The 72,089-nt window shown below is 44.8% G+C and overlaps 1 long non-coding RNA gene across 1 annotated transcript; it reads right to left on the bottom strand.

The window, feature by feature from the left end:
• Positions 1-34,597: 34,597 nt before the first annotated feature.
• LOC138247326 (uncharacterized) lies at positions 34,598-35,549 on the bottom strand. The gene is made up of 2 exons (XR_011194440.1): positions 35,469-35,549; positions 34,598-35,007 (listed from the first exon to the last, which is right to left on the bottom strand). It is a non-coding gene; the product is annotated as an uncharacterized lncRNA (long non-coding RNA).
• Between the last annotated feature and the right edge of the window lie 36,540 nt (positions 35,550-72,089).

The following is a 72,089-nucleotide window of genomic DNA, read 5'->3' as shown; positions in this document are numbered from 1 at the left end:
GAGTTGCTTGTGACTTTTGGACTTGGTCCCCTTGTTCCACAGGTACCCTCAGTCAGGAATCCATCGTTGTTGCATTGCTGATTTGTGTTTTCCTTGCATTTTCCCTCTAACACGACTATTTTGTCCTTAGGGGAACTTTAGTGCACTTTGCACTCACTTTTCAGGGTCTTGGGGAGGGTTATTTTTCTAACTCTCACTATTTTCTAATAGTCCCAGCGACCCTCTACAAGGTCACATAGGTTTGGGGTCCATTCGTGGTTCGCATTCCACTTCTGGAGTATATGGTTTGTGTTGCCCCTATCCCTATGTTTCCCCATTGCATCCTATTGTAACTATACATTGTTTGCACTGTTTTCTAAGACTATACTGCATATTTTTGCTATTGTGTATATATATCTTGTGTATATTTCCTATCCTCTCACTGAGGGTACACTCTAAGATACTTTGGCATATTGTCATAAAAATAAAGTACCTTTATTTTTAGTATAACTGTGTATTGTGTTTTCTTATGATATTGTGCATATGACACTAAGTGGTACTGTAGTAGCTTCACACGTCTCCTAGTTCAGCCTAAGCTGCTCTGCTAAGCTACCATTATCTATCAGCCTAAGCTGCTAGACACCCTATACACTAATAAGGGATAACTGGGCCTGGTGCAAGGTGCAAGTACCCCTTGGTACTCACTACAAGCCAGTCCAGCCTCCTACATTTGTTGTGCAGTGGTGGGATAAGTGCTTGAGACTACTTACCACTCTTGTCATTGTACTTTTCATAAGAGAAAAATATACAAAACAAGGTCAGTGTATATACACATAGCCAAAAAGTTTTGCATTTCCTCTTTGCACTCTTTTCTAAGTGCTGAAAAGTACTTCTAAAACTTTCAAAAAGTTCTTAAAAGTTTAAAAAGTTTTTTCTGTCTTTCCAAAAAGTTCTGAAAACTTTTTTCTCTTTTTCTATCACTTTAACTCTCTCTAAAAAATGTCTGGCACAGGAAAAAATGTTGAACTGTCCAAACTTGCATATGATCACCTTAGCTGGAAAGGAGCAAGGAGTCTCTGCATAGAGAGAGGTTTGACTGTAGGGAAGAATCCTTCCTTAGAACTGTTAATTAATATGCTTAGAGTACAGGATAAGGCCATAAGTGCCCAATCTGGTGAAAAAGTAGCTAATGGTTCTCAATCTGATCCAGGGACTCCCCCAGGAAAAGGTTCAGGAAAGAAACTTCTCAGCCTGCCCATTACTAGACAGTCTAGCATAGTTGGTACAGAGGTTGAATCACACCATACTGATGGTGTGCTCTCACATTATACTGGTAGCCAAGCTGTTAGGGTGCCCTCTGTAAGGGACAGGTCTCCTTCTGTTCATTCCCATCATACCTCTGTATCTAGAAATGTCCCTCCCACCCACCCTGATGACAGATTGTTAGAAAGGGAGCTCAATAGATTGAGAGTGGAACAAACCAGACTGAAGCTCAAGAAGCAACATCTGGATTTGGATAGACAGTCTTTAGAATTAGAGAAGGAAAGACAGAAGTTGGGTTTAGATACCCATGGTGGCAGCAGCAGTATTCCCCATAGTCATCCTGCAAAAGAGCATGATTCCAGGAATCTGCACAAGATAGTTCCCCCTTATAAGGAGGGGGATGACATTAACAAGTGGTTTGCTGCACTTGAGAGGGCCTGTGTTGTACAGGATGTCCCTCAAAGGCAGTGGGCTGCTATCCTATGGCTATCATTTAGTGGAAAAGGTAGGGATAGGCTCCTTACTGTGAAAGAAAATGATGCCAATAATTTTACAGTTCTTAAGAATGCACTCCTGGATGGTTATGGCTTAACCACTGAACAGTACAGGATAAAGTTCAGAGAGACCAAAAAGGAGTCTTCACAAGACTGGGTTGATTTCATTGACCATTCAGTGAAGGCCTTGGAGGGGTGGTTACATGGCAGTAAAGTTACTGATTATGAAAGCCTGTATAACACAATCCTGAGAGAGCATATACTTAATAATTGAGTGTCTGATTTGTTGCACCAGTACCTGGTAGACTCTGATCTGACCTCTCCCCAAGAATTGGGAAAGAAGGCAGACAAATGGGTCAGAACAAGGGTGAACAGAAAAGTTCATACAGGGGGTGACAAAGATGGCAATAAGAAGAAAGATGGTGAAAAATCTCAAGATAAGCATGGGGATAAGGGTAAAACCAAAGATCCCACTTCAAATCTTAAACACTCTTCAGAGGGTGGGGATAAAACAAATTCTTCCTCTTCTTCCCAACCTGCACACATTAAAAAGCCTTGGTGCTTTGTGTGTAAAAACAGAGGCCATAGGCCAGGGGATAAGTCCTGTCCAGGTAAACCCCCTGAGCCTACCACCACTAATACATCAAGCTCTAGTGCCCCTAGCAGTAGTGGTACTAGTGGTGGGGCTGCTGGCAACAGTCAAGCAAAGGGTGTAGTTGGGTTCACTTATGGGTCCATAGTGGAAACTGATGTAATCAGTCCCAAGACAGTTTCTGTCACACCTAGTGGCATTGGCCTTGCCACACTGGCTGCTTGTCCCCTTACAATGGATAAGTACAGGCAGACAGTTTCAATAAATGGTGTTGAGGCCTTGGCCTACAGGGACACAGGTGCCAGTTTCACTTTGGTGACTGAAAACCTAGTGCCTCCTGAACAACACATCATTGGACAACAGTATAAGATTATTGATGTCCATAACTCCACTAAGGTGGTCATTCTGACCCTGGCGGTCTTTGACCGCCAGGGCGGAGGACCGCGGGAGCACCGCCGACAGGCCGGCGGTGCTCCAATGGGGATTCCGACCGCGGCGGTAAAGCCGCGGTCGGACCGGCACCACTGACGGGGTCCCGCCAGTGTACCGCGGCCCCATTGAATCCTCCGCGGCGGCGCAGCTTGCTGCACCGCCGCGGGGATTCCGACCCCCCCTACCGCCATCCAGATCCCGGCGGTCGGACCGCCGAGATCCGGATGGCGGTAGGGGGGGTCGTGGGGCCCCTGGGGGCCCCTGCAGTGCCCATGCCACTGGCATGGGCATTGCAGGGGCCCCCGTAAGAGGGCCCCTACATGTATTTCACTGTCTGCTGCGCAGACAGTGAAATACGCGACGGATGCAACTGCACCCGTCGCACAGCTTCCACTCCGCCGGCTCGATTCCGAGCCGGCTTCATCGTGGAAGCCTCTTTCCCGCTGGGCTGGCTGGCGGTCTGAAGGCGACCGCCCGCCAGCCCAGCGGGAAAGTCAGAATTACCGCCGCGGTCTTTCGACCGCGGAACGGTAACCTGACGGCGGGACTTTGGCGGGCGGCCTCCGCCGCCCGCCAAGGTCAGAATGAGGGCCTAAGTTTCTTCCCTTAGCTATAATTCAGTTTAGTTGGGGTGGAGTTACTGGCCCTAAGCAGGTGGTGGTATCACCTAGCTTACCTGTAGACTGTCTCTTAGGTAATGACCTAGAGGCCTCAGGTTGGGCTGATGTAGAGTTTTATGCCCATGCAGCCATGCTGGGCATCCCTGAGGAATTGTTCCCTCTCATTTCAAGTGAAATGAAAAAGCAAAGGAGAGAAGGCCTGAAAACTCAGGATCCCTCTCCATCAACAGGTAAAAAGGGTATCACAGTATCCCCTAACCACCCTACCATTCAGGATACCATTCCTGTGGTGGGAGAAACCTCTCCTGGGTGGCACCTGTTCCAAGGGAATCATCAGCTGGCATAGCTGGACTCCCTGAGGTAGAAGTACATCTCTGTGGGATAACTAACATTGGTGACAAAAAGAGCACCATTTTAGTTAACATGGAGCATCCCTCCAACCCTCCCAGAGAAACTTTAGTGCAGAAACCCTGTACTGCCTCACAACACTTAGGACAGCATCCCTGCCCTAGTGTGGAGCTCATAGGACAGCATCCCTGCCCTGCTCCAACTCAAGAGAAACAGCATCCCTGTTCTCTCTTCCAGCCAAATGGACAAAGTTTTTGCCCAGCTATGGCTTTACTGAGACAGCATCCCTGTCTGGCATTTCCATCATTACAAATAGGTTCAGTGGATAATTCCCACTGCTCTAAACTAAAACTTACTGATAGAAACTCTGAAAATACATCTTCACATTGTTGGTTAGCTAAAAAACTTCAAACAGGGTGGTTTACATCCCCACAGGGAAGTAACCATATAGTGGATGATAAAGGGAGTAACCAGTCTATTGCAGAGCTACTCTCTACTTATCACCACTTAGACAATAAAGTCTCAACTGGCCAAGGTTAGCCTTATTGTCCTTCGTTTGGGGGGGGGGTTGTGTGAGAAGGTAGCCTCTTTCTAGCCTTGTTACCCCCACTTTTGGCCTGTTTGTGAGTGTATGTCAGGGTGTTTGTCACTGTTTTCACTGTCTCACTGGGATCCTGATAGCCAGGCCTCAGTGCTCATAGTGAAAACACCATGTTTTCAGTATGGTTGTTATGTGTCACTGGGATCCTGCTGGTCAGGACCCCAGTGCTCATGGGTTTGTGGCCTATATGTATGTGTCACTGGGACCCTGTCACACAGGGCCCCAGTGCTCATAGGTGTGCATGTATATGTTCCCTGTGTAGTGCCTAACTGTCTCACTGAGGCTCTGCTAACCAGAACCTCAGTGGTTATGCTCTCTCATTACTTTTAAATTGTCACTAACAGGCTAGTGACCAATTTTACCAATTCACATTGGCTTACTGGAACACCCTTATAATTCCCTAGTATATGGTACTAAGGTACCCAGGGTATTGGGGTTCCAGGAGATCCCTATGGGCTGCAGCATTTCTTTTGCCACCCATAGGGAGCTCTGACAATTCTTACACAGGCCTGCCACTGCAGCCTGAGTGAAATAACGTCCACGTTATTTCACAGCCATTTTTCACTGCACTTAAGTAACTTATAAGTCACCTATATGTCTAACCTTTACCTGGTAAAGGTTAGGTGCAAAGTTACTTAGTGTGAGGGCACCCTGGCACTAGCCAAGGTGCCCCCACATTGTTCAGAGCCAATTCCCTGAACTCTGTGAGTGCGGGGACACCATTACACGCGTGCACTACATATAGGTCACTACCTATATGTAGCTTCACCATGGTAACTCCGAATATGGCCATGTAACATGTCTATGATCATGGAATTGCCCCCTCTATGCCATCCTGGCATAGTTGGCACAATCCCATGATCCCAGTGGTCTGTAGCACAGACCCTGGTACTGCCAAACTGCCCTTCCTGGGGTTTCACTGCAGCTGCTGCTGCTGCCAACCCCTCAGACAGGCAGCTGCCCTCCTGGGGTCCAGCCAGGCCTGGCCCAGGATGGCAGAACAAAGAACTTCCTCAGAGAGAGGGTGTGACACCCTCTCCCTTTGGAAAATGGTGTGAAGGCAGGGGAGGAGTAGCCTCCCCCAGCCTCTGGAAATGCTTTGTTGGGCACAGATGTGCCCAATTCTGCATAAGCCAGTCTACACCGGTTCAGGGACCCCTTAGCCCCTGCTCTGGCGTGAAACTGGACAAAGGAAAGGGGAGTGACCACTCCCCTGACCTGCACCTCCCCTGGGAGGTGTCCAGAGCTCCTCCAGTGTGCTCCAGACCTCTGCCATCTTGGAAACAGAGGTGCTGCTGGCACACTGGACTGCTCTGAGTGGCCAGTGCCACCAGGTGACGTCAGAGACTCCTGCTGATAGGCTCCTTCAGGTGTTAGTAGCCTTTCCTCTCTCCTAGGTAGCCAAACCCTCTTTTCTGGCTATTTAGGGTCTCTGTCTCTGGGGAAACTTTAGATAACGAATGCAAGAGCTCATCCGAGTTCCTCTGCATCTCCCTCTTCACCTTCTGATAAGGAAACGACCGCTGACCGCGCTGGAAGCCTGCAAACCTGCAACATAGTAGCAAAGACGACTACTGCAACTCTGTAACGCTGATCCTGCCGCCTTCTCGACTGTTTTCCTGCTTGTGCATGCTGTGGGGGTAGTCTGCCTCCTCTCTGCACCAGAAGCTCCGAAGAAATCTCCCGTGGGTCGACGGAATCTTCCCCCTGCAACCGCAGGCACCAAAAAGCTGCATTACCGGTCCCTTGGGTCTCCTCTCAGCACGACGAGCGAGGTCCCTCGAATCCAGCGACACCGTCCTAGTGACCCCCACAGTCCAGTGACTCTTCAGCCCAAGTTTGGTGGAGGTAAGTCCTTGCCTCACCTCGCTGGGCTGCATTGCTGGGAACCGTGACTTTGCAAGCTACTCCGGCCCCTGTGCACTTCCGGCGGAAATCCTTCGTGCACAGCCAAGCCTGGGTCCACGGCACTCTAACCTGCATTGCACGACTTTCTAAGTTGGTCTCCGGCGACGTGGGACTCCTTTGTGCAACTTCGGCGAGCACCGTTTCACACATCCTCGTAGTGCCTGTTTCTGGCACTTCTCCGGGTGCTACCTACTTCAGTGAGGGTTCTTTGTCTTGCTTGACATCCCCTCTCTCTGCAGGTCCAATTTGCGACCTCCTGGTCCCTCCTGGGCCCCAGCAGCGTCCAAAAACGCCAAACGCACGATTTGCGTGTAGCAAGGCTTGTTGGCGTCCATCCGGCGGGAAAACACTTCTGCACGACTCTCCAAGGCGTGGGGGATCCATCCTCCAAAGGGGAAGTCTCTAGCCCTTGTCGTTCCTGCAGTATTCACAGTTCTTCGGCCTAGTAAGAGCTTCTTTGCACCAACCGCTGGCATTTCTTGGGCATCTGCCCATCTCCGAGTTGCTTGTGACTTTTGGACTTGGTCCCCTTGTTCCACAGGTACCCTCAGTCAGGAATCCATCGTTGTTGCATTGCTGATTTGTGTTTTCCTTGCATTTTCCCTCTAACACGACTATTTTGTCCTTAGGGGAACTTTAGTGCACTTTGCACTCACTTTTCAGGGTCTTGGGGAGGGTTATTTTTCTAACTCTCACTATTTTCTAATAGTCCCAGCGACCCTCTACAAGGTCACATAGGTTTGGGGTCCATTCGTGGTTCGCATTCCACTTCTGGAGTATATGGTTTGTGTTGCCCCTATCCCTATGTTTCCCCATTGCATCCTATTGTAACTATACATTGTTTGCACTGTTTTCTAAGACTATACTGCATATTTTTGCTATTGTGTATATATATCTTGTGTATATTTCCTATCCTCTCACTGAGGGTACACTCTAAGATACTTTGGCATATTGTCATAAAAATAAAGTACCTTTATTTTTAGTATAACTGTGTATTGTGTTTTCTTATGATATTGTGCATATGACACTAAGTGGTACTGTAGTAGCTTCACACGTCTCCTAGTTCAGCCTAAGCTGCTCTGCTAAGCTACCATTATCTATCAGCCTAAGCTGCTAGACACCCTATACACTAATAAGGGATAACTGGGCCTGGTGCAAGGTGCAAGTACCCCTTGGTACTCACTACAAGCCAGTCCAGCCTCCTACAATCAGCAGCAGGCTTGATTACAGAAACGCCCTCTACGCGGCACCACTCTAAAACTACACGCATCCAGAACTCAGCAGCACGACTCATCCTCGACCTCCGCCGACACAAACACATCTCTCCACACCTCAAATCCCTCCACTGGCTCCCCATTGACAAAAGGATCACCTTCAAGATCCTCATCCTCGCACACAAATCACTCCACAACACAGGCCCTGCCTACCTCAACGAGAGTCACCTTCCACACCCCCACACGAAACGTCCGCTCAGCTGACCTCTCTCTCGCCTCTGTCCCCCGCATCAAACACACCACCACCGGGGGCAGATCCTTCTCCTACCTTGCACCCAAAACCTGGAACGCCCTCACAACCCACCTTCGCAAGACCCAAAACCTACTTCTTTTCAGGAAGGGCCTCAAAACCTGGCTTTTCGAACAGTGAACCTCCCAGCCCCTTTCCCTCCCCCCGTCCCCCCCCCCCAGCGCCTTGAGACCCTCACAGGTGAGTAGCGCGCTTTATAAATCTCTTTGATATAGATCTACCTCTATATATATATATATATATATATATATATATATATATATATATATATATCTACATAGATATATCTATAGATATATCCATGTACCTAGATATATCTATCTACATAGATATATTTAGATCTATATATACATATATATTTTTTTAGTTGTTGTATGGTTTCCTTGGGGGCCAAAATGGCCCCCAGGGAAACCCTACAACATCTAAAAAAAAATATTGCCCCCACAGGGGGTCACCCTGCCCACGGGCGACCCCCTGTCATTTCATTATTTTTTATTTTATTTTTTTATTTGAAAAAAAAAAAATCCCCTGGGGGGGGCGGCCCGTTTTCCGGGGGGGCCGCCCCCCCAAAGTGAAATCCCTGGTGTCTAGTGGTGTTTCCTGGCCCCCGATCGCAGCTGTGCTGAGATCGGGGGCCAGGAAACAGTTTCAGAAAGCCTCGTAAGAAAGGGGAGACTCTCCCCTTTCTTACGAGGCCTTTTCAAAGTGTTTCCTGGCCCCCCCGATCGCAGCTGTGCTGCGATCGGGGGGGCCAGGAAACCTGAAAGGGTTTCCTGGCCCCCGATCGCAGCACAGCTGCGACCGGGGGCCAGGAAACACTTTCAGGAAGGCCTCGTAAGAAAGGGGAGTGTCGCTGTGCTGCGATCGGGGGCCAGGAAACACTTTCAGGAAGGCCTCGTAAGAAAGGGGAGACTCTCCCCTTTCTTACGAGGCCTTACCGAACGTGGAAAAGGCAGTTTTCCCCATCAAAGCAGGAAGCGTTTCAAACACCTTTGAAACGTCAGCGCGCTTCGCGGCGCGCTGACGTCACAAAGGGGCGGGTGGGTGCGGGGGGAGACACGGAAGCTTCCGTGTCTCCCGAGGGAAGTTTTAAAAAAATTTAAAAATCCTCGGGTGCACCCGAGGATTTATTAATACCCTTCCTGGTGTCGGCCACTGGTCGTCACCCGCACCAGGGAGGGTGTGTGGGCGTCGGCCAGTGGCCGACGCCCGCACTCAACAGGTTAAAGTACCATAGTTACTTTTTGAGCAGTTTCCTTTGCTCTTGCAGGGCGGACAGTAGTGATCCATTATCTGGGAATTTGCAAAGTTGTCTTAGCAGTCTACCTACTTCTGCTTTCTTCCTACGAACCTGCTGCGGTATGTGTAAGCCTTTATCATAATGCAAATGAGGTCCCTTTTTTGCATTTCCTATGGGGTCTTGATTTATAAGATCATTAGCAAAGTTCTCCCATACCGTTGTCAACTTTGCCAGGTCCATAGTCATGAATTCTAGCCTTAGTAGAGCCTGTTCGGCTTGATTTTCGATGGTATTAAATGACCATTTAATTTGCTTCAAGTTTTAAGCACCAATCACCCCGTTCAGGAAAACCACTTCCTCTGGCTTATGTGGTGAAGATCGAATCCTGATTGTCTGCAGGTTGTGGTCACTTTCCACACGGTCCATGATTCTAAAGTCACTCACTAATGTATACAGAGCAGGATTTACCAGTGTGTAGTCAAGGTGAGAAACCGTTTCCTGGAGGATCTTGTCCATGCCGGCGGGATGTTGGCCGGCTTCCGACAATTTAGCACGAAAAGGACTATAGATTCACAGATGCATATGAACTTCTCCCCCAACTTATCTTTCCTACTTTTAGTGGGAGACTTTGGCTTGGCACAGCTGCTACTGTTTGAATATGGTCTTCACCAGGGCTATGGAATAGATAAAGATTAAAATCACTCGAAATTAGCCAGTATGCCGAGTGTACTGTGCTTTTTGTCTTTACCAATTGGTTTAATAAGTTATTAGCTTCAACTGTTTTCTTTTTTGGATTGATGTATATATTGACTAAGATCAATGGTTCCTGTATATTCTTTCCCCAGCCAAGATTCCTATAGGAGTATAATGTCGAATGAGCTAAAGAATTGGATTACTGCTGGGTCCTCCAACTTTGCCAGTAGGCCACCTATGTTCCACGAATAGATGTTTAATATCCCTTGTGGGGATTGTTCCTTAGCTATTCAGCTTTTGCCAGTCGCTCCAGTGGACAATGCCAGTGGTAACCATTCCCAGTCAGGCTGAAGTCTCCGACTAAAAACTAGTCTCTTTCTTTCCTTTCCATTTTTGAACTCTCAAAAGGGACTGGGGTGCTCTCATTTCGCTAGTCATTTCTTCCTTGACTCTACTAGGATGGGTGGCAGCCTGTGCTCCTTGCAGGACTGACCATGCGGCCTTAGGCATTTCCGCATGTTGTAGATCTGATAGGGGGAAAGTGTATCATTCACCTTTATAGAGGAACACCTCAATTCCCCAGGCTTTCAGAAGATCCTTCCTCTCATTAATCTGTTTGACGAGGTCTGGCACTGAGAAAATAGTGACTGTTGGGTCTGTGAGCTGCTTGCCTCTTGCTTGAATTAATTTTATAGCAGAAATGTCATCCGTAGACACATGTTGAAGGTCTAGAAGAGCTTTTATAAGTTTTAAGATAGTGGAGTGGTTGAGAACATCTGTAGGGGATCTTGGAATAAATTCCGGGATCCAAAGCAGCAATTCGTGCCTGCTTTAGTCGACCAATTTTGCTCCACATGCCAGTTTTGTTCCATTTGGCTAGGTTCACTCTGTCTAATGCTTTACTCATTTCTCTTGCTGCTTACGTTGGGCTGTGATAGTCGGCTAGAGTCTCCTGGCATATTATTCTTTGGCTTCACACTCTGCTGCCCCTTGAGGAACTTGTTTTTTCATCCATGTGGTTGCCAGCTGCTAGGGGCATGTGATGCCCTGCATGGGGCTTTGTTGACAGAGTAGCAACTGCTGGATCGGGGGTTATTTGTATCGCATTTAAGTTGATACTTGTGTTAGCATAGATAATAGTGTCCATGTTTAGCCTTCCACTTAAGGCCGTATCCTCCTTGCTTGATTCTACGGTGGTAGTTTCTGTGGCCCTTACAGTGGTTAGATGGGGAGACCGTGCTGACTTCCTTCCTTTCCTTGCGCGCTTCCGTTCTCTCTTTGATAAAAACCGAGTTATGGGTTTCTCACCATTCATGAAATTATTGGCTCTGTGAGTGTGGTAGAGTTTCCATGCATCCATTCTAGGACTTGCTGTGTTATTGCTTTCCGCCAGGTCCCTTTTATCTGCTGTGGTTGGAGATGAAACCACTTGGGGTGAGGAAAGCCTATCCTCCAGTTCCTGCACCGAGGGGGGCAGATGTTAAAATAGTGGCAAGAGGCTTAACATGTGTGCGTTCATCATTTCTGGCGGCACAAACTTCTTTTAATATTCCTTCGAAGATTAGTGGCAGTTGAGATAGTTTTTCTAACACCTCTTTGCAGGAGTAGATGGTAAAATCATTGGTTTGTTTAGCTTGAGCCCTTGTTATCAAGGCATTTAATTCTTCCAGCTTGCCATCTATTCGAGAGACAAATACCGCTAATGTATTTAGTAAATCTATCTGAATGTCTATTTTATTTGAATGAAACTGCAGTGCCATAACTGTTGCTTGCATTGAGTTCAGGATTGTGGCCTACATTTCATTTGCACTGATTACCGACGAGGTAATTGGGAGTTGGCCTTTTGGTCCCCTCTTGGGACTCCTTCAGTTGTATTTACTTTAAACAGTACATTCGGTGAGGCTTTCACTTTCTCTTCCTCTACCATCCTGTTTGGAACACCCGGTTTTGTATCACAGTGCTACTGCTCCTTGCTTTCACATCCATACTTCGGAAAAGAGTAGAGGTTGTGGGCACATTAGACTGCCTTGCTGAGAGTCTTGTTCTTGGGTTTCCGCAGATGCTACCATGTCTGAATCCAATATGGATAGGTTAGCTGGACCAGATGCTTGGAACAAATTCGAACTAGTGTTACTGAGGATTTTTGCTTGTTTGTGGGTATGGGGGGCTCCTATTGTGGGAGTTAGTATTGCTGGGGATGTGAACAGTGCGTCTTCCATCAGAGGCTGCCTTCCCATAATAATTACTGTTGGTGAAAGGGGTGGGGAGGGGTAAATTCTCCCTGGTTTTCTTTCCAGGTTTTCCTTGAAATTGCAGGCCTTGAATGAGAGGTGTATTGCCCCATGAGTTTTGTTGGAGCTGCACACTCCTTTCATAGATCCTGGTTATCACAATGTATTTCAATGCAAAGTTTATGTAACTCAATTAATAACAACAGCACTAAAGTCTGAATTTTTCTCAGTTCACAGAATTCAGCAGTTTAACAAAGTGGGAGCACACCTTCATGATTTTCCTGAACACTCTAGTCATGATTAGACCTGTCCACTTCTCCAAAGCAGAATTACTCTTGAGGAGAGGCTGAGCACCTCTGTCCTCTAAGCCACTTTATCCTACCACCTAAAAGCCCAACCCCTAGTTAGCCTAGAAGCAGCTCTGTCCCACCTTCTCTCAGGCACAACCCCTAGTAGGCCTCGTAGCCTCTCTATCCCACCACCCATCAGTCACAACCCCTAGTTATCCTAGGAGCCACTCTATCCCACCACCTATCAGTTGCAACCCTTAGCTTGCCTTGGAGCCACTCTATTCCCCCACTATCAGCCACAACCTCAAGTTAGTCTAGGTGCTGCTCTGACCCACCATTTATTAGCCACAGCCTCTAGTTAGCCTAGGAGCTGCTCTGTCCCGCCATGTTTCCGGCCTCCCAATGCAACTTGTGTATGCTGTTTTAAACTGCTATTTTGAACCGCCAGAACAAGCCTTTTACAAGGCTTAATCTTTTATTTTTAATTCATATAAGTCATCCCTTACGGTAGGCCCTAAACAGCCCATATGGCGGGGTGAGGTGTACTAAAAAATTTGGGACATGTAAGGCCTACCTTTCCCATAGGATAACATTGGTTTAACTTCTTATGTTTAATAAGTGATAACTTTCATTTGGGAGGAGGTAAGAATGTTTACTTTTAGTATCAATAAAATTGGAATGTACAGCTAGCTTTATTAGTAAAGTCAGATTTAAGTCACAATTAGGAAAAGGCCCCTTTTAGGAAGTTGGTATTTTATTGCCTTAGCCATTTGATGCCTGAAGTCTATTTGCTGGGTCACATGACTAGGAGTAGCTGGCAATTGGTCTTTGTGAACTGTTTCCAGACAGTAAGACAAAGGAGCATATGTGTTGACTGGATGGGTGATCTCGGACATCATAATGCGAGGAGCTGTCACCTACCACATTTGCACATCATGAAACACCTGCCTGAGCATACTCACAAAGCTTTGACACTAGTCTTTTGTGACCCCAAATACAATGGGTGTCTGCAGGGAGACAGGAAATTCCAGACACCTCTAGGGATGGAAACCTCCAGAACCTTCTACTGGTCCAAAGTTGGCACCAGGTATAAATACTGGACCCTCAGACCCAACTCTTCAGTACACCTCTGGACCTGTGGAAGACTCAGAAGGGCTTCTGTGCTTCGCTGCAAGAAGGGCTGCTACTCTGCTGCCCTACTGCCCCGTTGTCCTGCTGCTTGAGTGAAATGACTGAACCTGGATCTTGAGCCCAGGACTACAGACTGACTCCAAGGGCTAGTTGGCTGTCCTCTGATCAGAGCCTCAGTGATAGAAAAAACTCCAACCTCTTTCAACTGAGCACCTCAACTCTTTCTAATGTGAGTTCTGCACCTCAAGTGTTGCCATCCACGTCCTGGAACCTTGAAACCTTGAAAGTGGGCATGAAGGTGCTCTACCAACCCAGCTGTGTTTCTATGGACACAACTGATGCAGCGTGATGCATTTCTTCGCAGGTTCTATTTGGAACAGCCTCACTGCGATGCATCCTTGATGCTGGCTCTCACTTCACAGCTTGCAACCTCCTCAGAACACCCACTGTGGGACGAATCCTTGAATAATAAACCCCTCCTTGATGATAATCCCCACAGTGATATAAGACTCTGCATTGCAAACCCTCAGAACTTCTGCATCCTCAACGCAGGATCTCACAACACTCCACAACCAAGACTTAAGCAATTTTGCTCAGCAGGTCTAACTTTATCTCTGTATCTGGCCAACGCTCCATTGCCATCAGCCTTATCTTGTGATTTTGTCCTGGTCCAGCACCACCAGATATCCATTGTTGCTGTTTTGTGCATTTTGGCACTGTGTTTCACAAATATCTTTAAAACTGCATATCTCCTGTCCTACTGATTAGATATTTGTCATTTTATTCTTGAGGTTGCAGCACAACCGGCTATCCACAGTTTGCTCTCTGTTCTTCTAAGCACTATGTTTACACACAACTTTGAAAATGTATATCCCTGGTTCTACTGATTAGATTGTTTTTTCATTTTGGTCTCAAATAATTTATTGCATTTAAATTATTTTTCTAAATTGGTGTGAGATTTTTCTCGTGTGGGGTTTTCACTTTATTATCGTTTGAGGTACTACATAAATACTTTACACATTGCCTCTAAATTAAGCCTAACTTCTTGGTGCCAAGTTACCAGAGGGTTCAGCACAGGTTAATTTGGGATTTGCTTGTGTTTCACCCAGACAGAGATTGTGGTTGCTGCTTGAGGAGTGTTTCACCCCCCTCAACCAGTAACCAAATTACCAATAGGACCTTCAGACAAATCTCAATCTTTTCATTTTTGTCTTTACAATAAAGTGTTCTTCAGACTGTTCATTCCTTTGAAACCAGAATATAGTTGCCCTTCACGTGACAAAAATCTCACATTCTGGATATTGTCTATAAGAATATCACCAATAGAAAATCGTCACCCAATGGAGCAACATTTTTGTAAATGATTGTAAGCAGCAATATAAATGTCAAACAATATGTTTGTTTTGGTTATTCTGACATGCAAGTTTTCAATAACGTTTTAAATATCTCCCTCTACATACTCGGTCCACTTTCATTTAACAAGTGCGCGTTCTATATATAATAGGACAAACTTGACCCCATAGCACACTGTGCATGTTTTAACTACATATTTGTATATCTGCAGCTTTTCTACATTCTTACGTTACAAATGACAAAAATACCAGTACACGTTGTGCCTCTGATAATGACTTCCTATTGAATCACTCTGTGGACGTTGCCTCATTCTCCGTGAATATTGAGGTCTCTATGAGCAAATTAAAATTCAGTCCTAGTACTTGTTTAATCAACTTGCTAATCATCACAGAGTGAGCTTGAGAAATACAATGGCAAAGTTTGGTGAAAAGCCGTTAATCCCCAAACAGTTCATTCATGCGTAGCAATGCTTATCTCTTTGGCAATAAAACATTACAGAAGCTATTACCAGCTATTACCAATCTGTGCATTCGATTGTGACGAGTGATTACTTTTCCTACTCCACAGAATGAAGTGTTTTATCCTTAACGATTCTTCAAGTTTTTTTTTTTCCCTGAGACATAATTCTGAGATACAATTACCCGCCCTAGTTACCGTCTCCTGACTGCACAAGGCGATGCATCCAGAAACGGAAGTTTCACAATCATGGCTCACCTGACTCTGTCCTAGATAGAACTGCCTGTCCGACTCCTATTTAATCAACTTGTCACAGACGTTCTCCAAAACTTTAATAAAAGTTTTGCATATAATTAATTTGCTATAGTTAGGAGGTCCGGTGAGAGGCAATCTAAATATTTCTTCATCTATATTGGAAATCCGCATCATTGATGTTTTGGTGTCTCTTTCTAGAAATAGAATGTAGGCGTATACGGCAGGGCCAAGGCAAACACATTAGACAAACGCCCTGGTGGGAAGGCAGGGTACCCCGCTGAGTCGGGCCGTCTACTGATTGAAATGATGTATTGATGACCTGCTTTGTTGCTTCTAGTGCTCGTCCAAATTTCTGCTCGGCCTACATAAAAAAAAACACGTTGTTCACCAGGTAAAGCCACTTTTTTCCATTGTGTTGTCACCAATTCTTTCGAAAACCAAGACGCCTCTCAAAAACCGGTGGCGCATTTAATTTTTACTATGACATTTCTATTTTGTGTTGTGTTTTTTCGTTAAAAGAAAAATATCAACTATATAGAAATAATCGAACTGTCGAATTACAGAGAAATTGAAACCACCAATTTCTCTAAAAATATTTTTTTTATCCAAGTAGACTTTTAATTTAAAAACAGTGTGTCTTTCAGGACTTCGACTGATCAATCAGGGCGAAATAGATAATTAAAAGCATTTTTAAAGCCCCAATTGTAGGTTATTTATAAAGTGGTCTTAAATAGTTTTTACGCATTCTCCAGTGTCAAAGGGCATGCCTACACTAAACGGAAGAGTTTAGTTTGATACTTGAAAATGCATGAACAATTTAATCAAAACAAATTCCTATTAGCATTTCGTACTTTCAAAGGCAAATCATATCTCATTAGGATCAAAAATCTTTTTAGGACTGGGCTAACCATATTCTTTAAATAGCTTTTCATACCAAATGTGATATAATGCTTTTCAAGACAATTAGGGAACTTCTTCGTGATTCTGTATCCCTTCACGTTCTCTTTGCAGTACATAGCATTAAGTAATCCACAACACCTCCATAATTATTTTTTCTAAAATTAATGAATAGTGTACATGTATGAATCCATTGGGTGACACTTTAACAAGATGCTTAGGGTCCAGATTTATCAAAATGTGGAGCAAGGCAGAAAGACTTTACTTAAGCCCTTGTGTTGTCCTGCTAAATCTGGCCCAATAGATATGTGTAAAAATGACTAAACTGTAAAAATATATTTATTGACCTAGAAAACGATTGTGTCGGCCTGGGAAGGTAATAGGCAAAAAAATATGTAGAATATTTAGTAAATGTTAGAAATTACCATCTTTAGCACAGTATTACTCCAGATGTTTTACTTTCTTTAGTTGAGCCTGTTTTTGCTGGCCATAGGATTCTGCACACTTTGGGGGTCATTCCGACCCCGGCGGTCAAGGACCGCCAGGGCCGGGGATGCGGGAGCACCGCCAACAGGCTGGCGGTGCTCCTCAGGACATTCTGACCGCGGCGGTTCAGCCGCGGTCAGAACAGGAAAACCGGCGGTCTCCCGCCGGTTTTCCGCTGTCCTGCAGAATCCTCCATGGCGGCGCAGCTTGCTGCGCCGCCATGGGGATTCTGACACCCCATACCGCCAACCTGTTCCTGGCGGGTCGCCCGCCAGGAACAGGATGGCGGTATGGGGTGTTGTGGGGCCCCTGGGGCCCCTGCAGTGCCCATGCCAATGGCATGGGCACTGCAGGGGCCCCCGTAAGAGGGCCCCACTTTGTATTTCAGTGTCTGCTTTGCAGACACTGAAATACGCGACGGGTGCCACTGCACCCGTCGCACATACCCACTCCGCCGGCTCCATTCGGAGCCGGCTTCCTCGTGGGGAGGGGTTTCCCGCTGGGCTGGCGGGCGGCCTTCTGGCGGTCGCCCGCCAGCCCAGCGGGAAAGCCAGAATGGCCTCAGCGGTCTTTCGACCGCGGAGCGGCCATATGGCGGCTCCCGCCGCCCGCGGGGGTCAGAATGACCCTCTTTATGCCTGCTAACTAGAGGTAATGTGCTGATGAGCTCCCCTCTAAACATGTTAGCATAGGCATCCCCACAGTTAATTCACATGTATGTACAAGTGTTGGACCTGGCCCTTTTTGCAGGGTCATCCCCAAACATTTTTCCTCCTTCATCCTATTTTTTCTGACTAGTTTTCTGGTGGCTTTAGGAATCTGGGTACTTTACCACTGCTAACCAGTGCTAAAGTGCATATGCTCTCTGTCTAAATTGTATTGGTGATTGGTTTATCCCTGATTGGAATATTTGATTTACTAGTAAATCCCTAGTAAAGTTCATTAGAGGTGCCCAGGGCCTGTAAATCAAGCGCTAGTAGTGCTAGTATTGAGCCTGCAGCACTGATTGTGCCACCCACATGAGTAGCCATGTAAACATGTCTCAGACCTGCCACTTCAGTGTCTGTATGTGCAGTTTTGCACAGCCAATTCAACTGGCAAGTGTGCCTACTTGCCAGACCCATACCTTCCCTTTTTGTACATGTAAGGCACCCCTAAGGTAGGCCCTAGGTAGCCCTGTTGGCAGGGTGCAGTTTATTTAAGAGGTAGGGCATGCCTTGGTAGTGAAATACTGGCAAATTTGTTTTTCACTATTGCAAGGCCTATCTCTCCAATAGGTTAACATGGGGACGGCCTTTAAATATATTTTTAGTGCAGTTTCCCATTGGGAGCAGATAGAGATAAGGAGGTTGGGGCCTCTAAACTCACAATTTAAAAATGCATTGTGAGGTAACACTGTTTTTTAGATTGTCAGTTTGAAAATACCACTTTTAAAAAGTGGGCATTTTCTTGCTTAACAATTCTGTGCCTCTGCCAGCTTGTGGAATCCACGTCTGGGTCAGACTGACAGTTGGGCTGTTAATAAATTACCTCTAGACAGTTACACAAAGGAAGTTGGGGTGTAGCCTGCATATCCTGATGAGTCTCCTGGATAAGATTGGGGAGGGAGGAGCTGACAGTTACACCTGAAAGGGCTGTGCCTGTCCTCACACAATGCAGTCTCCAACCTCCTGGTGTGTGTCTGGGGCCAGTTCCGGGCAAGGCAGGATCTTATGAACAACAGAGACTTTCCTTTGAAGTTTGCCTACTTCACAGGCAGAAAGGGGTATAAGTAGTGGACCCAAACCCCCAGTCTTTTAGATTACTTCTAGATCAAAGGGAATTTCTGCCAAGAAGAGCTTGATGCGTAAAGCGGACCCGCCACTCTTCCTGTTGCTTTGCTTTGCTGGCCTACACTTGCTGCTTCTGCCTGAAGAGGGAACGGGCTGGAATTTACTTTCTAAAATTCTGCTTGTGAAGTTTCTCCAAGGGCTTTGACTAAGCTTGCCCCCTATCCTAAAGTCTCAAGGGCATCAAAGACTTCATCTGCCAGTGCCTCGACTCTTCTGCTGGTAGTCTTGACTTGGTAAGTGGTGCCAAATCCTGTCTCTGGGCCCTTAGAAGTGGAAGCTGGTAACCTGTGGGGGAAAATTCACTCACAGCTGTGCATGTCTGAAAAATCGACACACAGCCCATCCCTCAGCTGAAAATTTGCCGCTACGCCTACCTCGCGGCTTAGAAACCACACAGCACCTGTTCTCCAAGCAGACTCTTCTCACAACGCTTTGGAATTTTCCATGCACGGATCCTTGTCATCAACATTCCCACATGAACCCAAGACTGCCCACCCAGAATCGATGCATGGCCTCTCTTGCAAGAAAAGTATCAAAGCACAGCCTCCAATGCGAATAAAGAATCAACACACAGCCTCACTCTTGAGTAAGGAACCAACACATCGCTTGCTTTTCTGATGCACCATTGCCCTTGCGGCCTTATTTTTGATACGTACCAGGTACTTTTTGTACTAAAACAACACATCCATTGATTTTTATAGATTAAGACTCTTTAATTTAAAAAATCATAACTTTGCTTGTGTATGTTGGATTTTTGTCGTTCTGATCTTGTTTGATTTAGTTAAATATTGGCTGTTTTTCTGTTGTGTCACATTTGTGGTGTTTTCTTCCTTGAGCAGGACACTGTGGGGACTATGCCGAGCCCCTTCCTCAGCTTTAAAAACATTCCCCAAATCCATTAGGGTTTGGAGTGACCACAGGGCAGGGTTTGCCCATTATATTAGCCACAGCTCTGGGGGTGGGCACAGAGAGCTCTGACCAGGGCAATAAAGGTTATGCCATGATGGATTTAGGGAAAGAGTGGAACCGTTGTATAGTATACAGTACAACACACAGGAACTGCTTCAAAGGTGCATAGGGTCACCCCAGGAACATTTATCACATTGGTTAGAGAGTGGACAGGAGGGCCCACTCCTACATGCTGGCACTGGGCACAAATGTGGCATTATCAGTGCCCTCCTTAGATTACTCCTGCATCTGTGAGAAATCAAAATGGCTGCCATGCAGCCTGAGGTAGGTAGGGAGTACAATCTTCCCTGTTAAAAAATGGATTCTTAAATATCTGATGGCATCAAAGTTACCCAGTAGCCAGACATTAGAAGGAAATGAATTCTCAAAATCTTTTTTTAAACTGAGTACATCATGTATTGTGCCAATGAGATTTTTTTATTATTATCTCTAAACTATGATATAGGTCTTATTTAGACTATTTATTATTTGATTTTCACAATTTATATATTTATTTTTTGGGGTCGTTTCACTATGCTTATGCTTGTGTTGTTCCTGTTTGTTTTTAAATGTGGTGCTGCACATCACATGGTATAGGCTGTGAGGAAGATCTTTGTAAGATTGAAATGCATTGGCATTAAAATTCTGTCTGCATCTATAACAAACTTTGGAGTGCGGTCTTTTAGTAACTGTGACAAGCGGCACTTTTGTTTGTTCATATTTACGGCTACCGGTTGCCGTGACTCGCACCGACCCCATGATGGTGGATGAGGCCGGGAGATACCGGAACACACACACACACACACCCACACACACACACACACACATATATATACATATATATTCACTGAAAAACACAAATGTTTTAGGGACATTATAGTTAGGAAATAGAATTAAAAAACATAGAAATTCACTTAAAAAACCAAAGGTTACTGCAACTATTAAATTGATATTATAAATTTTTGCCCTGGGACCCCATCCCCTAGGGTCAGGCCATCAATCCTCGGTACCCCACAGGGCACCCAGTGTGCATTGGGGATGGCAGGGAGCCTGAAGGCCCCTTTGTGCCCAACTGGCTCCCGGCCTTCTGCGGGAGCAGGCTGTGCTTTTGCGCAGAGGGAACTGAAATGATACAGCTCCCTGTCTGCAAAACCTATTGTTTCCTGTGTTTTCCTATCTGTGGGCAGGGAAACAGAGGAAACCTCTTTCGCAGCAAGTGAGAGCTGTTTGACAACTCTCACTTGCTGCAAGCAGAATGTTTACTCTGACTTGGAAGCAGCTGTCAAAGCATCTGGCAAGTCAGAGCAAATAGCTATGTCCCAGGGGTGGGCACCCCAGGGCCTGGCAGAGCCAGCCCGATGGGGGGGTGATGGTCCCCAGGGTCATTATTGCCTCCACAAGGGGGGCACGGGCCCCCTTCAACATTCAATTTCACCCCAGGGAGGTGGTGGTCCCCAGGGCAAGGGTTCTTCAACAAACCCCCCTTTTATTCAAATTGAGCCTCATGGATGTGACAGTCCCTGGGGCTACAGTGGAGTCAGGCACCCCCTGCCTTAACTACTATCTTTGCCCCAAGGGAGGTGACAGTCCCCGGAGCTGCAGGAAGGTCGGGTGCCCCACTGCATTTAATTCTACGTGAGCCTCTGGGAGGTGGCAGTCCCTGGGGCTTGGGGGTCCACAGAAACCCCCCTACTTCGAATACCACATTTTGCCCTCGGGAAGTGGTGGACCCCAGGGCAATAATAAGCCCAAGAGGGGTGCACCATCTGCCACCCTCCTTATTATTTTTTATGCACCCGGGGGCTTTAAAAAACAAGGGGGACTGTGCTTACCAGGAATGTGTGGCGACATCGCAAATTTGCTGTGACAATTTCTTTTTTTTAAAGTGTATTTTTTGCTCTGGCGGGGTCCCTCTTGGACCCCATCACCAGAGCTAAGGGGACAGGGTGACCCTATCCTGGACCCTTTTCTTTTTGTTTCACTGTTTTTTTGGGACTCAGCTGAAGCCAAGTACCAAAATGGCTGCCAACACTTCCTGGTTGAAGTGTTGGCAGCCAAGCAGAGCTGTGCATTTCCCTGCACAAGCTTGTCATTATTTGCCAAGGGTTTGCCACCTAAGATATACAAATGTATTTTCCCTTTAATATCTCATAAACTACTGAATAGACTTACACCAAATAACCAAAAGCACAATCTGTGTACCGAAAGCTAGCTTTTTGCCAAATTTGGTGTAATTCTGTCCAGCAGTTGAGGCTGTAGTCATGTACAAAGCTCCTATGGGAACTAACATGGGAAATGCACGTTTTTTTTACTTCCCCTGTTTTTCTTAGCTCTCGCAGATGGATCATCCCAAAACGTTCGGTACACAACAAGAATCACCGGGGACATATTTTTTCGGACAATTTCGTAAAAATTCGGCAAACAGTACCAAAGATATAGGCAAGTCAAAAATGCTTTTTTCTATGGAAACTATAACTACCTACTGAAGACCATGTTATATATATATATATATATATATATATATATATATATATATAACTATAACAAATATATCTATAAATATATATATATATTTATTTTATAGATATATCCGTTATAGTTATTTCAAGAGACTATAACTCGTGGCATAAGATATTAAAAAACTCATGCCCTCACCATGCACAGTTGTCTCATCAATAATTTACTGCAAACCTTACTGTGATATTATCAATGTTGTCATTGAAGATGTCATGAGTGATGTAATATCTGGGGTAATTAGCAGTGCATGGCAAAAGCACGAATTATAGGTACCTTAGGGCACAAGTCATAGTTACTTGAGATAATTCTAACTATAAAAGCAGAATTTCGATGGTTCTTTGCTTGTAAAATCTGAACCTAACTATAACGTCCCTGTAACCTTTGCTTTTTAGTGAATTTTTTTTTATTTTTTATTTTTTATTCTATTTCCTAACTATAACATCCATGTAACCTTTGTTTTTTTCTGTGAATTTCTAGGGTGTTTTTTTTAAACATTAAGTAAGATGGCCATACCAATCCACATTGATGGTGGGGGGATTGGATGCAGGACTTGGCCTGGCATTGTGCTGCCCCCACCCAAGCTTCCTGCTACTGACCCACTCCTCCTTGCCATCCATTGTCCAAGCTCATGGCCCTGGTCTCTCATTAGAGTCCTGTGTGGCTGTTGTTCTGTCACTGAACTGTTAGCTTGCTGTCCCATCCACCTTCTCTCTACTCCCTGTTGTTTAAGTCCTAAACTAGCCCCCTCCCTCTTGCCCTCCATTTCGCTTGATGTCGTTGTCCACTCCTCCTGCCCTTCATTGCTCTATTCCATGCCCTATTATTGCCCTGTTGCTGAGCCTCTATGCTTAGCTTGGTGCCCTTACCCTCCTTCCGTTATCCTCTGATGTCGGTGTGCATACCCCTGCTTCCTCCTTTTTTCCCACCATGTTTCATGGACCTCCCACTGCCCCTCCTATCTACTCTAAGTGTTCTATTGAGCTGCTACTGCCATTGCCCCTCCCACCTGCCTAGCATGGTCAGATGACTGCTGCCTGTCCCTGTCACCTCTACACTGCCTGTCTGCGTTTCATGCCCCTACATCCTCCCTCTAGTACTCCATGGTCCAGTTTGCTGCCACTCACTTCTGCCCTCTATGCTCTGTTGTCCTGCAACTCTTCCTCCTGGCTTTGCTGCATGGTCTGTTGTGAAGTCCCTTCCCATGCCCTCTATCGTCTGTGTCCAGCCTCTATCCCTCCCTTCAATCCTCCATGGTCCTTTGTGCATGAACATGCTCGCTCCCTCTTGGCCACATTGGCCATTGTGCTGCCATTACCCCTCCCCCTTGCCATGCATGGTCTTCTGTGCTGCCACAGCCCCTCTTGCCTCTCCTGTGTGGTCAGCTTGCTGTCCCTGACCCCATCCCAACTTCCATCTTTTGTCTATGTGTTTGCCATTATGGTCTCACAGTCACCCTTGCAAGGTGTGTAGTGCTTCCAGTGCCCATCCAGCCTGCCCTCTATGGTCTGCTTGCTCCTTCTGCCTGGTCCCTTGCCCCCTGCCCTTTGTTTTTCGGTGCAGGCCCCTATCCCTCCTGCCTTTTCTGGGCTGTTGTTGTGCCCCTGCCCCTTCCCTCCAGCCCTTCATAGTCCGTTATGCTGCAACTGTCCCTCCTGTCTGTCTGTTATTGTCAGCTTCCTGCCTTTGCCTCTTTCCCCTCTGCTCTCTGGTGTACATGTGTGTGGACCTGTCCCCTCCCTATTTTTTTCCATGGTCTGTTGTACTGCACTGCTGTCCTGCTCGCCCTGTGTGGTGTATTGTTCTGCTGTAACCCCTGATGCCTATCAGTAAGGTCAGTTAGGTGTCCCTGCCCTTCTCCTTTCATTCCCTCTGTTATCCAACTCCATGTCTCTATTCCAATCGTCCTGTCCTCCGTGATCCAGTGTACCATATTTGTGAACATTTTGAACTTGGTAATAGGGAGATTTTGAAAAAAACCTGAGGAATTGAGTTCCCTATTGAATTACATTACAAAAGATGAGGTTTTAGGCAGGAGACAGATATAAATAGCCCTTTTGGGTTTGAAAACATTGGGAGTCTCCTGCTTGAATCAGGTCTTTGGGCATGTTTGGTTGTACTGCCATTGCCTCTTCCTGCTGTCCTCAATGGTCTGTTATATTGTCATGGCTTCTCATGCATATCATGCATAGTTGGTTTGATGCCCCTGCCCTACTTTCCCCTGCCCTCCATTGGGCTGCCAATGCCCCTCCCGCCTGCCCAGCATGGTTAAATTGTTGCCTCTGCACCCTCCTCCCTGACCTCAATTATCTTAGTCTTTGCCCCTGACCTCTGCCTCCCAAAGTATTCTAAGAACAACTAGAATGCTAACATTCTGCATTTATTACACAAATATGGAATGACTGAAGTCACATTGATGTGATCAAAACAGTAACACTTAAAGCATTTCCTTTAGAAATTATAAAAAATTAGAGGTTCTTATTTCCATAGAAATTATGGATAGGTAGCTAAAAATCTAAATTGAGGAAATTTTGTCTGAGTACTCAAATAGTTACAAATCACTTTAAAATTATTTGCTATCTTTATGTTGTCTTTTTTATCGATTTGATCACTTGATTATATGCTTCACTTAGGGGAGGAATGCGGCGTTAGGACCAGATCTGCAGACTGCAACTGGGGAACCATGTTTTGAATTTCGTCTTCAGCTAGCTCCAACATCCTCTGATTCTGGGCAAATCATTTAAGCGCCTGATGCATAAAACCAAAATGAATGCGTCTTTGTCTAATGTAGCTGATACTCATGTAAAGCACTCCAGTACTTTTGGGTCAAGCCTGTGCTATATAAAAATGCAAGGAAACAAAGTAATTAAGGTGCTCATTATGACATTGACAGTAAATTCTGAATACCGCTGCAGTGATGGCTGCCAAAATACCACCGAGGAGGCGAAGATCCGTCTGCCAGATTATGACACACACACCAAACTGACAGAAACCAATCACAACCACAGATCTACCAATCTCAACGAACACGATAAACTGTCAGAACTAGCACCTATACTGTTACGCCACCAAAACAACTCCCTCCAAATAATGACTCACGAATCACCGCTGCGGACATTCAACGGCAGTAAACCATTGGCGGTGCACATCGCCACGGATGAAATGGCCACCCAAAACCAAAACAAGAAAACATTGGCCAGAACAAAAAACTCACACCTGACACAAATACACCCACCAACAGTACCATAAATCCCTGCACATTACCCACAAACCTTTGCAAACACAAGAAGACCGCTACTACCCATACATCTGTCACGCACCACACCACACACCCAACAACGTTGCTCAACACACTCTGCACAACACACACACCACACAACACTCATGTCCCCACAAAGCTACCCCCGTTTCACTGATGATGAGTTGCAGGTGAGGTTGGAGGAAATAGCCGGGGCAGAGCCACAGCTGTTTGGAACACAGGCACAGCATATCTCCATTGCCCGGAAACTATGACAGAGGATCGTGGACAGGGTGAATGCCATGGGACAACATCCACGCACAAGGGACAACATTTGGAAGAGGTGGAATGACCTACGGGGGAAGGTGCATTCCACTGCAACAACACACCAGCTTGCCATCAGGAGGACTGGCGGTAGACCCCACACCTCCTCCCCCACAGCTGACAGCATAGGAGGAGCAAGTCTTGGTAATACTGCATCCTGAGAGCCTCACTTTAGTAGCCGGAGGACTGGACACTGGTGAGTCACCATTACCAACCTCCCACCACCCCATACCTGCATGCCTTCTCACCCCCACTCCATCCCACACAGTGTACCACCCTAATTACCACAACTAAATTTCTATTGGTAGGTGCCATACACTCTACAACCACCTCTCTCCCAGATCTGCATGCACACCCAAAACCAATGCATGGAGAGCATGTAGAACTACCAATCCCACAATCCATCACCACACACTACCAAAGGTGGGAGGACAACACCAATATCATTGGGAAAGGTAAAAATGTGCAATTTGTGACAGACAATTACCCTAACAAATCACTGACATCCCCACAGGTGCCCTGTCCAGAGTCAGCGACAAGGAGGTTCCCAGGCAACCCAGTCCCCAACCAGAAGATCCCCTCAGTGATAACAGCAACTCTGGAGATCTGGATGAACTCCCTGGCCTATTTGGGACCACTGGTCAGTTGGCTACCAGATCCCACAGCCAGTCCACCACAGCCCACCCCCCTCAGACTCAAACACCACAGCAGCCAGCCAACACCACCAAACCTCTCTCCCCAGGACACGTCAATCAGTAGTGTGCCCACCTGTACAGAGACCCGAGTCGACACCACACAGGCAAGTCGATGAACGTCCTGGGGTCAGTGGGAGTGGGCACACCGTTCACAGGTCACAGGTACAGGGGCCAGAGACAGACAGAGGACATCTGTGTGCCAGGGGAGGACAGGCCCAGGGAACCGACTGCCTAGGAGGCACTCACAAATGTCCTGGGGGCATACCAGCAATCGAACGGACAGGATGGGTAATGTTTTAAACATCATGCAGGAGCGCCAGAGACCGCAGGCGGAACACCACCAGGAGACCATGCAACAATCGCAGTCCTTGAATACAACCATGGCCTTCATTGCTGGGGTGCTGAGGGACATGCCAAACATTATGCGGGAGTATACAGCACACCAGCGGGCTCCTAACACTTGCCAGTGTACTGACAAGCCCTCCGCATCTGTTGCAGCTAGTGGACAGGAGGCCCCGACAGAGGATTCACAGGCTAGCTTCACCCTCCCCCTGCAGAAGGTGAACTACCTGCAAACGTTCCCTCTGACCCTGACAGACACCAGAGACAGTTGCTAAGACCAAGATCACTGTCAGAAAATGAGGCCCTCAAGAATGTCCCCCTTGTGTTCCACTGAGTCACCTTGTTCACTTTGGACTGCCATTGCTCCTCTTCCTATGGCCCCCTGAACACTGGACCTGTGCTACAAACAGACTTGCCCGCTACACTGGACTGTTCCCAACCATCACCCCACTCAATTGTACTTCCCATTGTTTTTGTAAAAGTCAAATAAACACCCTTGAAAACAACTTGAGTAATAGTGCTTTATCTGATAAAAATGTGCAATGTGTTGAACTGTATTGAACTGCATTATCCTGTGCAAATGTCCTTTCATGTGTCAATCCATCCATCAAATGTGTCTCAGCAGTCTGTAGTCATGACATCAGTATACTGATGTAACCACACCAACATCTGCAATAAGGGAAGGCATAGGTGACAGTCAATTGTGATGCTAACATAGTGACTGGCACATCACTACAGCTACACAGCACTTTACTAAAATGGAGACATGTATAGATCAACAGTCTTACCTGAGTGTCATTGAAAATGCTGCTAAATGATATCTGTCCTGTTGCCCATATCCTCCTCCTCTTCCTCACTGTCCTCAGTGTCCACTACTGCCACAGGTGCATTGTTGCCCCCCTCCTCTGCAGATAAGCCACATGGTGTCTGAGGACCAAATTGTGCAGCATGCAGCAGACTACTGCAATCTTGCAGACTTTCTTAGGGGAGTAGCATAGGGATCCATCTGTCAAATGGAGGCACCTGAACCTGCCTTTCAGGAAACTGAAAGTGTGTTCCACAAACCTCCTGGTATGCCCATGAGCATCATTGTACCAATTTTCAGCCCCTGTTCACTAATTCCTAACAGTGGTCAAGAGCCAGGACAGGTTTGGGTAGCCAGAGTCACCTGGAAGAAGTGAGGGATACACATTAGCCATGCACAATGGCATGGGGTATGACTCCAGTAGGCATACACTGCCATACATTGGGTGGGGACTCAAACTCACCTAGGAGCCGCACTCTGTGCCTATGTAGTCGTGCCATCACCTGTGGGGCGCTGCTATTCCTCAAGACATAGGCATCATGCACAGATCCAGGATACTTTGCAGCGACGTGGGAGATGTATGGTCAGCAAGGCACACAATCTGGACATTGAGAGAGTGAAAACTCTTCCTATTCCTGTACACCTGTTCATTTGCCCTGGGAGGGACTAAGGCAATATGGGTCCTGTCAATGGCCCCAATCACATGTGGTATGTGTCCCATTGCGTAGAATCCAGTCTTCACAGTGGGCAATACTTCACTGGGGGAATGAGATGTAGCTGCACATGTGTTTGAGCATGGCAGCCAAAACCCTTCCAAGCACAATCAAGAACATTGGCTGTGACATTCTTGCAGCCAAGACACAGTCACCTGAAATGTACCAGTTGCCAGGAAATGGAGCACTGACAGTACCTGCACAAGAGGGGGAATTACTGTGGTGCAACAGAGAGCAGATAGCAGATCAGGCTCCAATTGTGCACACAGCTCCTTGATTGAGGCCCTGTCCAGACGATAGGTGAGTCTGATGTGCCGATCCACAAGGGGTCTGTACACAGGTGTTTGCCTCATCCTCCTCCTATTCCTCCACAGTGGTTGGTATCTCAGTGAGCCAAAAGTGAAATGGGAGTGACAACAGGACCTATGGACATACAACATCCTAGTACACAGAGCACATATGTATGTAGGACACTAGAATTGCCTAGGTGTGTACACTCGACAATAATGACACACATATAAATTCCAAACATGAGTAGTAGCAGTGGGAAATGGCAACTGCCTGTCCTGTATGCAAGGACAGGAAGAAGTGACCTCACTCCACCGGCGTTAGGCATCATGGCGGACAGTGGTCTGCACGCCGTGGAATTCCCCATTGGCCAACATGGGGCTCTATGGAGTACAGGAACCAATGATGATCAACGTTGGTGGTGACGGTATTCACAGCCGTGGACGTGACTGCCATTTTCTTTCTACCACTTCACTTGATTCCTGACTTTCCACTGGATGACATCTCCACTGCATGTGCTGCCATGACATGTGTCTGGAACCTGCCATGGCCCGTGCTACAAGAAAAAGGGCCCCATCTTTCACATCGGAGGAGTTGGAGAGGCTCGTGGATCGGGCCCTACCCCTGTATGGGTAGTTGTATGGGCCTCCAGATGTATGTGTGTGCTAGCAGTGTGTCATTTGGGGGTATGGCTACAGGCAATGTGAATGCAGAGGTACGAGTCATGTGTGTGCTTGATTAGGGGCAAATGCAGTATGTGAGCCATTTGTTTGACAGGCTGGATTGTCTGGCTCATGGTGTCCCTCTGTCTGTGTTTCCTCTGCAGGTTGGCGCCCATCAGAAGAAGGGGTTGTGGCGTGCCATGGCCACGGACGTCTGGACCCTGGGGGTCCATAGCAGCGAGCACCCACTGCAGGAAACGGTGGGAGGACCTGAGGCACTGGGCCCGGAAGACTGCAGAGGCCCAGCTGGGGATGGCCTCCCAACGAGAAGGGGTGCCCATCGGCACCTGACCTACTTAATGGCCCGGATACTGGTGGTGGCAAATCCTGAGTTGGATGGGCGCTTGAGGGCAACATAACAGCTGCAAGGGGGTGAGTACAGCGTGTGTGGTATTCACTTTTTTGTTGCCTGCCATAGTATTTGGGTGCAAGGTTCTAATCAGTGGATGTCCCAATATGCCTGTTAGGCCATTCCTGCGTGGTCCTCCATAGCTATGTAGGGTGGTATCCATTTTTGGTATTGCAAGGTAGGTAGCATGCCATGTAAGACAGGACGTAATTGGTCCCAGTAGGTGTGCAGATGGTAGAGTTTCGGTTCCATCTGCTGTAGTACCTAGGCAATAGTTTGTCACTCTGGCCCAGTCTGCGTACTGTAAGTCTCAGGGTGTGATTATGATGTGTATGCCATCTGTGCTGTTGGTGCTGTGATTGACCCTGTGGTCCCTTTCTTCCCGTCTCCTTTTGTCATTCTGTCCTTGTGTGCATTAGCATCATCTGGTAAAGGAGGAGGGGCACCAGAAAGTGAGGGAGATGCAGCCCATGGGACCCAGGAGGCAGAGTTCACCGACAGCGAGGGGACCAGTGGACGGAGGGCGAGGAGAGCACCACAGGGGAGATTGGAGCTGATACAACTGACTCAGATTCCTCCTCCAATTGACGCTCCCTGGTAGTGGCGGACCCCTTTGGGTCCACCCCAGGTACAAGATCTTCCATCACCCACCGTACCAGCACCACCCTCCCAGTAGCCCTCCACTCAGTTGCCTGTGCCCACTCACCCAGGAGGATGGGCATCTCCTTCGTCCCAGGCACCTCAGGCCCTGCCCCAGTCAGCCGTGCTACCCTCAGTGAGGAGGCTATTGACCTCCTGAGATCCATCTCTGAAGGGCAGTCAAACATAGTGAATGCCATTGAGGGGCTGGCATCACAGATGCAGCAATGCAATGCCTACCTAGTGGGCATTCGCAGTGGCTTAGCAGCCATACATAGATAGTTTTAGGCTCTGGCCTCCTCTCTGACGGCAGCCAGTGTCCCTGTTTCTTCCGTCCCGCCTTCAACTACCTTTTACCAGTCCCGGTCTCCTCTCCCCCAACCTATCCCATGCACACATTCTGACAAGCATGCACCCAAAACAAGACAGTATTCACACTGACAATCACAGGCATTACCCTTCAGTCCACAAGCACACACACAGCCAACAGACAGATGCACACACAACAACAGCCACTGGCTCCTCCTCTCTCACAGTCATATCAGCACTCATACCTGCATGCAATGCACTGCATCAACAGTCCCAGATCCTGCCACCTGTGCAGCCTTGCCCACAGTCACCACAACAGCAGACCCACAGACATGCACCCCATACACCACATGCGCAATCACCATCACCATCACCACCTTGTGCAGCACAACCACCTCACTTGCAGATACCACCTCAACATACATCCACATATCCTGTTTGTCCTCCCCACACTGTCTGCCCCCCCTACAAAGGCACATAAACTCTCCCACTTAGGCACCCAACAGCCATCCACCTCACACATGCACACACTGTTCATGCACCTGCACCCAAGTCCAGCACACCTCCTTCTCCTACAACCACTCCCAGTACCTCCACTCCCATTCCTCCTCCCATACCACGCCCCACTGCTCCTAAAAAGCTTTTCCTTTCCCACCTTGACCTCTTTCCCTCCCCACTATAGGAGGCTGGCCTGGTTTGTAGTGGGAACCAAAGGTACTTATACCTTATACCAGGTCCAGTTATTCCTTATTAGTGAAATGTAGTCAGTGTCTAGAAGCCAGGCTGTCTAGAGGTAGCTGTAGGCAGAGCAGCCAAGGCTGAACTAGGAGATACGCAAAGCTCTTGCAATACCACTGTAGTCACAGAGTACTCACACACATGAAAGACAATACTCAGTGTTACAAAAATTAAGGTACTTTATTTTGGTGACACAATGTCAAAAATACCTTAGAGACTATACTCCCTTAGGAAGTATTATAGACAATATATACACTAGTAACCGAAAACAGGTAAGTAAATAGTCAGACAATAGTGCAAACAGTGAAAATCACAATAGGTTGCAATTAGCATAGGGGGAACACAAGCCATATACTAAAATAGTGGAATGCGAAAGGCGGTTTCCCACCTAGACATGTGTAGTGTGTAGAGGGGCCTGGGAGTGGACGAAAACACCAAAGGAAAATAATTGATCCCACCCCAGAGCCCAGGAAAACAAGAGTAAATCACAGTAAGTTTCCTAAACCACACTGGAAGATGTGACAGAAAATTACGTAAGAACCAGAAGAGAAAGCAAGACACAAATGATGGATTCCTAGAACTGAGGACCTGTAGAAGAAGGGGACCAAGTCCAAGAAGTACTGGAGAGTCCAGGGAGAACAGGAGCCCCTGCTAACCTGGATGAAGGTGCAAAAGAAGAACCACTGGCGAGAAGACAAAGGCAGTATTGCATCAAAGAAGACAGATGGTATGACCCATGCCAGATGGATGAATGCATTCTAGTTTGCATTGCTGAATTATGCCAACAAGCCTTGGCACATGTAAAGATTGTGGTTAGCAGAAAATGGCACTGCCCAGGACCAGGAGGGACCTGGTGGCCTCTACGAAGGAGGGGGACACAGAGAGGACTCTCAGCAACTGAGAGAGCCCCCAGAAGACCAGGCAGCATGCACAGGAGTCCCACAGCACTTGGACAAAGAAGGTGAAAATGGAGGCCAACGTAGCATGACACAAAGGATTTCCACGCCACCGGAGAACCACTCAGGAAGTTGTGCATCACAGGAAGGAGTGCTGGAGGCTTAAGCTGTGCTATGCACAAAGAACGTCTTGGAAGGCCGCACACAAGCCTTGGCAACTGTAAGTCACATGGTGCAAGGGTGTACTGTCTTGCGTTGGGAAGCAAGATCTTACCTCCACCAAAGTTGGACAGTTAGACCGCAGGACTGTCAGACTCACTTTGTTCCAAAGTGTTGCTGGATCCATGCCTGTCTTCTAGAGAGGGGACCCAAGCCACCAGTTGTCATTGCAGAAAGGTGCCTGCTGAAGCAGGGAAGTGACTCCGTCACTACATGGGAGATTCCTTCAGTTCTTCTGTTGCAGGTGAAGACAGGCAGTCCTCGGAGGATGCACGACCTGGAAACTGTTGCAGTTGCTGGCAGGAGCTGACGTTACAAGGTTGCAGAAGTTGTCTTTGCTTTGTTGTAGTTTTGTAGAGTTCCTGGAGCGGTCTGTGGTTGTTCTGATGGTAGAAGATGAAGCAAAGAATGCAGAGGATTCCTGCTGGAGTTTTGCAATCCGAATCTGAAGAAACACCCAGAGGAGAGACCATAAATAACCCTGAGATGGGGACTGGTCACTTAACCAGGTAAGCACCTATCAGGAGGGGTCTCTGACGTCGCCTGCTGGCACTGGCCACTCAGATGCTCCGAGAGTGCCCCACCACCTTGGAATCCAAGATGGCAAAACCCAGGGACACTCTGGATGAGCTCTGGGCACCACCCCTGGCGTGGTGATGGACAGCGGATTGGTCCCTCCCCTATCCTTTGTCCTGTTTCATTGCAGAGCAGGGACTGGCGGTCCCTGAACCGGTGTAGACTGGATTATGCAAGCAGGGCACCGTCTGTGCCCTTCAAAGCATTTCCAGAGGCTTGGGAGGATTACCCCCTATGCCTGTAACACCTATCTCCAAAGGGAGAGGGTGTAATATCCCTCTCCTAAAGGAACTGGTTTATTCTGCCTTCTTAGGATTGAACTGCTCAAGTCCTAGGAGGACAGAAGCCTGTCTGTGAGCTGACAGCAGATGTCGCTGCCTGGAAAACCTAAGAAGGCTGATATGGCAGTAGTGGGGTTCCATAGTAGAGCCCCCAGAGTGCATGGCATTGTACAACCACTACTGGAATCAGTATTGTGGTACAATTTCCAGTTGTTAGACACCTTACGTGGCCATATTCGGGGTTACCATTGTGAAGCTGGACATAAGTATTGACCAAAGTCCAGTAACGCGTAAAATGGCATCCTCGCACTCACGAAGTCCTTGAAAATGGGCCTGGATGACATGGGGGCACCTCTGCTAGAGCAGGGGTGCCCTCACACACAGGTACTTTGCACCCAGCCTTCAGGGTTCGAAGACCTGATATATAGGTGACTTACAAGTGACCTGGTATAGTGAAAATGGCTGTGATAGGGTGCATGCACTATTTCACACAGGCTGCAATGACAGTCCTGTAGAAGCCTTTGCATGGGTGCCCTATGGGTGGCAAAAGAAATGCTGCAGCCCATAGGGATCCCCTGGAACCCCAATGCCCTGGGTACCTAGGTACCATATACTAGGGACTTATAAGGGGGGGTTGGGTATGCCAACTTGGAGTGAAATAGTAAGTTATCAGTATGCAGTGACAAATTAGGAAACAGAGAGAGCATGAGCACCTGGGTCCTGATTAGCAGGACTTCAGTGACAATTTAGAAAACAGGTAAAACACACAGACAATCATGCCATAAACCATAAGCACTGGGGTCCTGGCCAGTAGGATCCCAGTAACACAGTCAAAAACACACTGAAAAAAGGGCAGAAATTGGGGGTAACAAGCCAAAAAAGAGGGTACTTTCCTACACCCACCCATCCCCATCCTGCCTGTAAGAGAAAAGTCCCAGATCCCCAGCCCAGTACCTCCAGCTCCAAATCAACTTCTGTTCCTTCCCATAAGAGCACTCCTGCCACTAAGGTGCAAAATAGTGGAACTCCGTCCCCCGGTCCCAAGGACACTCCTCTGCCACAAAACAGAAGGGCAAAGACACGCCCCCTCCCAAAACCAAGGAGCCTCCTCCCGTGAAGAACCTCCCTACCCTGTAAATTACAACAGCAACTCTGCTATCTAGTATACAAAAAAAGCACCATAGTTCTGTAATACAAATAACATAAAAGCTCAACCTTTATTATATGTCAAAATAAGACCCAACCACCAATATGTCATATATATTAGCACTCATATTTATAAGTAACAACACAACATACACCACCCACATTCAAGACAACTTATAAACAACAAACTGGATCAAAAACAAACATATAATAACGCAACAAACAAATAATATTTTCAATATAATAACATATATATTCCCGAAAATACAATATAATTCACATAAAAGTATATCAAGATGAATGACTTTGCTTACATGTGGCAATTATATCTATATTCACCAACTAAATCATGTATATTTAGTGTCACCAGTCTTTAATCAATCTCCAAAATGTGTCTCCAAATCTCGACGACTGGCAACTCCTCCGTGAGGTGGCGTAGTCCTTTAACAGACAAACAGTTTTTGTTTCTTGAACCAGAATGAAGTCACAATGTTAAATTTTCATAAGTCAAACAAAATACAAGTACAACTTCGGTACTGCTCGCCAACGCTCGTTTCGGTGGATCCAAATATGTTAGTGATTTCACAGCCACCTTCCTCAGGGCAAAAATACAATAAGCACCAAAGACAAAATGATGCATCTAAATAAAGAGATAGAAAGAATATTTCAAACAAGTTATATCAATGTCTATGTAACTTCTGTGTTGTTCATCTTTAATGATACTACTTTCCCAAGAAATTGTAACCAATAAAAAAAGCCAATGGAAGTGAATACTAATATCTTCAACACCAAAGAAAAAAACAAATTGAAAAGAGCTGTGAAACAATATATCCAATGTTTTAAGAGACACATAGCTTCTGATATGTGTCCTTAAGAAGATATTCCCGCTAAGCAATAATACGCAAAAACAGCTACTCTGTGCTTCTTCTGTAACATATCGATGTAAATACCACAGCCCAGTTTGCTAACTAAAACCTGCCGCCTATTCAAAAATTAATCAGCTTAATATTCAAAAAGCTGAGCAGAGACAGGGGAATAGTACAGAATCGTACTAGATGACTAAGATTGGCACTACCGGTGAAAACACATTTCTTATCTTACGTTGTGGGCGATAAAAATGCACATCCTCTCGGCATTAATATATTCCGTCCGGTTTGAAACGTACCCCCGGTTCAAACCCGGAAGCACCTTTTTCATATCCGTCACTGCAGGACTCATTAGCAAACATAGATGATGGACTACTCAGAGCAAATAGATCCCAGTTGCCTCAAAAATGTGGCGGCCAACTTAGCCAGAGTGGGCATTGTGGAGTTAATAGTTTGGTTATTCATAATATAAACTGGCTCATAGTCTATTCAATTATAGCACGTGCCATTTAAAACATACTAGGCACAACATAATGACTCCATAGCTTCATACTGAAAAATACTAAGGGAATGGAACGTAGAGAGAAACTGCTTGTAAATCGAGGTCAGCATGTTTTTTCATAATAGCTGCCTTCCTAACAGATGGTATGTAACGCATAAATCTAAAAAAGATCACAAATCTGGTGTCATTTGTACAAATTGGCTAGAATTCCAGCCAAAATAGCAAAAACGACTTAAGACATACTAGGCAAAACACGCTAGCTCTATAACATTATATGAAACAATAAACAGATTATAAAAAATATATCCCATCGTTCTAAACATGAGGGTTGATTAAAGGCTTGTTACAACGTATTCTGCCATGGTAGTTCCTCATTCAATCCTTTATGGAATGTATTCCAAACCAAGATCCAGAAGACTTTCCTTTTTTTCCTCATCTTATCCACATCAAAACCATTTCTGGGAACGATCCTCTCCAAGATCGTCCATCTAATATCATCTTCATTGTGTTTGTGTTCCAACCAGTGGGCAACCAAAGGAGCATTCTATTTATGGGTTCTCAAAGACGACCTATGCTCACAGTACCTAGCTCTGAACTCTCTCAAACCTCCCCACCCCCCCACCACTTGAGGTGCCTGCCTACCATCTCGATGATGCCCATGTCCAGTGGACTGCCAATGTTGTCAGGAGTCAAGCTGAGCCTTGGACGTTGCCCTGTGGCCACTTGCTTACTTTTTAGTGGCCAATGACCCTGCCTGCATACATGTCAAAAATTATATATAGATATATGTTATATATATGATATATTTGATATATGGTCACAAGAAGGTAGCTATAATTAGGACCTAGTTTCCATAGGAAAAGCGTATTTTATTTTTCGAATACCCGCTTGATGAATCGTTGTGAAATTTCCAAAACTAATATGATAGACAGTTCAACTGTTTTATTGAAAGTTTTGGGGTGATCCGTCAAGTGGGGGCAGAGAAAATGGGGGTTTGCAAAACACATTTTCCCCATTCATTTTTCCATAGGGTCTTTTGACATGCCTACAGCCTGAACAGCCAAACCGAATTGCACCAAATATGACAGGAATGCAGATTGTGGTTTTTATGAATTATTGTAAATTCGTTCAGTAGTTTTTGAGATATAAAAAGGGAAAAATATAGATATCCCAGTGGGTCCAACTTTTCCCCCTGCTGATATCTGATTGGCTGCCAACACTTCAACAAGGAAGCACTGGCAGCCATTTCTTTTTACTCGTCTTCAGCCGAATGCTACAAAAGAAAAGAAAAGGGGCAAGGATAGGGATAGCATGAGCCCCTAGCCTCTGGGCAGCCCCCTCCCACCAGGGATACAAAGCATTTTTTAAATAATTTCAAAAATATATGAGGGTAGTTCTGCTGATTTTTTTACGATTAAAAAAAAGTGCGGTCTTCCACGTTCTTCAATTATTTTACCCCCGGTGGACCAAGTCCTGGGGGCATTACTGGTTCATAAAAGAAGGAGGGTGCTTGGGACCCTCCCTGGGGCTTTTAGTAGCACCGGTGATGACCACTTCTTTGGGTCTATTATTCCAAAGTAACCAGAGGCTGCACAGTCTCCCTGTGCCTTGGGGATCACCACCACCACAGGGCAAGATATTAGGCCCTGGGGACCATAATCTCCCTGGGGAAATAAATAAAGAAACAGGAGACTTCACCTGGGGGACCCAAAGCCCCGGCAACGCGATTTGGGGGCGGGACAAAAGCCTCACCAGTGCTTCAAAGCACCGCCAGCCTTCCCGCCTCGCAGGAAACAGGAGACTTCACCCGGGGGACCCAGAGCCCCGGCAACGCAATTTGGGGGCGGGGCAAAAGCCTCACCAGCGCTTCAAAGCACCGCCAGCCCTCCCCCTTGCAGGACGCTTGGGGGCGGAGAACGGGCAAAGCCCAGGCCAAAGGTGGGCCCGTCATTCAGCCGTCATCGACCAGAAGAGGCTGGGCTGGGCCCCCCCTTGAAATCTTCACCGCTACATCTGGTCCAGACCACGCGCACTCAACTGGAATTTAGGCAGGTACTCTCGCTCCCTGTGTTTTGTTGATGAGTGAACTGCCGCCTAGTATTACAGATTATTTTCACCAACAGTTTTACTACTTGGAACTTGGCAAGGCCCTTTACATTTTGTCTTTGAGCTTTTAAACATTTGTCATAACACCTGTATCGAATTAGGCTGTACATCCCAGGTAATAAATGCTGATTGGTATAGATTGCCCATGCTGTGTATGTTTGCTAGTTTTTAGATACTGGTTAGAAGCATTCTAGAGTAGTATTTGAAGAACCCCTGAGCCTCTAACATATAGCCAGAAAATGGGTAAGAGGAAGCAACCTAGTGCAAAAGATACTTCCTCCTACAAAGACCACTCCTCAATATTAAAATGTATCTCAGGAGCAATGAGAGCTATCGACAAGCAGATCTCTAACACTGAGGAAAGGATATTAACTCAGAAGGGCCCGTTGGAATCTGCAGTTAATCATAATAACTCCCCACCGCCAGCATTAGCTTCCCAAATTCAGACAAAGCCACTGGAAAGCGGAGTCCAACTAAAGGGCCAAAACGGATGCATCCACTATCTAAATGAGACTATTTCAGAGGTTGATGATTTTCACCTCCACCCAAATGCACAAGGAAACCGAAAGGAGTCCGAAAGGGCAGAGCACCCAGTCACAAGCCATCTGAAACAAGCAGACATGGCAACACTGGAGTTCATCCCATGGAACAATCCCAAACTAATCCTGCCAATACGAAACCCTGTCAGATGATCTCTCGAACCATAGTCAAGGCAAAAACCAACACCCTAGAGTCCATTATTGCCTTGGAACACCTAGTCAAGATGTCTTTTGAGTTATTTACAAAGCGCCTAACCCAGGTGGAGGAAAACATGGCGTCAATACTTAAGCTAGTGAAGGTTCGGACTCTATGCCCAACCCCTACAATCCCTCAATACTGCGGTGATGTGGTCTCAAACCAGAATTTACATTCTCCTAAAGAGCGACAACACCCTCCAAATAATCCCTGGGTTAATCGATGTCATGCAGATCCCTGCACTCTCCCAAATTGTACCAGTTGCTTCCAACAATTAAATATAAACACAAATGGTCCGGAATCACATATTAGACCGAAATTCTCTTTGGACACATTATTAGCACAAAGAGATATATTATACCATCCCCCTGCTGCAACTCCTTACGTAGTAGTTCTTGCAAATGTTCCCACTATACCTGTGGATAGTAGGGAACCATGGACGTCCTTGAGAAATAAATCTCTGAACTGGATAGAAACCTGCATGAAGCCTCGCATGACAGACACACTCTTTGAAGACATTAAAATGGTCAGGAGAGTTAAATGGGTGGGCAGGAGTCATAAAACATTAAGGGGTGATTACTTGGTACTCTAGTTCAAAACCCCAAAATTGGTCGAGGACATCTTGAGAAACTTAAGCCCGCGACAGATCCCTGACCATGGTATTTTACTGCTCCCCCTAGGCTATTTCTATCAATTTAATGGGAGGTATGATCAGTCTAATACAGAGCCCTCAAATAAACAAAGTAGATTTGAAAGAAACTATACGTCCCTACTATGAACAGATTCCACGCTCTCCCCCTGGAGGAAGTTGATTGACTGACGGTGGACCATGTTGAGGGCAGGACGAAGTCTAAAATGACGAACATTGCCCCTGACCCACTGAACGGTGGAGATGGCCTGGTGGGGAGCAAAGGGGATGAAATGATGGTAAAGTAAAAAAGAGTACAACAAGATTCTACTGGCAAATCATTAGTAGGTGGACCTCCTGCCCACCCGGCCATAACCATACCAATATCCACACTCCTCACAGAGACAGAGACTAAATTACCCACACTAACCAGGAAAGTAGGGCATCATGATCCCCTGGGCTTGGGCTTAATTTCATCAGAAGATAAATTTCTATTTTGGAATGTGGCAGGCCTGCGTAACAAAATTGAGAACGAGGATTGGTTAGAATTCATTAGATCCTTTTCTTGTGTGTGTTTACAGGAGACCTGGTCCATAGATCCTATCCATATAAACGGTTACAGGACATTTCCCACTTTCGCAATTCCTTCTCTCTGGGGCAAGGCAAAAGGTGGCCTGTGTATATTTATTTCTAATAAGTTCGACTCAATAAAGGTGACCAGCCAAATCTCTAACACGTTTTATCAATTGGTGCTATGCGAATTAAAAAATGGAACGCACCTGCCCATTATTAACTTCTATAACAATGCCCCCTCACATAAAATTTCACACATACTCAGGCAATTGCAGGACCACCTGGATCGTGCATGTAATTCTACACATAAAGAGACCTTTATGGTGTGGGGAGGCGATTTTAACACTCATCTGTGTTTGCAAATAGATGAGAAAGCTTGTCCCCTCGGTGTAGGTAAAAATGAGGACTTAATTCATTTTACTCATAATTATTATGGTAATCTGTTGAATGACATATTATTTCAATTCTATCTGTTTTTTCTGCAATGGTCTAAATGATAGTAATTCACAGCTTAAACCCACCTTTAATGGTAGATGTGCAAACACTACAATAGATTTTATACTAATATCCAATAATTTTGCTTTTGGCGCACCTGACTAGAAAATTCATGACATTGCGCTTACCGACCACTATCCCCAAAGTATACATCTTGCACTGCCTCAAGCCATAAACAAACATAAGGGAGCAGTAGAAAAGATAGTGAACATTGAATTGGGCTCAAGGAATGGCTATTCCATCCGTTGATCTCAGATCGATTCAATAGATTTAATTGAACAACTGCTGAGTGATTATGTTAATGAGGTTGAATCCTGCCTCTCAGATAACACTAGACCACAGGAGTGTATTAGAGCGTTTACAGTAATCACTACGGGAATCAAACAGGCTCTTGCAGTAAGTGCAGGTAAATCTAGATCACAGGGAAACAAAGGGTGGTTCGATACCAAATGCACACAGGCTCATAAGAAACTCAAACAGTACCTACACAGACAAAACCCTGATAAGCACGAGATCAATACTCTTAGATACGAGTACAAAAGGGCTATAAAAACCAGGATTTTTTTTTTAAAAGATGAGGCTTGGAATACTGTCTACAATTCAAGCCTCCAAAATAATAATGCTAAATTTTGGAACATAGTGAACTCTCCTCTCTTGGGCGATGGTACGTCACCAAGTATCGAAATAGCTATCACAGAAGACGAGTGGGCTACCCATTTCTCAAAAATATATTCTTCGGAAAACTCATCTCCAGATACAAACGCCCATAGGGTGGACTTCCAACCTATTACTTCACCATTCAGTTTAAGCGAGGTCACTGATGCCATAAACGCCAGCAAGAGTGGGAAAGCATCAGGCCCAGACAGGAGTACCATTTGACATCTATAAGTCTAATGTTCCACTTTGGGGCCCTTTATTGACACAGGTCCTACGAGCCTGTTGTGCCACAGCCTTTATCCCGACCTGGGCCAAGTCCATTATCATTCTGATATTTAAAAAAGGCGACCATCAAAACTCAGCATGTTATAGACCAATCTCACTGCTTGACACCCTTGCAAAGATTGCAGGACGTATTGTCCTGAACAGGCTGCAGGAGTGGACAGAAGCTAATAACATACAAATGGACCTACAAAATGGCTTCAGGTCAGGCAAAGGGACTGTGTAACAGGCCCTGAACTTAGATATTTTGATTGGCAAGTACACAAAGGCCAAGACAGGAGCTTTATACCTTGTACTTGTAGATCTGTCCTCGGCGTTTGGCTGTGTAATTCACAGCAAACTTTGGCTCATTTTATCGCATATGGGGGTAGACAATACAATAGTTCACTTTATCAGGGAACTATACTCAGGAGCTAAAGCTAGGGTACGCTTCAGGCCACAGGGGGTACGTCAAGGTAGCGTTTTAGCACCTCTTTTGTTCTCACTATACATAAAAAAACTAGAAGCTGTTTTATCTACTGCTGGTCGAGACCTTCCACAAGTTGGCTCCCAACAGATTCCAGCACTTTTGTATGCTGACGATGCTGTTCTTATGGCACGTACCCCAGGAGCTTTGCAGCGACTTCTGACAACCTTTGACAACTATATGGAAGACTTACGCCTTAAAATTAACCACTCTAAAACTTACATGATGACTTGTGGTAAAAAAACAGCAAACAAAAACCTATGTTACAATAAAGGGCCGCAAACTAGTCAATACAGAAACCTTTTCATAGCTAGGAATTATGTTTGACAACAAAGGCTCCTGGTCGCAAGCCATTAGTTCTAGGAAATTACTTTTCACAAACACTATCATGGCTGTAAAAACAAATTCCAAAAAAGTTGGTAGGGCCACTCCTAAAGATATGATGACAATCTACAATGCAAAATATGTCTCTGTTGCATTGTATGGGGCAGGCTTATGGGGATATAGAAAATGTAATGCTCTGCAGTTAGCTGAAAATGATCTTCTAAAGTCTGTCCTAAGTGTGCCTAAATCTACCTCAACCGTGGCGTGCCATTCAGAAATGGGCAACATACATCACAGATTTAATAAACATGCAACCAATGTTACTCTGGCAGAAAGTGTGGACCTCTGAATCTGCTAGCTTGAATAGAGCTATTATAGCAGATGCTCAATCATTAAGTTACTCGCTGCAAATCCCATGGCTGGATCATATAAAGAAGTTTTCCACAGACTTGGGTCATCCTGAGTTTTATTCTACACCAGTAAAAATGGAAACACTTTCCAGGAAAGACCTGAAAAAAACTTGCCTTACCCGCCTGGCCGACCCGAGGTGGGTTACTGAGTCGAGGAAACCCAGCACGAGGAGGAATCTTTTGGTTCAGCAATCAGATGGCATGGAACCATATTTAAAATACGTATTGAACCCGAGGCATCGATATCTCCTCACACGCCTAAGACTAGAGACATTTCATTGACTCGTTACCTTTCCACTTACCAATGACTGGAGCCCTGTCTTAGAGAAATGCCCCTTTGACTCAGTGTCAGTTTAAAGTACAATGCATATAGATTTATTTCGCACTTTATATTCTGATTTAAGAAAAGTGTTTGTGATCCCACTTTTAAAATACTTGTAATTTAAACAGTGCTGTCCCACCTTTCTTTATCTGTTGACTCTTCCATCAATCCAAATCTGTAACGGTCTAGCTGTTTATCTGTGTGCCGTTTTGAAGGCCAGACTACACGTCTAGGTAAAATTGAGGAGGCCTTCCTTGTAAAATACGATTTTAGTTAGGATAACAGTTCTCTAGCTTTCAAATATCTGTCTTTTACTGCTTTTATCTTGTCTATTATCACCTTAAGAATAACAGATTTTAGATTTTCGTAACAAATTTCTGACATGGTTTTAATTGTTGCATGTTTTTGTTTTATTTTTCTTAAACTAAGTGGATGCTGATTGGTGTTATTTGTATATTTTATGTGCTTTTATGATTGTGATAAACAATCAAATAAAGTATTTTGATGACGAATAAAGAATACAGGAGACAAATGCTGCCCTCCATGCCCTGGAGACTGTGTAGGCAGGAGTCTGTTAAAGACCTCTGGTCCCAGGGACCACCACCTCCCCAGTGGCAAATTTCAAAGGATGGAGGGGTGCCACGTGGCCCCCCTCTTGGAGCCAAGGATAGCCCTGGGGACCACCACATCCCAAGTTCCAGCTGGGACTGAGCTTGAAAATACATTGGGATCTTTGAGAGGTGATCCTTTTCAAGTCCCCTGAAACTGATGGGGGCAAGTAGAACTTTTCTCGGGTAGACTGCACGCCTCCTGCAGCTCCCCCTGCACTTTGGAACCAATTTAGTATGACATTGCTCTCCTGGGGTCACCACTGCACCAAACATTTGCTATTTTTAGGCCTTTGTTGGTCTGCCTCACGAGGCATTATGGAGCATTCCCATTTGGAGCATGCACACACAATATGCGGCTCTCCTGCTGCACCAGGGAGAACCGCTCTGGTTTCCTTCTCGTCGGCGGCTTCGTGCCGCAGTGGATTCTGACTTTGGGGAGCCCGACTCGGACACCTCCACATGCGGTAAGTTTTGTTGGGGAACGGTGCAGGGAGCCCACCCCAGCTGCTCCTGCCAGCTCACTGCCTGACTCAGGTACGGCTGCAGGGGCCAGCACTCATCTGCTGGCATTTGCCTTGACGGTCTGCACACTCTGGCGGACAGATGCTGGGGCGGTGGCCTGTAAGCAGGTCACGCAGGGGAGGCATGCCAGTGCACACCCACCTCTTCTTTGAGGGCAGATCTGATGCTCCTTGTCGACAGGCCCCAGGGGTGGGGTCCTGGACCTCCTCCTCCACTTGACCGGGAGCACAACTGTGCTCTTGTGCTTTGCTTTGGGCACATTCATGGGGAGCGCAACGGTGCTCCTCGACTTCATTTATCTGGTCTTGGGCCCTATTCCTCTACTATCAAGGGGCACAACATCCCTCCGTCACAATGCTTATTTTGCCTGGGTTGCATGATGGCACTCCCCGGTTCAAGCCTTTTATTGAGGGCAGCTCCAGGGCCACCGTCCACCCTGTGGGCACATGAAAATCGGCAGCGGAGCCACATGCGCTCCTCCCTGGTGGTAAAGGTCATGTACCTTCCATCAGGGATATCTCGGGCTCCCATTGGCCAATTTCGTGATACTTGCATCCTTTAGCTCCTGGTGATGAGCCCTTGCCACCGGGAGCACTTTCACCAAACGTACTGGCCTAGAATGTCCCCAACTTGACTGGGAGCCAGTCTCACTGACTTCCTGCACCAGCTTTTCATTTAGGTGCCTTTCTTTCTCTGGCAGTGTGCCCTTCCTGCACCAAAGCCCAATTGTTTCCCCAACTGGTTCTTACGGGGAGGAATGGGACCAGCTTACCTGGTCCTGGGTCATGCCTCACTGGGTCTGGGGTCATTCAAGGGTGGAGTCCTTGCCCCAGTGGGAAGTCAGGTGGTTCTTCTTTCCAGTTGTCCATGATGCACATCATCAGTCCCAGTGCTCTGCAGAACAGCACATCCAAGAGAGAGCTCTCACCCCTGTGAAAGGCCTTTTAATTGGGGACGAAAGTGTACAGTAGGGCTGCACTTCTGGCCTATACTGATGTGCCACATCACCTCTCCACCCTGTCCCAACCATCCTGCACAGTCTTCTTGGATAGCTCAAAATGTGTTGCCCAGGAATGAGTTGCCACATGTGCTCTGAGGGACTCAGCTGCCCTCCTCTCCGACATTTCTGCCAGAGCCTCCGCCGGCAATTCCTCCAAGGAGCCTGTTGTAAATATGGACAGGAGACAACACTTCAAGACAGGTACTTTATTCACAAACTCTTCATCAGGCCATCTCATCAGCTCCTCTCTCAACATTCTAACTTGAACTCCCAGCTAGACCATCAATCATCGCATTCTAAGGTGAGTCAGGAATGTACCATTTCAACTATTTACATATTAATAACTATATAATAATATAATAATAAACATGTTTAAAGGCATAATGATTATACTATGTTACACTACTCTTAACGAGAATATCAATGTATAGCTGTAATAATATTCTCGCCTATTAACAAGGAAATAAGCCTGTTGTATATAAATGTTCCTCATGTGCCTTACTTACAACATATCTCCCCTCCTTAGCGAGAGAAGATAAAGTCCTTACACCATGCAGGGCTTCTTCTGATCCGAGTGCTACATCGTTGGTCCACCAGATCAGAGGATTCATTTGCTGTAGTTGACCTTTCTCTCTCATCGTTCTTCGACTCCTGATGGCGCACTATGCGATCCATGCTCCAGCATCTGCCATCCTCTAATCTGACAACATTTTAAAAAAATTCTCTGATTCTGAGTGGATCTGAGAATTTACTATTTCCAGGTTGCAACTTATCAGGGAGTCTGACTTTCACTTTTTGTCCTACTTGCCAAAACCTTTCTTTAGTGCCAAATTTATCATTGTACCAATTCCTATATTTCTCCTGCTTACGCTTAACACATTCAGCAGTCACTTCCTTCTGCTCATGTACTTGGACACCACCCTTCAACCAGTTAGGATTTAGTTTAGTACCAGGGTGTCTACCCTTCAAGGATTGAAATGGTGATACACCTGTGACTGCATTAGGTGTGGTGTGATAGGCCCATAACATTTGTCTTAGCGCATCCTCACATGGCTTCCTTGACACACTCGCTCCCTGAATGCATTCCTTGAACATTCTATTCATCCTCTCCACCAACCCATTTGCCTTAGGGTTATATAAGGCGGTCCTAAAATGACGAATGCCCCAGTTATTCAAGAAAACTTTCATAGTATCCAATGTAAATTGCACATCGTTATCTGTCACTAATGTGGTGGGGACTCCTTCACTCATAAAGGATTCAGTTAAGAACAGGACAACATCACTCGTCGTGATTTGACTTATAATTTTGAATAATGTCCAATGAGAATGATAATCAATTAAGACACAAATATATCTTCCTTTGCAACCTAGGTGATTAATTGGTCCTATAATGTCCAAACCTAGTTTGTCCGACGGTTTAAGTGGCGCACTCATGGGTGACAATGGAGCTTTGCGTGTCAGGTTGGTTTCATCACTCAGTGCACATGCTGTGCATTCTCTCACAGAGTTTTCTACTAACCCATCCATTTTTGGGAACCAGTATGTAGCTCTTAATTTATTTTTCGTCATGCTCCTCCCTAAATGACCTTCATGTGCTAACTCTATTAGCTTGTTCCACAATTTCTCCGGAGGTATGACTCTCTCCCCTCTCATGATTAAATTATCAGAAATATGAAGTTCTGATCTGATATCCCAGTATCCCTTAAGGTCATCCTCCACGTCTTTTAATTTATTGGGCCACCCGTTGATAATCTTCCCTCTCAATAGATTCAGTACATTGTCTTCCCTGGTTTCCTTTACCCATTCCTCCTTAGTTAGACTTGCCAGTTCCACCCACAGTATAGGTTCGGGATTCGATATTTCCTCCCTATATTCCTGCTCGACAGTATTTTCTGTATTGTGCTTCATGGACCTGGACAGGTAGTCAGCTATTGTGTTTTTGCTACCAGGAACATATACCACTTCAAAATTATAGCTTCCAAGACCTAATATCCACTTCACAATACGAGGAGTGGCACGTTCTCTACCTTGAGTGGTAAATACATTGACTAAAGGCTTATGGTCAGTTCTTATTGTGAATGGTAAACCCCAAAGGAAGAATTTAAAATGATTCACAGCCCAAAAACAGGCCAGCGTCTCCCTTTCAGTGGTCGAGTAGTTCCCTTCTGCACCACACAATGCTCTAGAGGCAAAAGCAACAATCCTTTCTTGACCATCAACATATTGGGATAAGGTTGCTCCCAAACCCTGGCAGCTGGCATCCGTGGTCACCCAAGTTTTATGCTTGGAATAAAAATTTCCCAAATGTGGAGAATTATATATTGCTTCCTTGATCATGTTAAATGCCTGTTGACATTCTACATCCCATACAAATTGCACATCTTTTTTTAACAACTTCCTTATGGGTGCTGTAACCATGGCAAAGTTTTGTACAAATTTAGCCATATATTCAGCAAGACCTAAGAAAGATCTAAGTTCCTGTTTGTTTGTAGGAGCCACAGCTTCCTTTACTGCTTCCACTAAATCATATTTAGGATGGACCCCTTCCTTCGAAATTCTATGACCTAGATATTCCACAGACTCTACTCCAAAACAGCACTTCTCCTTCTTAATAATCATTCCGGCCTGACACAAAACTTTGAACACTTCTCTTAGAGTGTCATCATGTTCTTGTTTGCTGTTGCCGTAAATCAACATGTCATCCTGAAAACATAGGACATTGTTGATGTCCTTCAGGACATTGTGCATGATTCGCTGGAAAACAGCCGCAGCGGACGCTAGTCCAAACGGCATTCTACAATACCTGAAAGCACCAAACGGTGTCATAAAGGAGGTGAGCGAATGCGAAGAGGGATGCAATTCAACTTGGTGATATGCTGAGGAAAGGTCAATGACACTAAAAACTTTTGCCGGGCCCATTGTACTCAACATTTCATTAATCTTAGGTAAGGGGAATCTTTGCACCCAAATGTTAGCATTTAAGTCTCTGAGATCTACGCATACGCGTATACCTTTTCCGTTAGGTTTACGGGGCACAACAATCGAAGCTAACCATAACGAACTTTCAATTGGTTCAATCACACCCAGTTGTTCCAATCTACTCAACTCTTGTTTTAAAGGTTCACGCATGAGGAATGGAATGGATCTCACTTTATGAGCGACAGGGATTGCTCCATCTTTCACAATAATCTTGTGTTGGTAGTTAATCAATCGGCCTAGTCTGTCATCAAATACATTAGGGAACTCCTTACATATTGCATGGTCCCTATTGAGATTTTCCACTACTAATACAGGTTCTTCTAAATTAGGGTCAAGCCGTATACCTAATTCTTTTTGATGTTTCCAACCAAGAAGATTAGATCCCTTTCTGGTAAAATAAACTTTACCCCTAATCTGCCTATCCTTGAATGTTATTTGCATATTCATCACTCCTTCCAATGGTATTGGATCATTGTTATACCCACTTGGGGATTGTTGGACCTGGCTTTTTTGACAGGGACATCCCCAAACTTTTTGCCTCCTTCCTCCTATTTTTTCTGACCTGTTGTTGTTGGCTTTTGACCTCTGGGCACTTTACCACTGCTAACCAGTGCTAAAGTGCATATGCTCTCTGTGTAAATTGTACTACTGATTGGTTTATCCATGATTGACTATTTAATTTACTTGTAAGTCCCTGGCAGAGTGCACTACATGTGCCTAGGGCAGGTAGATTAAATGCTACTAGTGGGCCTGCAGCACTGGTTGTGCCACCCACCTCAGTAGCCCCTTAACCCTGTCTCAGGCCTGCCATTGCAAGGCCTGTGTGTGCAGTTTCACTGCCACTTCGACTTGGCATTTAAAAGTACTTGCCAAGCCTAGAACTCCCCTTTTACTACATATAAGTCATCCCTAATGTGTGCCCTAGGTAACCCCTAGAGCAGGGTGCTGTGTAGGTAAAAGGCAGGACATGTACCTGTGTAGTTATATGTCCTGGTAGTGTAAAACTCCTAAATTAGTTTTTACACTACTGTGAGGCCTGCTCCCTTCATAGGCTAACATTGGGGCTGCCCTCATACACTGTTGAAGTGGCAGCTGCTGATCTGAAAGGAGCAGGAAGGTCATATTTAGTATGGCCAGAATGGTAATACAAAATCCTGCTGACTGGTGAAGTCGGATTTAATATTACTATTCTAGAAATGCCACTTTTAGAAAGTGAGCATTTCTTTGCACTAAAATCTTGTTGTGCCCTTCAATCCACGTCTGGCTAGGTTTAGTTGACAGCTCCTTGTGCATTCACTCAGACACCCCAAACACAGGGTACTCAGCCTCACTTGCATACATCTGCATTTTGAATGGGTCTTCCTGGGCTGGGAGGGCGGAGGGCCCGCCCTCACACAAAGGACTGCCACACCCCCTACTGGGACTCTGGCAGACAGGATTGAACTGAAAGGGGGCTTGGTGCATTTCTTAGAGACCCTTTGAAGTCACCCCCACTTCAAAGGCACAACTTAGTATAAAACAGGGCCTCTGCCCTACCTCATCAGACACTTGCTGGAGAAGAAACCTGAACCAGAAACTACATCCTGCCAAGAAGAACTGCCTGGCTGCTCAAAGGACTCACCTGTCTGCTTTCTACAAAGGACTGCTGCCTTGCTGTTGCCCTGCTGCCTTGCTGAACTCTTGTCTGGCTGTGAAAGTTCTCTCCAAGGACTTGGATAGAGCTTGCCTCCTGTTCCTTGAAGTCTCAGGGCCAAAAAGACTTCTCTCTTTTACTTGGACGCTCCGTGCGCCGAAAATTTAGACGCACAGCTTGTTTCGCGGCGAGAAAAACGCCGCACTCCGACGCTGATCAACGCAGCGCTCTGGGGACGATCGAAGATCCGACGCACGGCCTCGCAAGGACAACGCCGCCCGACCTCTAGAGGAGAAATCGACGCGACGCCTGCCGTGAGATCGTAATTTCAACGCGCAGCCCCGCAGATCGACCTCTAGAGGAGAAATCGACGCGACGCCTGCCGTGAGATCGTAATTTCAACGCGCAGCCCCGCAGATCGACCCCTAGAGGAGAAATCGACGCGACGCCTGCTGTGAGGTCGTAATTTCAACGCGCAGCCCCGCAGATCGAAGTCTAGAGGAGAAATCGACGCGACGCCTGCCGTGAGATCATAATTTCGACGCGTAGCCCCGCAGACCGACGCGCAGCCGGAGAACAAGCCGGAAAATCCACGCACAGACCCGGGACATCTGGTAATCCCCGCGATCCACAGAAAGAGACTGTCCACGCGCCGGAAAACGACGCCGACTTCCCCGCGTGGAAAATAACGACGCAAGTCCGTGTGTGCTGAGGAGAAATCGACGCACACACCAGTTTTCCACGCCCCTCTTCTCCTGTGGCCCTCTGAAGAGATTTTCCACCAGAAACCAGGTACTTTGTGCTTGAAAGAGACTTTGTTTATATTCTAAAGACTTAAGACACTTTCTATCACTTTTCAGTGATATCTTTACAAATTTGTATTTCAACTTTGATCGTTTTGACCTGAAGATACCCAGATAAATATTATATATTTTTCTAAATACTGTGTGGTGTATTTTTGTGGTGTTATGCTATGGTGTTGTATGATTTATTGCACAAATGCTTTACACATTGCCTTCTAAGTTAAGCCTGACTGCTCGTGCCAAGCTACCGGAGGGTGAGCACAGGCTGATTTTGGATTGTGTGTGACTTACCCTGACTAGAGTGAGGGTTCTTGCTTGGACAGAGGGCAACCTGACTGCCAACCAAAAACCCCATTTCTAACAGGGATATATCTGCCGGTTGCAAAATATACCCTTTCGTCTAGAATTTGTTTTCATACATACTATAATTTATAATTGTGAACGGAGAGCACGAATCTGCGAACACTCTCACTCTCTCACCCTCTAAGATAATGTCACACGAAGGGTATATTTCATTCATACTTTTTGTTCCACTACCATTCTTCATTTGTAACACAAATTTACTATGGCAGTCTTGACCATCTTCTACCTTGTGCACAATTCTCTTACCTCCCGGTTCATGTTTATCACCTTTACACATACTTGCATAATGCCCCCTGGCTCCACATTTCCTGCATATGCAGCTCCTAGCAGGACAGTCTGGGTTATTTGCCAAATGTTTGTTATTTCCACACCTATAAGACCTATTTTTTGTGTTATCTATAGGGCTTTTCCTATGTAATACTTCCTGGACCTTACATTCTTCCTCTCGTTTCAATTCTCAATAATCCTGTTTGGGACTGACCTTAACTTCCCTTACTTTATCCACCGTTGTGGTATTTTTAATCAAACTCATGCATTCTGCCGTATGCTCAATACTCTTGGCAATTTCAATTGCTTCCTTTAACGAGGGGTTTAATATTAATAGTTTTTCTTGCACTTTGTTATTATTGGTGCATCTAACTAATTGGTCACTTATTAATGAGTCCTCAAGGCTACCAAAATCACAAGTGGTTGCCAGACCCTTCAAACAAGCTATATAGCTTGACACTCTTTCATCTTTACCTTGTGCGCTAGAAAAAAACTTATGTCTTTCTAGTACAACATTAATTCTTAGTCCAAAATGATCCTCTAATTTTTTAAGAGTCTTTTCATATTCATCCAATTCTTCTCCTTCTTCCCCTTCTTCCTCTGGATCTGGTAGATTGTCGTAAACCTTCCTACCTTGTATTCCTAGATTATGTAATAGAATATGCTGCTTCCGTAATGGTGAAAAATTTTCACCCCCAATGGCAATTATATATGATTCGAACAATTTTATCCAATCCTTCCAAAGTACACTCGGCTCTCCTACTTCATTTAGGAATGGTGGGGGTTGGTTCATGCTTGCAGCAGCCATGTTATGCTAATGCCTATGTAAATAGATACCAAACTCTTATTGGTTACTTCAGATTGCTAAACTTAGGTTATATTTTCTGGGACTTGTTAAATTCCCAGTACGTAAATTAGTAAATACTTATATCAACATACATCACTATCTATACCTTTTTGTTAAAACAACATTGAACTCATCACAGTTACTATTACAAATACCTATATGTAATTATACAAGAAAAAAAAAAAAATATCTTTTTTTTTCACTTATAAATTCACTTTGTCCCACACACGTCACACACGTGTAATACTTAATACACTCTGGAGGAGAAGAGGAAAGGGAATAAAAAAATTTGGAGTCAGCAGTCTTTCCCACTTAGTAGCGCCATAAAAATATGCCTCACGCTTGTTTTTATCAGGACTTCCTACGTCCTGGCTCCGCCCAGCTCTGTCAGTTACACCATGCTTCAGTGACTGCCTCCGGTATACTCGTCTACACTTCGACGATTTGTTGTATTTCTGCCTTCGCTCCACCACTTGCCACCGTTTCAACACAGCGTACTGACGCTGTTGAAGGAGCGCCGCTAAGCACTGACGGCACTTCCCCGCAGACACACGTCCGGAGTGTCGCTGACACGGACGTCTTTCTCCTCCGGCTCCGCACACGGCTCCAGACACAATGCCACACGGCTGACCGCCTCTCTCCTCCGGCTCCGCACACGGCTCCGGATACAATGCCGCACAGCCAACCACTTCTCTCCTCCGGCTCCACACACGGCTCCGGACCAAAATGCCACACAGCTGACAAGTCTAAAGCCCTCTCACCCTGAAGAACTTCCACACAACCGCTATACTCGGCATATAATGAGACAGTCACAACTCCAGGCAGGTTGACATCCAACTTAGCTTTTTGAGCTCTCCAATCTAACGCTGCATATTTTAGTTCATTCTCTTACTAGACGTGATGGTTCTGTCACCAAAAGACGAATAGTTATAGGATGTCCTGGCTACCTCAGTGACCCAGCAGTTCAGGGTGAAGTTACTCACTGGATGGCTCAGAATCAGCACTCTTCCTACACCAGCATCAGGGGTGAAGAGTTCAACTGCCCCCTGCGCAGCATCCCACCTTCGACGCCAATTTGACTGTTGTAAATATGGACAGGAGACAACACTTCAAGACAGGTACTTTATTCACGAACTCTTCATCAGGACATCTCATCAGCTCCTCTCTCAACATTCTAACTTGAACTCCCAGCTAGACCATCAATCATCGCATTCTAAGGTGAGTCAGGAATGTACCATTTCAACTATTTACATATTAATAACTATATAATAATAATATAATAATAAACATGTTTAAAGGCATAATGATTATACTATGTTACACTACTCTTAACGAGAATATCAATGTATAGCTGTAATAATATTCTCGCCTATTAACAAGGAAATAAGCCTGTTGTATATAAATGTTCCTCATGTGCCTTACTTACAACATAGCCCCTCCTCATTGAGTTGACAGCTGGCTGATTGATGTAGGGCCCTGTTCCTGCAGCTGCAGAGAACAGTAATTAATCAAGCCCAGAAGGGTCACAAAGGCATGGGCCCTGAACTTGAGCTGACTCAGAGAAAGATGACATTCCTGGATGACCCATAAGCTGTACATATATGCTTTTGTAACCTACTGCATTGTTCTTTTCATACAGGTTACAGTTTACATTGGTGCGACTCTGGTGTCTGTTGACACTAGGGAACTAGATTTGCTCCCTAGGGCAGCCTTTCCCATTGGTATATAATGTTGTTTCACTACAGTCAAGACAATAAAGCACACTGACTAACTCTTACATGTGCACAACACACCCACATCACAAGTCCTATTCTGGGTCGCCACCTACTCTACATTGTTCCTTCTGTGCCAGGCTACCTGGATGCAGTTCTTGGGCTGTGCATGACAGGAGTTTTCCCCATACAGCCCTCACATGAGTGTACATGTGTGTGCACATTTGATCACGTGTACCTAGCCCTGGGCCTCCTGCCCTTTCTGCATCGCACTGGTGGTAAACATGTGCAGTTCATTTTACCTTGGATTTACTGTGGGTGAGTCACAGACTAGGAGGCTCCCCCAAAGTAAAAGGTCAAAAAACGGGTGATCCAAAAGCAAAACATCTGGGTGGACCAGATAGTCAGAACCTCCCTATCACAGAGCTTACCACCAATGACAAATCCGCTATATGAGATACTCTTGTTAGAGCTTTAATGCAAAGATGCTGCAGGACATTCTGTTACATTTCGTCAGAATCTCCAATACCGCTCACTCAGCTTCGCATATTACACCTATTTCCAAACCCCTGCCAAATTGTTCTCCTAGTCCATTCAATGTCTTCTGATGCAGCTCGTCCTGGTTTAGTCTTCGTACAAGAACAATAAACACAGCAGCAAATATATTACATTTTTTATTTCCATCCAACAACTGTAATTAAGGGCAAACGGCAATCGATGTTGAATGCAGTAAATGTGCATCCACACTATTTGAAACGGCAACACTTGAAACATTGCGGCATATGCCAGCATAAAAAGTCAAATGAGTTAAGTAATGGGCGAATTGTGTTTTCTCCGAACCATTTTACCGTGGACAGGGCAGGCAGTACTGTACGAGTTGTGTTGTTTCATACCTATAAACCTCAAACAGATCTATATACATATAAAAGTCACAGCTGACACTTTACATGGATATCAATGGTTGCACCATGCAATCTTTCCTGCAATGAAATACCAGTGAGCTCCTAATAGTTCTTCAAATGAAATGAAACTCTAGAGATGCATTAAGATGGAGAAGAGTTTTAACTCTTTTATCATGGTCTTGTAATATGTCTTTAGTTTGTACTACTGTGTAGTACGTTGCATCATTCAATGTGCAGTCAGGCAGATTTGGGCCATACAGTGATGTTATCTATTGCTGTTTACAATAGCTTCTTATAAAATTCCACTTTGCACGTCTAGCCATTTGAATCTCTGACCATTTAGAATTCTCTCTGTTCCAAAAGCCATGACATTTTCTAATTCTGAGCACAGAAAGTTGATGTTTTTCTGTGCTCACCAATGAGAGTGTCAATTTAATTCTGTTGTAATCTGGAAGATTCATCTAGAAAAATAAAGAGGTTGTTGTTACCTCATGAGCTTATTTGACTTATAACATTTTTGCTTTGACATCATGCGTATCTTCCAGAAATGAAGGCAAGTACTGGATAAACTTGATTTTATAAACTAGAACCATTCTGTCATCATTACATTTAGATCATGATACTTGAAAAATAGTAATCAAAGGAAATGCATGTTTCATAAACATACATGCGTTTATTTAGGTCAAAAAAAGATGAAAATAAAAGCAAGCAGAAACAATGCCTGCAAGCATTTTAGAGTGCATAACTATTCCTTCTTGGTATATTAAAAAAATGCCATCCAGCAAGAGCCAGAGGAAGCTAGTGACACTGTTTGATGGCTGGGGCAGGTACACGAAGGCACCTGTACCTGCCATCAGAGAAATTATTCAGGGCTGGAGAAACTCAAACCCTGGCCTCAGTGCCCTGACATGCCTCAGTGCCTTCCCGTTTGTGATGTGCTACAGTGTCACAACTGAAGATAGCCATGGGCGCTGCACACTAGAACCCTGGAGAGCCGTTGGCTAGACCCCAATCAGCCAGTCACCCGACCCTTTCCCAACTTGTCACATAGTTGGGAAAAGGTGGGGCGAAAGAGCAGAGACTGAACCCTCGGATGTATGTCTGCACAGGTTCGAGGTTTCACATTTTTGCTCCAGGACTGGTTGCAAAAAGAACAAGGAGCCCAAATGGGACCTGCCTAGGCAGAAAGGAAGGAACAAAAGCTTTCAAATGATGTGTGTGTATGCACGAAAGTGGGTTTGAGAGAGCTTGTGTATGTGTGAGAATGTCTGCGTGTCTGTGTGTGTGAGTGAAAGTGAGAGTGTCAGTGAAGGAGTGAGTCAGAGTGAGTGAGAATGAAAGATAAAAAGAGTGGGTTTGAGTGAGAATTAACAAAAAGGAGGGAAAATGACAGCAAGTGTTACTGAGTAAAGCTGTGTGTGAGACTGAATGAGTCAGAGTGGGAATGAGTGAGACTGAGCGTGAAAAGTGAGGTTGAGTGAGAGGAGGTGTGTCAGAGTGAGACTGAGTGAGTGAGCCTGAGTGAGACTATCTCAGAATGTGTGAGAATGAGTCTATGTGAGTCAGAGTGAGAGAATGTGTGTGAATGGGTGAGACTCAGTGAGTCTGGTTGAGTCAAAGTGGCAACTGGTGAGAATGAGTGGGATTGAGTGAGAATGAGTGAGACTGAGTGTGAATGAGCAAGTCAGAGTGAGACTAAGTGAGACTATGTCAGAATGAGTTATTCTCTGTGAGACTGAGTGAGTCAAAGTGAGTAAAATGAGTCGTACTGAGTGGTACTGGAGTGGCAGTGGGTGAGTCAGAATGAGATTAAGTGAATCAGAATGAGTGAGAACGAGAGGGACTGAGTGAGAGTAAGTAAGAATGAGTGAGACTGCGTGAGTCAGTGGGTTGTGTGCATCAGAGTATGCAAACGTGAGTGCAAATTCAAGTGAATGAGGCCAAGTGAGAATGAATGATAGAGTGAGACTGAGTGCAAGTAGTAGTGTGCGAACCCTTCGAGAAGGATTCAGACTTGCTCACTGGAATTCAAGCCAAGGATTATGCCCCACCACTTTTAAAGGTCAACAGCCACCACTGTCCCATCAAAAGAGCTTTCACTGAAAGACCATCTCAGTATGACAAGAAGGAACTCTGTATAACGTTTTTGACTGACCTGAGGTACAGCACATTATCTTCTGTTAGACGCCACTATAGAGGATGGAGGGACAATGACTGCCTTCCCCTTCACCACATATTCACACCATACAATCACAAAGTCTAACTAATGCTCATTCTACTTTACCAAAAAGTTCATGAGCCTGTATCAAGAAATATGTATCTGTAAATTAGGAGCAAATAATTCAGATTGGCCTCGTCCTCCACAACATGGCTGTCAATAGATGAAAACCAAGCTTGGAAGATGAGACACAACCTCGAACAGGGCAAATGGCTCAACTGCTCAGACAAGGTTGCTGACGCAGATATGCTAATTTGAAGTTATTAATGAAATATTTATGTGTTTTGATTAACAAGAAAACTAAACGTAGAGAAATGAATGTGCATGTTCGACAAGGTGCCCATGGAGAGTGAAAGCCAGTTTATACGAACTTGTACTAAAACGATTAAAAATATGTGAAATAATGGAAAAGAGTAATAATAATGTAGGACTATGTCATACTGAGATGTATGTTATTAGTAGTCATTAATGAGCTAATTCTGAACTGATTGAATAAAGTTTGATCTAATCTGATGATTTAGTATTCTAACTAATAGGAAAATATAAATTGATAAAATGTATGATTGAGTTGTGGTTATTGATGAAATGTTGATATATTTGTCTCATGCCCAATGATTCTCTTAGTGGTTATTGATTGATTACATGATAATTGATGTTCATCGATTAATACATATTTAGGATACTCCATTCGATCCAAAAGGTTCCTCGGCTTATACACCTCACCTTGTAAGTGTACTTACTAAGGACCAGACGCGCTAGCAGTTTTTGGTAGCAGCTTGATGGTTAGTTTCCTTGGAGAACTAGTTATGTGGTGACTGATGGTTATGGTGGTAGTTTATATTATAGTTAGTTATTCATTTTTATGAGGTTTGAATTTTTGTTTTCTGTAATGGCAATTGTAGCCAAGATGATGTCCCCCTAAGCCCAGAAATGACTTTCCCAGATACTGGATCCCGCTAGTAAAGTTGGGTATGTTCTCGGAATTCTAGTGTTAGTGTAAAAGTAGTAGTTTGCACTTGCAGAGACTTATGCAAATCGCAGGTGAATTGTGATGTATGTGAGGGAAGTAGGGTGTCTGCGTACTCCAGCTGAGGTTTAGTAGGAGTGTGCGTACTCTGCAGTATGAGAGTAGGGAAGTCATTGAACTTCATATGTGTGTGGCGCTTTGTGCTCAAACATTTTCCACGTGGTTGTTGGTTATGTACGGACCCTGCGTGGTCTAAGACTCCGGAGTACATTGACAAGTGTAGGAGACACTTGGTTATATGTTGTAATCTGTCTGGTTTAGTAGGTTGATCGGGTGTGGTCAACAAGTCGGTGTGTAAGTTAAGTGAGTAAGGAAACTTTTTGACTGAGATTTGGCGAGTCCTTTTTGCACCAGGACAGACCCATTGATCAGTTGAGAGTGAAATTCGCGGGTCGAATTTTGCTTGCAAATATGGGAGACTAAAAAAGAGGAATAGCTGCATGAGCGAAAGTGCTGTCAGTGAAAATCCGCAAGGTCTCTGAAGCGATTGTGTACCTCCCTGTAGTAAACCAGCTGATTTGTTTTGGTTATTGGTTAGTGCTCGCATTATTTTCCATTAGTTCCATGTGAGTTGGAGATTAGGAGGACAAGCCGCAAGACTTTGTCAGCTGCAGTGTGTGAGTGTGACGTCAGAGTGAGCCCCGCTGGGAGAGGTTGGTTAGTGAGAAGAGTTGCAAGCGGATTGGCAGCTGTCCGTTAGAGGCAAGTGGTTGAGAAAGTGGGTGAAGGGAATCTTGGGAGTAAAAGTCATTTCCTTATTGAATGCAATAAATACAAAAAAGAAGATTAAGTTTTTCAAAGCGTTTAGGAGTGCCAGGAAGTGCAATAGTTACCTTAAGGCGACAGTGGGGGAGCCGCCCCACCGGAACATTCACTAGCATTTATTGCGATGGAGGAGCAAGGTGTCATGCCATGTCTTTGTTTGAAATAGTGGTGCAAATTGACAAAGAAACAGGGAGCTTTAGCATTTACAGAGCATGGAACGTTTAATTTGAGAATTTTGGATCAGTTGCGAATGACATTATATGAGATGAAGCCACTTCTGAGACCAACATAGTTTGAGGCTTTAGCGGTTTGGGAGTTCATAGCAAGCCAACAGCAAGAAATGAAATTCCAGAGGAGAATAAGGAAGGTAGAGAAGTCTCTAGCAGAGGCAAGATGGGACTGGGAACAGAGGAAGTGGAGAACTGAGACATTGCAAGGTGTAAAGTTGTTTCCTGCTATCACAGAAGAAGATGAGTCAGAAGGGAAAGAGGATACTAGGAAGGGTGAAAAGAGTTCATCAGGGGGTAGGAAGAAGAAAAAGACTTATGTGGAAGAAGAAGATTCAGATATTGAGGACCTTATTATTCAGGTGTTGAGAAACCGACCTCCACTGTATGCTGTGCAGGAGGTGGGTCCATGTACTAGTTCTGCTCCAGCTGCCCCAGCCCAAGTGTCGGGGACAGAGGGACCAGTGCAGATAGAAAATGGACAGGTACAAGGGGTAGTAAAGAGTACTCCAAATGCAGTGACTACTTCAGTGGTCCAAGCGCAGATGCACCCACCACCGAATCCAGAGTTACCAATTTTTAAGACAACTTCGAATTTAGTGGTGCTGACAGAGCAAGTGATTCCGAGGCCAATGACAGTTCAGACTGAGCCGACTCCAATGTTGTTGCCTCAGGCACAGCCACAGGATTTGCCAAAGTTCACACCAATGACAGGGACACAGTCAGACATGACACCGCTGATGAATCAGAGCATGGGAGTAGCCCTTTCACAAAATGCGGGTGTCAGAGCGGCACCAGATGCAATATCGCTGCCAATTACTATTTGTCCAGCGGTACCATTGTTTGCGCAGGATAAGACGATTACAGAAGTACAGAGTGAAATGTCGCAAAGCGTTGCGAGTAAAGGGGGTTGAGAGATCATGTGCAGGTAATATCATCTATGGGTCAGACATTTGATGGTTCCAGACCATTAATGTATCTTAGTCCACTTGTTGCGCTTCCAGATGGCGTATATGGCCCAAGTGCAACTCAGAGCTTGAAGCTTTTGACACTGCAAACTCCAGGTGCAGTGGTACAACAGATGCCATTGCTGAATGCAAGTAACATTTTGTTACAGGGATTGACAGCACAGCAATTGAATGAATGGTTGGATAGTTTGAATACTCCATGAAACACATCCAAGTAGATTAATCATGTAAGATTGGCTACAGAAATAACTGAACTAGTTGAGGGATCGATGGGAGTAAATAGCTTTGAATCCTATACAGAAGAAGAGCTGAGATACTTGTGTCCGAGAATTACGAGAGAAGTGGCAAGATTCATAAAAAATTAGCAGATCTGGCAGATAAACATGACATAGAAATTGAGAAACAACGCACTTGAAAAGGAGTTACAGTTTAGATTTTGAGGCAAAAGATTTTGAACACATGAGGTCAGCAGGGATGAAAGCGCACCTTGGAGAATTATTGCAGAGTGCTCAGATTTGGGGAGCATTAGAGAAGTGGGAAGGCAGATGGGCAAAGAAGAATGATAAATGGAAGCAAGATTCACAAGAAGGGTATGAGAGTGCTCAGAAAGAAAAGGATCCAGTAAAATTTTAACCAATGAGAGAAATTCCAGGAGGGCAATTTGTTCATGTTCCTTGGCACAGGAGTGATATTCTGTCATTCTCAAATGATTATCCAAAACTGAGGGAGAAACCAGTTGAGTGGCACCAGCAGACAGATAGATTTGTGAAGCTTTCAAAATGTCTGTGGGAAGACCTGAATACTCTATTGGAGATAGTGGTTCCAGCTGATTTGTGGGTTGAGTGCAAGAGAGCAGTGGACTGGCCGATGTGTGAACTTGAAAGGGATAGAGTTACAGGTGCACAATCACCTGAAGTGATAAAACATTATTAAAAGGTGATTGAGTTCCTGAAGACGAGAATTTTGCCTAAAAATATTGACTGGCAGAGAATTGACAGGACAGTACAAGAGGTAAAGGAGTTGCTACATACCTACTGTGAGAGATTGCTGAAAGCGTTCAAGGAGTACAGTGGTAAGGAAGAGATTGAGCCAAAGGATATGTTGCACTTTGTGTTCAGGTTTGTGGAAGGACTGAGACCTGGAATAGGTCAGATGATTAAGAGTCATTTGATTTGCTGTCAAGCAAAGCTGATTGATTAGGTATTGCAGTATGTGAAATACTGTAGTGATGGGATTGAGTTGAAGCAGAAAAAATTGAAAGAGAAAGCAATGGTAATGCAAATCAAGGCAGCTCAAAATGGAGTACAAGGAGCTTTAGTGCAACAGATTCCACAACAGCAGGGAACTGTCATGTTCCAACCTCAGGTGAGAGGTAGGGGTCGTGGAGTCAACATGAATCATGGTCCGGATTTGAGTACAGTAGTGGTTCAGAATGATGTGCAAGGGATGAAAAAGATGTTGCTGTGTCATCTGTGCGGAAACGTGGGACACTGGAAGCAGGAGTGTCCGTTGATGGTGCAGGACGGTGTTGTTCAGCAAAGTGGTGATGTCAATACATTTCACATAGTGAAAGTCCCTAGAATGAGAGGACTTAATTAGAATTTTAAGAATCAAGTGCAGAATTTTCAACCCATGCAGCAGGTGCAAGTGCTTTGTGCACAAGTGACACAGTTGCAACCAATGCAGCAGCAGGTTCCTATGGTACCTAGACAGCAAATGCCGATACCTCAAGCCCTGATGGAACAGCAACAGATGATGCTTACTCAGCAGGTCACAGGTCAGAGACAAGACAGAAGTAGTGATACAGTGCACCAATTCCCATTACATAGTGAGAATGGAATAAATGACAAATGGATGTGTGAGAGTTCAGATGAGGAGCCATGTATGTTTGCAGCATCCCTAGAGGTAGATCAGAGAGGACCCTTTGTAAAAGGAAAGGTGATGGGTCATAGGGTCTCATTTCTAGTAGACACAGGAGCTACGCGCTGCACAGTGAGAAGTGCAGAAGTTCTGAACTTACCTCTTTAAGGCAGGGCAGTTCAGGTTGTGGGAGTATCAAACAGACAGTTGATAAATCCGATTACAGATCCAGTGCAGGTTGAGATTGGCAACTTCCAGAGACTGCATAAGTGTGTAGTCTGTGACTCGAGTCCAGTATCCCTATTGGGAAGGGACTTATTTTGCAAAACCAGATGTTTGATTAGTTGTTCAACTAATGGAATAGAGGTTCAGACGAATAGTGATGATGAAGAAGAAAAAGCTCCTGAAACTGAGGCTGAAACTGTTAATGAAGAGTACCAGTTAATTGAGTTTTTCCCGATGTTTACTGTGAAAAAGTTGCAAGCAGATTTGCAAGGTACAGTACAGGAAAATGTGTGAGACATGACAGGTAAAGAGTGGGTTTAATCAAGGGAGTGGAACCGATTAAGATTACTTTGAAGCCAAATGTAGTGTTTCCGCAGCTTCCACAGTCGAACATGGCACAGGATGTTTTGATGAAAATGGCACAAATAATGGAGATTTTCTGAAACAAGGGGTTTTGAAAGAAGTGTTAAGCAGTCCATGTAATTCACCGATAATGGGCTAAAAAAGAAGCCGTGTAGGAAAGTGCGCATTGTGCAAGATTTCCGAAAAATAAATGATATGGTTGTCAAGTGTTGTCCTGTGGTGCCGAACCCAGCAGTAATATTGTTTCAGATTCAATGCGATGCAGAATGGTTCACAGTGGTTGATTTGTCACAAGCTTTCTTTTCTATGCCTCTCCATGAGGATAGTCAGTTTCTTTTTAGTTTCAAATTCCTAGACAGAGTCTACAGCTAGTGCAAGCTTCCTCAAGGGTACACGGAGTCACTGTCTATGTTCAATCAGATTTTGAAAAAGAATTTGGAGTCATTGGAAATACCGTACCAATTGTCTCTATTGCAGTACATTGATGACTTATTGATTGCATCCAAGACAAGGGACGAGTGTAAGTATGACTGGATTGCCCTGTTGAATCATTTGGGGTAATTTGCAAATAAAGTATCACCTTTGAAATTGCAGTATTGTCAGATGTCAGTGAAATACCTGGGACACCAAATTGAGAAAGGGTCCAGGAGAATTTCCAGAGAAAGGACTACAATGATATTGCAGATAAGTCCACCAACTTCACAGAGAGATGTCAGGATGTTTCTGGGAATGGTAGGTTATTGTCGTCAGTGGATTCCAAATTTTGCTGAGATTGCCAAACCATTGCAGCGGCTTGCACATAAGGAAGTTACAGATCCCATTACAATAGATCAGGACCAGATGAAAGCATTTACTGAGTTGAGAGTTTGTGCAGAGCTCCAGCGTTGGGAATGCCTGTTTAGATGAAGCCATTCACATTGTTTTATCATGAACGTGATGCTTGTTCTTTGTCTGTCTTGACACAGGTCCATTGAGGGGCTTATCGCCCAGTAGCCTATTTTTCAGCTGCCTTGGACCCAGTCGCTGCAGCCTTACCAGGTTGTTTGCATGCCGTTGCCACAGTTGGTCAAAGCCTTTCTCAATGTGAGGGAGTAGTGATGGGATACCCTCTAACGGTAATTGTTTCTCACTCTGTTGAGATCTTACTGACAATGACGAAAACACAGTATTTGACTAGTGCCAGATTGACAAGGTATGAGACGAGCATTCTAGGTGCTCCAAATATAACATTGAAAAGATATACAGTGATGAACCCATCAAAATTACTTCTGAGTGATACTGTTGAGATTGAAAAAGAGGAAGACGTCGAGCATAATTGTCTCGAGGTAACTGAGCTGTGTACAAAACCAAGACCAGATATAAAAAATACCCGATTGGAAAAAAATGACCAAATTGTCTTTGTTGATGGCTCATGTCTCAGAGATGGAACAGGAACGTTGAGAGCAGGATATGCTGTATGCACAATCACAGGTACATTAGAAGCTTACTGGCTTCGAGGTGTATATTCTGCACAAGTGGCAGAATTGGTAGCTCTTACTAGAACGTGCCGTGTTTCTGCGAAACTGAGAGTCACAATCTATACTGACAGCCAATATGGATTTGGAATTGTTCATGATTTGGTCAGTTGTGGGCACAAATAGGTTTCCTTACCTCTACTGGTTCTCCAGTGAGAAATGGCAACAGAATAAAAGAATTGCTATATGCAATACAGTTACCTGAAGGAATTGCCGTGGTAAAATGCAGTGGACATCAAAAGACACAGGACTACATCTCACTGGGAAATAGATATGCAGATTAATTCACAAGGTTTTGCGCATTGAACTGTATATCGTTCAAAGACAAGTGGGAACTGATGTTAGAAGAAGATAACCCATGTACAAGTTTTGCATTGAAAGTTATCAATACCTTGGAAGAGTTAAAAACATTGCAGGGTAATGTTGACAAAGAAGAGAAATTACTCTGGTCCAAATTCAAATGTGTCCAACGTCCTGTTGAGATTTGGGTTTCTGAGTAGGGTCAGATGGTCCTGCCCAATCGTTTATTGTCACAAAGGGCCCGTTGTTACCATGGTGAGGCACATATTGGGAGGGATGCAATGGTCCGTTTGTTCAAGATTGACTGGTTCAATCCCATGTTTAGGCGGGCTGCAGAGGCAGTATGTCATTGCTGTATAATTTGTCAGCAGCTAAACATGGGAAAAGGGACAGTGGTTAACATGAGCCACATTGGAAGAGCAGGAAGTCCATTCAGCAGAATGCAATTGTATTTCATTGAAATACCTGCGTGTGGAGGTCTGAAGTATGTGCTGCTGATTGTGTGTATTTTTAGTCACTGGATTGAAGCATACCCCACAAGAAGGAATGATAGTCTCACAGTAGCAAAGCTGTTACTTAGGGAGTTGATACCACGTTTCGGGTTTCCGATCTCTTTAGAATCAGATAGGGGAAAACACTTTAATAACGAGGTAATTAAACTCTTATGTGCAGTACTAAACATTGAGGAAAAGTTGCATTGTAGTTACCTACCTGAAGCATCAGGACTAGTGGAACAGATGAATGGCACCCTGAAATCAAGAATTGCAAAGATTTGTGCAGCTACGAATCTGAAATTTGCCAGATGCATTGCCTTTGGTGTTGATGTTGATGAGAAATACACCTGACAGGAAGACAGGGCTGTCACCCCATGAGATTCTCATGGGCAGAACAATGAGATTACCAGCAGTTCCAGCAAATGCACTTGTGAATATTACAGATGATATGTTGTTAGACTACTGCAAGGGTCTGGCTGATGTGGTTCGCTCTTTCTTCCAGCAGGTGCAGGCACCACCCTGCCACCCATCCATAATCCAGAGCACAATCTGAGAGCCGGTGACTGGGTCGTTGTCCGGAAATATGTGCGCAAGACGTGTTTAGAGCCACACTAGAGAGGGCCTTACCAGGTTGTCCTAACAACCACGACAGCTGTGAAGTGTGCAGGACATCCAAACTGGATACACACAGGCCATAACAAGAGAGTGCTATGTCTACAGGATCATAAGGAAGCGTTGTTGAGAGCACCAACAACATCGAAACAGGTTGCCGCACCTGAACCAGAAAAGGAGCCAAGAGAGCCCGAAGTTGGACCAGAGCTGGTGGAAGATGGTTCTATTACCCCTGTAAGAGACGAAGGTGAAGAATTAGAGGAGGGTGATTAAGAATCCATCTCAATGGATACAGCAGGAGAGCCAAACACAGCAGAGGTTCTCCCAGAAGGAGACGGTGCTGAGAAGCAGACAGAGCAAGTGCCAGACCAAGAGGGGGAAAGAGTTGAGACTGATCAAAGTCAAAGTGATCCAACTCCTCCTGAGCACGTTGCAGGTCCATCAAGAGGAAACACCATAGAGAAAGAGAAGGAGAAGAGTCCAATCCTGAGAAGGATTGAGAAAAGGAGATAATTGGTCTGAATCACAAGTAGGGAAAAGAAAAGAATTGGTCATAAATGAAACAATAGAGGAAGAAGTAGCTAACATAAGAAAAGAAGAAGTGAGTGAATGTGAATTAAGTAGTGATCAAAGGTTGAAAAGAAAGAGAATATCAAGTTGACGTTACGCAGGTCCTGAATGGGCATATGAAACTACTCATGAACGGCAATACGAGTTTATGTCCTTTTGTTTTGATAGAGAATTTCTGAGTCAGTACTTTGATATAACCTGAAGGTGAACAGAGAGCTAAATTGTTGAGCTACTCTGAAAAACCTGAAAGAGACTGCTGAAAATAAACTGGAAGAGACATTGATAACCTGATGTGACATTAAAGACCGGATGTGACAAGCTGCTAATCGATTTTGACAAAGGAAAAGGGTTCCTGGATGTGAAACTGAACTGTGAGAAAAAAAGTTCCTTATTTTTGAATCTTGTTTATTGTGGTGATTGAGGGAATGTCTGTTCTTGATACAAAAAGAGCTGATCATACTTCTGCTCCTGAAACTACTACACTAACAGCTTTGGAGAAGTTTAAGTTAGATGAGAAATATTTGGATGACTATACTAATGCTCAAGGAGAGCTTTCTTCTAATGTCTTCTATCGCTTGTTGAGTGAGTATGTTGAGACCATGGATGCAACGGATTGTCTTGTGTGTAGGCAAATTCCTTTGTCAGTAGAGGAAGGAGTTACATACCACAACTTACCTTTAACCTACGGAATAAACTGTAGCTAGCTACTAACAAGGTTTTAAAATCAAGAGTACATACAGTATTTTTATTCAAACCATGATGTCATATTTTGATTTGTTCCTATTTTTACATATCTGAGTAAGGTAGCTAGAGAGCACGACAAAGTACTAGTTAGACGATTCTTTGAGCCTACACTAACATTTGGAACAGCCTACGCACATAGGAACAACCTAACGTGCTTACTTACACCTTTAGAGAAGAGCTTCATAGGGCATACTGATGATCAAAGAAAGGCATTAAAAGAAAAATTAGAAAAAAGTTAAGAGAAAAGAACTTACAAGAATGATTATGCTTATACTGCTATTAAAACGCAAGGGAAATTAGCATTGGATCCATTACATGTAGGAAAGCTTTGCATATATAGGCCAAAATCACGCACTGACACTTTATATGTGGGAACAAGTGAATATAGGCATGTGTTTTTGTTTCAGAGTAAGTGGACTTTTATGCTGAATGGTCAGGACCCTGCGATTCGTGGGATTTATTATATTTGTGGATTAAATGCTTATTACCGTCTTCCAGGAGGATGGTACTGGACATGTTATTTGGGGATAGTATTCCCAAAGATTTACCAGATAGATGACTTAAAGAAGTTTCCAAAATTGACTGAATTACATCATAAGCGACAGAGGAGGGAAACCTCTTCTGCAGTGGTGGGAGATATCTTTGGTGCAGTGATTCCTTCAGTGGGAGTCATCCTGAATTCGATCAAAATACGAAGTTGTCTACTATTCTGAATAACATGCTGACAAACTTCACAGGAGCAATACTCCTTATAGGTACTGAAATAGCCGCGGATAGAGCTATGACGCTTCAAAATAGGCTTGCTTTAGACATTCTTTTAGCGAAAGACGGTTGAGTCTGTAAGATGATTAATTCTAGGCATTGTTGTTCTTACATCTGTAACAATAGTCAGGAGATAAGAGATGTACTTACTAAACTGACTAACTCAAGTAAGGATTTAAAGGACTTGAATGGAACCAGGTGTTTGGGAAAAGGTCGTAAAGGGACTTGATTCAGTGGGAAATTGGTTTAGTCAAATTTGGAATGGAGTATTATTAAAAATCATGCAGGGAATATTAATTGTGATTGCTTTCATATTAGGATTATGGGGTTCATGTAAATTGTGTCAAAAGATTAAATAGAAAAGGTCTAAAAATAATCAGAGGAGGGAAGAACGAAACAGGGAAAGACTCTATAGAGAAGACTTGAGAAGGAGACAAAATACAGCAGAAATCAAATTGTGAAATGGGATAAAGAATGGTGTGATGACATATTTATTCATCAAGAGAGAGACTGCTGATGCAGATATGCTAATTAGAAATTACTATTTAATGAAATGTTTATGTATTTTGATTAACAAGAAAACTAAACATAGAGAAATTAATGTGCACGTTTGAAAATGTGCCCACGGAGAGCCACAGCCAGTTTATACGAACTTGTACTAAAATGATAACAAATATGTGAAATAATGGAAAAGAGTGATAATAACGTAGGAGTATGTCATTTGGAGATGTATAACCTATGTTTTGCATTATATTGTAGAGTTAACTTGGCCGAAGTTGTGGCCTAGTTGCCAGGCCTCATATAGAAGCTGAATTTCTAGCGCACTGCAGAGAAGCTGGTGCGTTGAACTGTCCACGAACTGCATGTGTTAATGAAATCTGCTTAGCTAGAATTTTCTGCAATGTACAGATGAACAGGAGATGAGGGACTAGAGTATGTAACAATTTTGGTGTAAGACAGACTCGTACTTTCCCAGGACTTGAACAATAGAAGCACTGACTAGAGAAGAATATGCAATATTTTCGACACCTGATGAGCCGGATGATGAGGACATCGTACAGTGAACCAATCAACGAACTGAGAACGGCGTAATATTAGAATTCATTGATTTGCAAACTTAAAGTTATTGGTTAGGGTGATGACTGGTGATTGACTGACCAATTAGGAATTAGGGGGATGGACTGGAAAACCTTAATAAAAGGTTATGACAAAGGGCAAAATCTTTGATGCGAGGGGTGAATTGATGATGTCAGAAGACGTGATTCAAGATTTTGTCATTGGGCTCATGCTCTTGAGGGCCTGATGCGTTGCTGATCGATTGATGACCTGAAGACAAAGACTGACTTTGTTGCTGATCCATTCTGTGGATAGGTAGCTATGACAATGTGACTGTTAACTTTGTGCCTTTCTTTCTAGGTACCAACTGCGCTGTTTAAATAGTTTTTCTTTTATTTATATGTTTTCTAAATTTGTGTTTCTAAATTGTTTTCGCATGAAGTCCCACATACTAATGCTAATTTGGGTTAGGTAAGGTATTCTTTCGGTAACGTTGACAGTGACAAATGATTGAGAAATTGATTGCTGAACTCTGCTATTAATGTCGATATATTCATCTTTGTTGGCTTATGCTGAAGCATTAGAGGATATGAATTCTCAAATTCTAATTAGATTATGTTATTGGTGGTCGTTAATGAGCTAATTCTGAACTGATTGAATAAAGTTTGATCTAACCTGATGAATTAGTATTTTAACTAATAGGGAAATAAAAATTGAAAAAAATGTATAATTGAGTTTTGGTTATTCATGAAATGTTGATATATTTGTCTCATGCTTAATGAGTCTCTTAGTGGTTATTGATTGATTGCATGATAATTGATGTTCATAGATTACTACATAGCTAGGATACTCCACTCAATCCAAAAGGTTCATTGGCCTAAACGCATCCCCTTGTAAGCTTACTTACTAAGGACCAGGCACGCTAGCAAGGTGCAGCCAGCCAGCTGTCTCAATAACAAAGTTCTGTGACTGACACTAAGCAGAAGACAGTAGTTATCATGAGAGGTTTTTATTTTTACACAAATAGATAAGGAATGCACAGGTCCCTCAGATGTCTTATGACAGAGCTAGTAGTGGTAAAATCTCTGGCACCTACCAATAGATAAACAACTGCAGCTTTGCCTATGTCTCACAGCTTTGCCTCTGTCTAAATAGTTATACAACAAGACTGACACGAATCACTGCACACTACAGATAGAATGGAGAGAGGTGAAAAGTAAATGCAATATACACAGGATGCCACAGATCCCTAGAAAAAGCAACTGTGGTGGATATCAGATGAGGACTGGTGTGCTTACAGCCACTAAATCAGCAAATAAGTGTCTTGAAGCATTACATAATACCTTCATATTAAGCCTGACCACAGAACTTTAGAGGATCACTCCAAGAATCCGAGACTTTTATGTTATGTTGATCTGTATATTGCATTAATCACCCATGGGGGTATCCAGGAGCTTGGGCAAGGTGTGTAGGAGGTGTGTGGTCCCAATGTGCTTATATGAAGAGCCACATCTTCAGCTTCTTGTGGAGCTCAAGAAGTGAGAAGGAGGCTCTGTTGTGTTGAGGACGTTTGTCCCATGTCTTGGGTGTGATGTAAGAGAATAAGCGATCTCCAGTTTGCTACTGCAGATGCAGGGAGTGTGTGGGAGTGAGAGTGAGGCAGAGCGTAGGTGTCTGGTGGGTTGGTGAAAGTGTATGTGGCTGTTCAGTTATTTTGGTCCTGTGCTGTGTAAGGCTTTGTATGTGTGTGTGAGAAGTTTGAATTGGCTACACTTGTCAATGGGGAACCAGTGAAGCATCCTAAGGTGCTGTGTAATGTAGGTGTGACAAGTTTGAGCATGAGTGGTGTGACTGCATCCTAGATGGTCTGGAGTCTGTGTAGGAGTTTTTTGAAGATTCTGGAATAGAAAGTGTTACCGTAGTCCAACCATTTGAAAATCATTCTCAGCATGCATTGAATGTGGAAGCAGGAGGTGCACACTGCTTTGACTTGAGCTGTCATGTTGAGCTCGTCATTTAGGATGATCCCCATATTACTTGTGTGTTTTGTGAGTGTGGGTATTGGTCCTAGCTCTGACAGCCACCAGCTGAAATACCATGGGGAGGTCTTGTTGCTGAAGACCAATACTCCTGTCTTGTTAGAGTTGAGCTTCAGGCAGCCTGTTTGCTACTATTTTCATGCAGTTGGTGAAGTTGGTTCTGCTGGTGTTTGCCTTGTCCTTCAAGGAGAGGATGAGTTGGGTGTCATTGGCATAGGAGGCAACGGTGCTGTCTTGTGATCTGATGATGTTGGCAAGCGGTGTCATGTAAATGTTGAAAAGAGTGGGACTGAGGGATGATCCCTGTGGTACAATGCATATCAATTTCTTGGTCTCTGATGTGAAGAGTGGCAGCTCTTTGGGTTCATCCCACGAGGAAGGATCAGATCCATTTGAGAGCAGATCCTTGTATACCGATCTAATGGAGTCTTCTGATAAAGAAGACAGTGTTGAAGGTTATGGAAAGGTCAAGCAGGATGAGGACTGCTGCTTTTCCTTGCTCAGGAAAGTTTAGAATGCCGTAGATGGCCGCGACGAGTGTTGTTTCAGTGCAGTCATTCTTTCTGAATCCTGATTGTGTGTTTTCTAGAAGATGGATAGGGAAGCAGAGAGATGGATTGGAAGTTGCTCAGTTGATTTGGGTCAGCTATGGGTTTCTTGAGGAGGGCTTTGATTTCTGCAAATCTCCATTCATCTGGGAAAGCGATGAACATGATGGAGGTGTTGATAATATGAGTCAGGGTGGTGCTGATCGATGGTGTTCCCAAGTTGTGGATGTTGTGGGGGCATGGGTCCATTGGGCCCCTGAGTGGGTGATCCGCATGATTGCTGCTGAGCCACTTCTGGAGAGGGTTGTCCATTCAATCAGATTGCCATCTTGGTTGGTCATGGGTAGGTTAGCAATGAGTTCTTTGGCTTTGGGTCTGTGTGCAAAGTTGCTGTAGGTGTTTGCGATTTAGCTGTGGAAGAAATTGGATAGGTTGTTGCAGAGTTGTTGGAAGGCAGCAATGTTTCTGAAAGTGGCTAACGGCAAGCAGAACTCTTGATGGTCAAAAAGATCTTCTTGCAGCTGCTGGAGCTTCCTGGAATGCAATTCACTAGTGATTTTTTCCTGGTGTTTCTAATTTGCTAGTGATAGCGTCTGAGTGTCACCTTCTAGGTAATTTTGTTGGTGGTATTGTGGCTGGCTCTCCATTTCCTTTCTAGCTGTTTACAGTGTTGTTTGGTGTCTCAAAAGCCTTCTGTGTACCAGCTGGCCTGCTTGTTTGATCTACTATGCTTGTTGGGTTTGATAGGTGAGAGGGCGTTTGTACAGTTATAGATCCAATTGAAGTTGTTGATGTCCTTGGTGATGCTGTTAGGGAGGGAAGGCTGATCAGTGCTGAAGGTGTTGAGCGAGTCAGCTTCTGTGGCTTTGCCCCAGCTGCAGCTTGGAGTGCTGAACCTGGTAGAGTGCTGACTTGAAGTGTGTTCATTTGGAAGTGGATGATGGAGTGGTTGGTGCATGTGAGTTGTGTGGTGAAGTTGTATTTGATGCTGTCGCTTGTGATGAAGACGGGTCCAGTGCATGTCCTGCAGTGTGTGTGTTGGTTCTGTGACAAGCTGGGTGAGTTTGATGTTGCTCAACCTTTCAGAGTGTTGTGGAGCAGTGGTCATTTAGGTCTTCCAAGTTAAAGTTGAGAGTCACTGAGGACAATATAGGCTCCGGGGTTGATGGAGAGCAGAGCGACAATGTCATGATGCGGTTGGTAAAGGTGACGTATGGTCTATGTTGTTGGTAGGTAAGGGTTCCATTCAGAGTAAATATTTCAGAGATCTGCAACTTGAAGTGCAGGTGTTTCATGAACGAGGTGGCGTTTTCTGTGGATGTTATACATTTGATGGATTCCTTGAAGATGACAACGAGTCCTCTGCCTGGCTTGTGACGGCAGTCCAGTCATGCGATCTTGTAGCCCGCTGGTATTGCGTAAGTG

Source organism: Pleurodeles waltl, chromosome 7 (genome assembly GCF_031143425.1).
Source record: "Pleurodeles waltl isolate 20211129_DDA chromosome 7, aPleWal1.hap1.20221129, whole genome shotgun sequence".
Taxonomy (NCBI): Eukaryota; Metazoa; Chordata; class Amphibia; order Caudata; family Salamandridae; genus Pleurodeles; species Pleurodeles waltl.
Note: the sequence above shows the minus strand (reverse complement) of the source record. Positions and strands in the feature narration are given on the sequence as shown.